General features: G+C 34.3%; 6 protein-coding genes across 8 annotated transcripts in view; 1 reads left to right on the forward strand and 5 right to left on the reverse strand.

The window, feature by feature from the left end:
- Positions 1–1,169: 1,169 nt before the first annotated feature.
- LOC114173433 (presequence protease 1, chloroplastic/mitochondrial-like) lies at positions 1,170–16,893 on the reverse strand. Its single transcript, XM_028057835.1, has 19 exons — positions 16,553–16,893; positions 16,291–16,474; positions 16,011–16,185; positions 15,770–15,902; positions 15,586–15,656; positions 15,160–15,243; positions 14,819–14,909; positions 8,416–8,936; positions 8,012–8,176; positions 7,695–7,913; positions 7,482–7,609; positions 6,250–6,439; positions 6,069–6,152; positions 5,887–5,984; positions 2,972–3,236; positions 2,665–2,827; positions 2,245–2,425; positions 1,951–2,022; positions 1,170–1,505 (listed from the first exon to the last, which is right to left on the reverse strand). Exons 1-19 carry the CDS (start codon positions 16,812–16,814, stop codon positions 1,364–1,366), a joined length of 3,228 nt encoding a protein of 1,075 aa, XP_027913636.1. The 5' UTR covers positions 16,815–16,893; the 3' UTR covers positions 1,170–1,363.
- A 674-nt stretch (positions 16,894–17,567) lies between these two features.
- LOC114174654 (pentatricopeptide repeat-containing protein At4g33170-like) lies at positions 17,568–19,319 on the reverse strand. Its single transcript, XM_028059482.1, has one exon. The coding sequence runs from the start codon at positions 19,317–19,319 to the stop codon at positions 17,568–17,570; it is 1,752 nt and encodes a 583-aa protein (XP_027915283.1).
- Positions 19,320–24,724: 5,405 nt separating this feature from the next.
- LOC114173022 (tetratricopeptide repeat protein SKI3) lies at positions 24,725–40,575 on the reverse strand. Of its 3 annotated transcripts, none has more exons than XM_028057213.1 (22): positions 40,431–40,575; positions 40,261–40,341; positions 39,976–40,179; positions 39,728–39,850; positions 39,384–39,467; positions 39,214–39,264; positions 39,038–39,130; positions 38,200–38,340; positions 38,012–38,092; positions 37,600–37,847; positions 37,359–37,530; positions 35,755–35,870; positions 35,574–35,634; positions 35,255–35,320; positions 34,944–35,156; positions 34,811–34,862; positions 34,074–34,447; positions 33,888–33,979; positions 28,856–29,098; positions 27,930–28,573; positions 27,307–27,510; positions 24,725–25,258 (listed from the first exon to the last, which is right to left on the reverse strand). In XM_028057213.1, the coding sequence occupies exons 1-22, from the start codon at positions 40,458–40,460 to the stop codon at positions 25,077–25,079; spliced, it is 3,555 nt and encodes a 1,184-aa protein (XP_027913014.1). In that variant the 5' UTR covers positions 40,461–40,575; the 3' UTR covers positions 24,725–25,076. The 3 variants fall into 3 exon arrangements, with proteins under 3 accessions (XP_027913014.1, XP_027913015.1, XP_027913016.1); XM_028057214.1 differs by having other exon boundaries at positions 24,842–25,258; positions 35,574–35,631; XM_028057215.1 differs by lacking the exons at positions 39,976–40,179; positions 40,261–40,341; positions 40,431–40,575 and having other exon boundaries at positions 24,842–25,258; positions 39,214–39,272; positions 39,728–39,788.
- Positions 40,576–48,174: 7,599 nt separating this feature from the next.
- Positions 48,175–58,944, forward strand: LOC114173654 (histone deacetylase 19-like). Its single transcript, XM_028058159.1, has 8 exons — positions 48,175–48,349; positions 48,984–49,519; positions 55,978–56,418; positions 56,898–57,128; positions 57,754–57,824; positions 57,900–57,954; positions 58,359–58,430; positions 58,511–58,944. The coding sequence occupies exons 2-8, from the start codon at positions 48,992–48,994 to the stop codon at positions 58,601–58,603; spliced, it is 1,491 nt and encodes a 496-aa protein (XP_027913960.1). The 5' UTR covers positions 48,175–48,349; positions 48,984–48,991; the 3' UTR covers positions 58,604–58,944.
- A 2,369-nt stretch (positions 58,945–61,313) lies between these two features.
- LOC114173518 (rho-associated protein kinase 1) lies at positions 61,314–64,852 on the reverse strand. The gene is made up of 3 exons (XM_028057974.1): positions 63,589–64,852; positions 62,562–63,248; positions 61,314–62,279 (listed from the first exon to the last, which is right to left on the reverse strand). The coding sequence occupies exons 1-3, from the start codon at positions 64,735–64,737 to the stop codon at positions 61,695–61,697; spliced, it is 2,421 nt and encodes an 806-aa protein (XP_027913775.1). The 5' UTR covers positions 64,738–64,852; the 3' UTR covers positions 61,314–61,694.
- Positions 64,853–67,885: 3,033 nt separating this feature from the next.
- The window catches only part of LOC114173567 (UDP-rhamnose/UDP-galactose transporter 1), a 5,878-nt gene continuing 1,994 nt past the window's right edge, over positions 67,886–71,769 (reverse strand). Inside the window, exons 4-6 of the mRNA XM_028058051.1 lie at positions 71,044–71,244; positions 68,683–68,844; positions 67,886–68,568 (exon numbers count right to left, since the gene is read on the reverse strand). Coding sequence (XP_027913852.1) covers positions 68,206–68,568; positions 68,683–68,844; positions 71,044–71,244 — 726 coding nt within the window. The 3' untranslated portion in view covers positions 67,886–68,205. The remainder of the gene's footprint in view (positions 68,569–68,682; positions 68,845–71,043; positions 71,245–71,769) is intronic.

Raw genomic sequence — 71,769 nt, forward strand, 5'->3', positions numbered from 1 at the left:
AAAAATTAAATTTTTTAAATTATGGAGATGCCCGAAGAAACTATGGAGTGCAGGAAAAGGCTCCCGAAAGGTAGTTTTTTTATACTATTGTTTTATACACTTCCATTTGATAAATTATTTCGGTTAGATGACTTTAGTTAATGAGATTATGTCTCAATATCCACATAACTCAAATACTTTACACATTAATGAGAGAACTAATAGTAAAGATTATAGTTAAAAGTAACTAACATAAACAAAGATATTAATTAAATTTCTTAATTTTAAGTCTTGACTTTCAAAAGAGAAAAATAAAAAAGATACAAAATATGTTGAATTCGATTACAAGAGAAGTGAACACGTAAATTGAAATTGGCTCAAAAGAATTATGTAACATTTCTGAGAATATGTCAAACATTTCCTAAATGTTCGAATCAATTTACAGGAGAAGTGAACAAATATGTTAATTGGTGTAAGGCACTGTTTAATTTATCATGTTGTCCACATTTGATTTCGTGCAACACAATAACACAATTCTCGTAAAAGTTCTGAAAAATTGAAAAACAAGCTCCTGAATACTCTATGTCGTGACATTGAAAAAGTCCATCCATATATTTCAATTTGTGAAAATTGAAAGATCTTACTAGCCAATGTATAAAAAAAATGAGATACTAGCTTAAGAATATTTAATGTATTCTAAATATTTAGTATTCAATTACCAACATTTCCATTAAAATATATCTATCATCTCATGACACAAATATAAAACCGATGAATCAGTTTCTTTCCGGAATTGAATCCCATTATCTACAGAAACCTCGGCCAGCAATTAAAAATTGAGTAGAAAACAGGAGAGAAGCATTAATTGGATATTCATCGGAGATGAATCAAAGAAAAGCACCACATGAAACTCATCATATTGGTTTCCCTTCTCGACAATTAACATCACATCCTGTTAACCATTTCTAACCCATTTTATACCAACTAAAGTTCATTAAAAATTACGAGAGAAAGAGAAAAAGTCATCAAATAAGACCTAAAACAAGAAAATAATTGTACTTTTCAGTAAGGTTCACTCGGCTAGTATTTCTCTTGATTAAAACATTAAATTTACTAAAAAGTTGGTAGAAAAACTGTTAGGAGACTAAAGGCCAAGAAACCTATCAAAAACAACAGCAAGAACGGAAACGTGTGCACTAAGAAGGGCTTTTGAGAAGTTGTATAATCGTAGGTGTAAAATAATGAATTAAGGAGTCCTATTTTATCCGGTGGGGAAGAGAATTTCTTGATCAATGATCATGGACGAGCTATAATGTTATATTCTAAATTAGAGAAAATCATGAAAAAAATACAATTTCTAATCAGTACAGAATCAATCCTGAAACTAAAGGGCTTTCTTCACTTGAAAAAAGTTGGGACGATTCTTTTTAGCAGCTTCTACATCCTCGGGAGATGCCACTGCAACCACAACCCCTTTGTTCTTAACTGCTTCCATTGCATCCGTAAAATTTTTGAAGTCCTTCAAACTGGCAGAAATAAAAAACAGTATAATAAGAACAACAAATGGTTTCAAAGGTCAGAATTAAGTTCAGTACATAAGTCGTAGCACCAAGTTGGCCAGGTATACATGGAATTTATATGCAAAAAGTTCCATATTTTTTAATTCATTAGTACTTTTACAAGTGAATAACCGAATTCAAGGCCAACAATGAGGCATAACCTTGCAAAATATTTAAGAAATGTCTTAAATAAAGCAACGCATTTACGGAGACTAGTCTGTGGGGGCAGCAACGACACAGAAAATCAGCTGTGTTAAAATTTTCATTGATTCCAACTTCAGAAAAACGTGTTGGGATTGTTGCTCCCCACCACACAGTGAGATATATTGAGATCAGATACATTATTCTGCTTCAGCATTAGCCACAGATCAAATGATCACGTATTCGTAAAGAGTAAAGATAACATATTCACCTAGTAGATAATATTTCTTCACGTCTTATTTGTCTTTCTTCCTCTGTGATACCCAGCAAGTACCGCAACATACTGCAAATTAAATGAAAAGCAAGCACAGTTTGTAACTACAATAAGAGAGAAGAAAACAACAATTGCACATTTTAGACGCAACTACTAATAATTCAGCAAGTAATCTTTGCTTGGAGTGTATTTGTGTCTGGTCCAGTCTCTGTTGTTTGGTCATTGAGTGGCAAAAGAACCGATAAACATAGAAAACAGGCTTCGAAAGCATCAACTATCTCATAAACATACCTACTGTAACCTTTGGCATCCGGAAGTTGATAAGCATCTACATCCCCAATGGTTCCAATTATGGCTTTTGTCAAAGTGTCGTCATCTATTTGTAGTTTTCTTAAGAAGTCACCAGTTCCATCATATACATCAAGTGTCTTCAGCAAATTGGGATCACGATACGATAAGAAGGAGAACACTCCTAGAAGCAGAAAAAGGTAAGATTGCAGGGATGTTTTTTTAAAAGGAATTTAATTAGACTACAGAGACAGCGTAAATATTTTTTACATTTATATAATGGCAGATTGAAACAAAAGGTAAATTAGTTGACTCATACCTAAAATTGCTTCCTGTTGGCTGCTAGTATAAAAGTTGCACAGACTATATAAAAATTAAATTCTTTCAATAATTATTGCTAATGTTAAATATAGTTCAACTTGCCTGAGTGAGTATCAAAATCACAGAAGCCTCCGTAAGCTCCACCACTGACACGTACCCGATCCCACAACCATGTATTGCTAATATATTTGGAAATAACGTATGCACTCCCATTAAGCTGATAACCAACATCATAAATGTTGGCTGCTTTTCCCACATAATTAACCTATAGAAGAATCACCGTGATATGTTGATAAAAACAAAATAAAGATAACAGGGAAAAATGAAAAAAAGAAACTTCTGGATCAATTACACTCTGCGTGACAGAAATAAACATATGAATAGCGATAACAACATTATATTATATTACCTGAGTAGGAATCACAATAGCTTCATTTGTCAATGGAAGTCTAAAATTACGAGGAGTTGTTGCAATGGGAGAGCTAGTGGGAAGAAGATCAACAAATTTGCTCACAACTTTCTCTGCGTTTGCAAGGTTTTTCCTATCAGCAGTGACATTTACCAAGCAGCCTTGTTTGGTAAATATAGATTTTCGAATTTCCTCAAGAGAAGATGAGATATCAACCCAGTCTTGATCAACTCTCTTTTCAAGGGTTTGGAGGAATTCAAGGTAACTGGAAAGAATAATCAATAAATATATAGGTATACAACAGGAATTATACTCAGTATTGTTTCAATAATAAAAAGTAGAGTAAAAGAGACAATCATGAAATTTCAAACCTTTAACATATAATAGTAATGTCAAAGTTCTAAGGACTTTCTCTTTCAAAAATTTTAAATAATTCTTTTAGAAACTAGGGACAGATAAGATAAGATCCATCTAAATCTCAGTCTTATATATTTTTATCTTCCCCTTATCTACTACTTTGAATTCTACCTATCCTTCTCCTAAACTACATGGTATAGAGCACAACACTCTGATCCGGGAATCCACCCACCATGGCGAAAACAACAATGGCCAGACAATATAGGTCTGGGGAAACTAATAGAGTTCCAAACCCCAAAGCAGCTTCAAGCTGGAACATGAAGATAAGCCCATGATTGAAGAAAACCCTTGGCAGGCACAATGCAGGAAGCCTTAGCACACAAAGGAAACCTACTAGAAGCTCCATATGATGAGCATTTTAGATTATCTAATACAGACAATCAAGGGCAGAAAATACCCAAGTCACCATCTTTACAATGTTGACAGGTTATGATGATTCTGTATTACAATAGGTATTGAATATAGGAAGTAGTTGTATTGAAAAACTGCTATACAAGCCGTATCTATCTTTTTACCTCGGAATCTAGCTTGATCTTGGCTCTTCCCTATACTCATTGTATCAAAATTCTATTGATATAAATATGAGAACATATGAGGAGAGTGATCAAGAAATCTCAAGTCTTTGTATGAATAATCTCATTCCTAGATGAATTCTTTATATATCTTTATGTCAACAGCCTGATGTGGTGATGTGTGGTGCTACACTTAAATGTTGAGGTTTAGTTTATTTATGTATATGTATTTGCATGGGTTCATAGGTTAATCAGTATATGGATTGTCCTACTTAGAGGCACACTATCGAGATTTTAGTGGCTCTCTGACTTTTTCATTTTTCTGTGTCTTAATACTGTATTCCCTAAAGGCTGTCAGACCATGTAAACAGCACTATGTGTACCGAACGCATCGTGGTCCAAGTATGAGTCACAGATTGAAATCAATGGTAAATTAGTTGACTCATGAGGAATAACCTTAGATTTTAGCAGCAGAAGGCTGTCATCTTCTGTGATAGTTTTCAATGCAATTTGTTTGGCCAACAATCATCTTCACCACGAGCGAACCAAACATATTGACAATAGATATCACTTTATTTGCATTGAGAAGAGGATTAAAGAAGGTGGACTCAAAGGACAACTTGTTCATCAACCGTTTGGACTTGTTGAATGTTGATTGCTGGGAGAAATGCTAATGATAGAGACTCCAAGTCAATGCAGATTTTGTTAGGTGATACCCAGAACTTTCAGTATGTGATAGACCATCTGGAAGTGTAGATTGTTCAGCTAGGTAGACAATCCAATGGTAAGCAATAGTCTAACTTTGTTATGTTAGTTAGATTTTTGTTTTCAGTTCTAACTTACTTTCTACCCTTTTGTTGTCACCTACATATGGGTGCCTTCTATACAATAAACGAGCACTAAAACTCATTGTATTTTCTTGTTTATATACTAGACTTGTTTCGGCTCTACATTGTGTGGGTGCTTCTGTGTTTGTTTCTTTCTCATTGCTTGTTTGTTGGTTAACAAAGGGATTTAAGCTTCACTTTTTTTTACTTTATCCACCAAACCTCCATATAACTAATTCAAAATATCCTGGGATATCTTCTCAAAATTGGTAGAACACACACATTGATGGATCAGTAAAAGAGCTCTGAAGTCTTTCTTCTTAGATTCCCTGTATACTGCCCTCTATGCCTCCATAGCACCTTCCTCCACTTCTTGGAAGCTAAAGATGACACCCATCATCTAGATACACCATTGATTGAAGTTCTTGCCACCAAAAATTGAAAAGATAAAAAACCCACGAAAGAAATGGTTTCTCACACAGAAGAATGCCTATTGAATGAAAAAAACTGACAAAAGAAATTCTGAACGGATATACAGGATGCCTTAAAGGTTCATGACTGGCCAGCTGTCTTAGGATACAAAAACTCCAAAAAAAAAATAAGACTTGGAAACGGCTGATTTGCCTAGAGAAAAGGCAATATTGAGATGAAAATGGGGATTCACAATTAGGTATAAGGCAAAATGATAGATGGATCCATTGAAGGATATATAAAGCTTGGTTGGTTGTCAAGGGTTTTACTCAAACCAACGGAATTGACTATCATGTGAAATTTGAACATAAAGTTAAATATTATGAGAATTTTTATTTTTCAAAATTAAAATAATTTCTAGAATCACAGAATAGAATGAGACCATATCTCAACCTTATCTTTGGTTTTACTTTTCCCTTACCCACAAGTTTGATTAAGTTTGATCTGTAATCAAATTGGCAAGATAGTTTCCAACCAACTCTGCCCATTCTATCATCCTTCATCACTTCAATTAATCAATGAGATCATAATTGTGTTGTATTCTCCTAAACTACAATTAGTATTTAAATCCAATAAATAAAATAATATTACTTGTAGCATTTAATATGACAATAATGGATATAATAACAGAGAATTATTTATAAATGCACCCTTGCAGAAGGTCACAAGAGTATATAGATTTGCCAACCTTAGACCTCCCATCTTTTCTGACATCCAACCTGCTGCATTTAGTTTTGCATCCATCCTTGCAGCTGCAATTCCGTGACCACTTCCTCTTAACCGATTCTGACAATAGACGAAAGCAAAATATAGATAAGTCACTTTTTATGATTTTTGTGCTCCCTTTACATGAAACATTTCACTAATTACCTCCATTCTTGCTTTACTCTGGGAAACAAATTGTTTGAAACGCTGTTGGTCTGTAAATTGGACATCTTGAAGAACAGAATTAACCTAGAGCAGAAGCATTTAGGATTTACATGACCACAATTAAAAATTCTAGGCTAATATAGTTTGTTGAAATTTGAAACTTTTATATAAATAAAAGTACCAAGTCATAAAGGTCTTCAACACATCCAGCCATGGCTTTGCCTCGAACAACCATGTGACTACATGGATCTTCCTTGCCCCGCACCGATGATGTGAGTGGATAAACTGATATTCCTCCCGTTTTTCTCCCAATTAATTGGTTTAATTGGACAAAAGTTAGGTCCTTTGTTCCCATCTCCAACAATGATTGGCTGTCAAAAATAACATGAGAGTTACTGACAATAGAGCTTTATATTATTTATCTGTCAAAGTAGATGCTGTTGATTTTGATATACACATAATTATGAAGAGGAATTGAAGAATCAAACATCAAAAGGGGAGACAAATTAGCTATTTCGATGTAAGTCAAACACTTTAGTCTCTTAACTATCTAAACTTTCAATTAGTCCAAGACATTGTAAGAAGTCATTCTAGTCCTTTTCTGCCTCATTTTTTACTGGCTTCAAAGCCTAAAGGAATGACATTTTTGCAAAGTTAGGAACTAAGTTTGAATTGTCGTTTGAGGGGCTTCAAATGGATATTCCCACTTTCTCAAAGCACTGAACATAATAGTAACACAGGCTGACACTGGGGATACGTCAATTCACCTCAAGGGCAACTTTTTTTTTCCGAACAAGCACTAAATAATAATCAAGAAAAGTCATGGACTACAGACCAATTATCAGACTCTCACTGAGCAGCCCAGGAAGATTTAATGCAAAACAATAAGTTAGTAACATTATTATTTTAGGGTGACAATAATCAAACAATAAAACCATTATATAACATTTGTTACATAAAAATAATTACTGAAATTTATCTAGATAAAAAAAAAGTACTATATAAATTTTACTATGCTGTGGCATAAAAATACCATTACTATTTTTCTTTTTAAATATTTTAGTAATATAATAAAATGATATTGGTCAATTTACTGTTATGATACTCCAATAATTATAATAATAATAATAATAATAACAATAAAAGTTATAAAGTTAAAAATATTATATAAGAGAAAATAAAATCCAAAGAAGATATAGCAGAATTTAGCAGGAATACTGTTCATGCACAAACCAGTGTCCATACATGGATTTTGATAACTAAGCTCCAGACTGATGAAGCTTAATGATAATATAACTAGTCAACCAATTGAATATGGTTTCCAAGAAATAAATTAACTTCGCAAATAAATATTAGGAGCTATAGATGAATGGAAATAAAATGTAAAACAACTTGCAGAGGCTGTATAATTACCAAAACAGTGGCACTAATGGAAGAAGCTCTTGCTTCAATGAATTCATGTTGAATACTATTTCAGTGTAAAGAACATCATTGGTGAAAAGATCATGTTGCAAAACTTTTACACCATTGATATCCCCAACCTACATTAAGCAAGCAGGTTCTTGTGAATCTCTACAGATCATAAAGCAAACATATATATCTCATTGAAGGGAAGTAGTGATAAACCTCAGTGGGAATACGAATAGGTTCTTTAGGAATATCTTGTAGAGAAAGGCTAGGAACAGTTTTCAAAGCTTCCGGTGGGTCAGGGGTTTCCTGTTTAAGTTGAAGCTCACGTGTAGCACGGGTTAACTCTGCCAGATCTTCTGCTGTCATACTAGTTTTAACTTTCTGCAATATCTGTTTCTCAGTGGCTTCCTCACGAGCAGCTTTTTCAGGATCGGGCTGAAAAGGAATGACTGCCATCAATAAAGACCAACGTATATTGGATGAAAGATGGCTTTCACACTAACACATGTTTTTAAGCCTATGTAATAACGAACCTGCATTTCCACGGTAACTTTGTGTGGATTGTTCAAGATGAATTTCTCTATTAGAGGAGAAAAAACAGACTTAGAGCCCTCTTTTGATATTCTAGATTTTAGACCTTGAAGAGGCTTCTCATACTTCAATGGCTCAAAGGGATTCATATCATAAATCCATTTACCCTACAAATTAAAATCAAAACAGTTACAACAAAGAACTCAAATACATTGGATAGAATACCATGTATATGAATACACAACTAATTCTGCAGACTCATTACATTTATTCTGCACGATTCGAGGACATTGTTTCCTCTAAAATAAACAAAATCTATTATTCTGATTCTCAACAAGAACAATTACAAATCTTAATGGAAGAAGGATGTGCATTTTCAACCACAAAAAGATTTAGCATATCTTACCATGGACTGGAGCATAAGAGACAATCCACGAGGAAATGACCCAGTGTTGTTCTCTCTCAAAGAAAATTCAATTGTATTCATAGAAGCCTCAATTGCATCTGTATCAAAACCTTCCTCTGCCAATTTTTTAAGTGTACTTGTGACCAGTTCTTCTACTCTATGAATATCATCTTCAGAAACACCCTTCATTCCAATGCTAAATTGAGGCTGGAGTAGTTCATCTTCAACCCCACCACCAACAATGGCATCGCCCAGTCCACTTTCTAGCAAAATTTTCCTCAGTGGTGAAGCAGGAGTGCCCAACAGAAGGTGATTCAGAAATCCTATTGTCAGCTCAGTTTCCAGGTCCAAGGGCTTATCAGAGAGCAACCAGTTAAGACAGACCATGTGCTTCTTCTTTAAATCACCCTCTTCACCAGCAGGATATGTCTCAACAATCCGGACTGGCTTTGAAAATAGTGTCTGCGGTTCAACCCTTGATTCTTCAGAGGCCAAACTAGAGTCAAATAAGTCTAAATATTCTGGGCAACAGAGAATAGGAAGAAGTAAGTGACTTATTGCTATGAATCAGAACCCAGTATAATTAGATCATAAACAGAAAAACAAGGAAACATTTTAGTTACCAGCAAAATAACAGTGTATAGAACGCAGTGTTAAAAATAGAGAAATATAAAAAGTAAAACCTATAATCCAAAGAAAGATATGTCTGTAATTATTCTGGAAGCTCTTGGAGAGAAAATAATAGAATCTTCCAAGGGGAAATCAATACAAACTCATGCACAATGAGGTAACAACTAGTATGAGAACTGTTAGATGATATAATATTGTGTTTAATAGTTGGGCTCAGCCCATTATGTATTTCTGGAATTTGGCCCATTATCAATATAAATAAACTGTCCTTTGTGTAGGGTTTACACAAGGGAGATTAATCCTAAAACCCTATTTCATCTTATTTTACATGGTATCTAGAGCTTAGGTTAGTTTACTACAGCCACCGTCCCGCCGCCGCTCATTGCCGCCGCTTCTGTCGTCGTCACCGTCGCCGCCGCCGCCGCCGCCGTCGCCGGAGCTGCAGTTTCGACCGACGACCAGACGGTTTTGTTCGTCTCGGCCAGGCGACTCCAACGCCGCAGAGATCGCCGCCATCGGAGCTCTCACGCGCCTCCACGCGCCGCCGCAAGCTCCGGCAGCCGCCACCTCTCCGCCGCGCGTGACGGCGCGTCGCCGGTCGTTTTCTGCGCCGATCAACTTCGCCTGAATCGCCTTCTTGAGCTCTTTCTGAATCTGTGGTTGTTGTTTCAATCGGAGCACCTTGAATTTTTAGGGTTTCTCCCTCTATGGCTTCTTCCGCTGCCAATTCGAGTGTGTCATCTTCAAGCACTCCGCTGTCTGAACCCTCTGTTTATACCAACTACGTCAATGTGCATTTATCCATTGACAAGTTGGATGGCACAAATTACGCGACATGGGCATCCGATATCAAACTTTGGCTCAAGAGTCAAGGATATGAAGATCATCTCACCCAGAGTGTAACTACAGTTGCTGCAGATGAAGTTTCCCGCTGGACGAAAATTGATGCCCAATTATGCATCGTCATTAAGTCCACCATTAACTCTTCGCTGAAACAAATGTTTCGTTCATATGAAACATGTTCAGACGTTTGGGCACAGGCCAAGTTGTTATACACCAATGACACTCAACGTCTTTATGGTGTTTGTCAGGATCTTTTCAAAGTTGTTGCTCCGCAGAGTCCTGGACCCATGGCTGAATATTTGGGCAAAATTCATGCCCTTCTGCATGAGTTTAATGAGTTATTGCCTCCGGCCTCCACTCCAGCTGAAGAACTTGAGCAACGGTCAAAGTTCTTTATGTTATTGGCATTACATGGTCTTTCTGATGAATATTCCCATGTTCACGACCAGATTTTGGGGTCTCCTGTTGTGCCCAACTTCACTGCTACTAGTTCTGCCCTTTTACGTGTGCCAAGAAAACAAATCATTGATACATCTACTTGTGCTGATGATTCCTCAGTCTTGGTCTCTCAGCGGGATGATCGCAATCGTTCTCGCAAGCCGGGAAAGGGACGACCCAAGTGTGACCATTGTGGCAAATTAGGCCACAAGATTGACAAATGTTATGCTCTACATGGACGTCCTCCTCGGTCTGCTGCAGTAGTTCACTCTGATCCTCCTCCCCGATCAGCGACTGTGGATCCTGCTTCATCTGATACCGCAGGGCACCCTGCCATTTTCAACGACTTTCTCAAATGGTATGAGGAACGTCAAAGTTCTAGTTCCACTACATCTGCCTCTGTTGCACGCACAGGTACATCATTCGTTGGCCTGACTCACTCTGATTCTCTTGGTCCTTGGGTTCTTGACTCAGGCGCCACAGACCATATTACTGGTAACAAATCTTTGTTTTCTTCTTTGTCTTGTCCGGATCATTTACCCTCAGTTACAATGGCTGATGGGTCTAGAGTCTCATCTCATGGTGTTGGTACTGTTAATATTTTTCCATCCATATCCATTGATCATGTTCTTTATGTTCCTGGGTCTCCATTCAATTTATTATCTGTCAGTCGACTAACTCGTTCTCTTGATTGTATTATTTCCTTTACCAAAGATTCTGTTTGTTTACAGGACCGGAGTTCGAGACACATGATTGGCACCGGATGTGAGTCTCATGGTCTGTATCATCTTCGTCCTCCTTCACATGTTGGCGCGGCTATGGAATCACCATCCCTTCTTCATGCACAATTTGGTCATCCCAGCCTTGCCAAACTGCAACAACTTGTCCCCAGCTTGTCCAAGTTATCTAGTTTGTCGTGTGAGTCTTGTCAATTAGGAAAGCATAGTCGTAGTTCGTTTCCTTGTAGTGTCTCACAACGAGCTTTGTCCCCTTTTGCATTAGTTCATTCGGACATTTGGGGACCTAGTCGTGTTAAGTCTACTTTAGGTTTTCAATATTTTGTTACTTTTATTGATGATTATTCAAGATGTACTTGGTTATATTTAATGAAAAATCGTTCTGAGTTGTTCTCTATTTTTCAATCATTCTTTCATGAAATTAAAACACAGTTTGGGGTTTCTATTCGAAATTTGCGGAGTGATAATGGTCGTGAATATCTCTCTCAATCCTTCAAACATTTTATGGCTTCTCAGGGCATTCTTCATCAAACATCATGCGCTTATACACCCCAACAAAATGGAGTGGCTGAGCGCAAGAATAGGCACCTTATTGAAACAACTCGCACTCTTTTAATTCATGGTGCAGTTCCTTCACATTTTTGGGGTGATGCGGTTCTTACTGCTTGTTATCTTATTAATCGCATGCCTTCTTCAGTCTTGCATAACCAAGTTCCTCATTCTATTTTATTTCCTCACGACCCTCTTCACCCTTTACCTCTTAAAGTCTTTGGGTCCACATGTTTTGTTCATGATTTTAGTCCTGGCTTGGATAAGTTGTCTCCGAGAGCCCACAAATGTGTCTTCTTAGGATTCCCCCGCTCACAAAAAGGGTATAAGTGTTTCTCTCCTTCCCTCAATCGTCATTTTATCTCCGCTGATGTCACCTTTGACGAGTCTTCTTTTTACTTCACACACCCCTCTTCTCGTTGTGAGCCACCATCTACTACTATAGATATCCCTGTTGTGTGTGATCCTCCTAGTGTGCCCACTTCCAGTGCCACCTCGGATTCTCCTCAGCCACCTCCGAGTGTACCTATTGCGGATAGACCACCTCTTCAGGTTTATAGCAGAAGACATCGTTGCCAACCACCAACTCATGACTCACATCAAGTGCCGAGTTATTTGTCTCCTCCGGTTCCAACAACTGAGTCTGATCTTCCCATTGCCCTTCGTAAAGGTATGCGTTCTACCCGTAATCATTCTCCTCATTATGCTGCTTTGAGTTATCATAGAATCTCTCCATCTTTCTATACATGCCTTTCGTCTATTTCCTCTTTGTCAATTCCAAAATCTTTAGGTGATGCATTAGCCCACCCTGGTTGGCGTCAGGCCATGCTTGATGAATTGAGTGCTCTCAGGCATAGTGGAACATGGGATCTTGTTCAATTACCATCCGGGAAATCTGTTGTTGGTTGCAGGTGGGTCTATGCTATCAAAGTTGGCCCTGATGGCACTGTTGACCGTCTCAAAGCTCGCCTTGTTGCCAAAGGTTACACACAGATCTTTGGTTTGGATTATGGTGATACTTTTTCTCCAGTGGCCAAGATGGCATCTGTTCGCTTATTCATTGCCATGGCTGCTCTTCGCCAATGGCCTCTTCACCAATTTGATGTCAAAAATGCATTCCTCAATGGCGATTTGAATGAAGAAATTTATATGGAGCAACCTCCGGGTTTTGTTGCTCAGGGGGAGTCTTCTGGATTGGTTTGTCGTCTTCACAAATCTTTATATGGCCTAAAGCAGTCTCCTCGGGCCTGGTTTGGAAAATTCAGTAGTGTTGTTCAACAATTTGGCATGTCTCGCAGTGAAGTGGATCATTCAGTTTTTTATCGTCACTCCAGTGCTGGATGTATCTACTTAATAGTGTATGTTGATGACATTGTTCTCACAGGAAGCGACAACCTTGGCATCTCCCTCTTAAAGCAACATCTTTGTCGTCATTTTCAGACCAAAGATCTTGGAAAACTCAGGTATTTCTTGGGTATTGAAGTAGCACAATCCAATAGTGGTATTGTCATATCTCAGAGGAAATATGCATTGGATATTCTGGAGGAAACTGGATTAATGAATTCTAAAGCAGTAGAAACACCCATGGATCCTAATATTAAACTTCTACCTAAACAGGGGGAGCCTTTCTCAGATCCTGAACAGTACAGACGGTTAGTTGGAAAGTTGAATTATCTTACTGTTACTCGTCCTGATATTTCCTTTGCTGTTAGCGTGGTGAGTCAATTCCTTAATTCCCCATGTGAAGAACATTGGAATGCAGTTATTCGCATATTAAAGTATATCAAAAGCTCTCCTGGAAAAGGTTTACTATATGATTCCAACTCTGATACAAAAGTTGTATGTTATTCAGATGCTGACTGGGCAGGATCTCCTTCCGACAGAAGATCTACTTCCGGATATTGTGTCTCAATTGGTGGTAATTTGATCTCTTGGAAGAGCAAGAAACAAAGTGTTGTGGCAAGATCTAGTGCAGAAGCAGAATATAGAGCTATGGCTTTAGCCACATGTGAACTTGTTTGGCTTAAGCAATTGCTTCAAGAATTGCAATTTGGAGATGTCACTCAAATGACACTCATATGTGACAATCAGGCTGCTCTTCATATTAGCTCTAATCCTGTCTTTCATGAGAGGACCAAACACATTGAAATTGACTGTCACTTCATTCGAGAAAAAATCCTATCCGGGGACATCAAGACCGAGTTTGTCAATTCAAGTGATCAATTAGCAGATATTTTCACTAAGTCTCTTCGAGGACCTAGAATTGATTATCTTTGTAACAAGCTTGGTACATACGATTTGTATGCACCAGCTTGAGGGGGAGTGTTAGATGATATAATATTGTGTTTAATAGTTGGGCTCAGCCCATTATGTATTTCTGGGATTTGGCCCATTATCAATATAAATAAACTGTCCTTTGTGTAGGGTTTACACAAGGGAGATTAATCCTAAAACCCTATTTCATCTTATTTTACAAGAACATTCCTATTGAGATAGAATAGCATCAAGGCCCAACCTTAAACCTTTCTGGTTTAATCTAGTATAGGAGGTGCTTATCACGGACATACAAGATGATCCCCAATTCTATTCTTTGTCAGGTGTTATAGTTTTTGATTGAAGTATTAGGAGAAGCAATTTACTCTAAACTTGAACTTCAGGGACAAATTTTGGAAACAAATGGTTTTTGTTGACATTGGAATAAAATAAAGTATATGCATTGTGAATGGAAAAATATGTCATACAACAGGTTTCCTTTTAGAATTAATATCTGCGATAATATTATAAAGTGGTAAAGAAATTGATGACATGTTTTACAAGATAAAAGTGGAATGGTTAAAATAGAGAAAGACACGGGTAATTTGCTATCGCAAAGTACCTACCAACTCAAGGAAAGTTTTATTGTACTACTGTAAGTCGGATTATACTTTATGGCTTCTGCTTTTGTAATGTAATTTTAGAAGAGATAACAATATGTTTAATCTGATTTGCTTTGCTAAAAGAGTTCAATCAAGGTCATCCAAAAATATCCTTGCATTGTCATAGCAAGGAGTAAATGTATTTGGAGTTTGGACTAAGAGTTAGACCACATACTTCATTTATTCTAATCAGGAGTCAGTACTTGGATTTGCCAGAGCATTACAACAATGCAACTCTTCTCAATTTTCAGTAAGTATATTTAAGGAGCAAGTTAAATTAAATCTTATTACCACTTAGGATTCGGAGCCGCTCATTTGGATCATCATTTCCATAAAACCATATGCGTGAATTACTAGGATGATAATACTTGCGGTGAAATTCCTGCCAGTTAAGTTCAAAATGAAAGGGGTCTCAAATTAAGAAAATCAAATATTCGCAGCAGCTAATAAGATCCACAGTAGACTGTATGGAAGTAAACCGGTCACCAATGTGAGAATGCAAATGAAAATGTATACTTTTCCCATCAAGCTGCATAAATCAAACACTGTTGGTGGCTACAAACAACTAAAAGCCAACAAAAAACTTGTACATATTAGTGCAACAAGTATTTAACAGGATTCTCAAGACAAACCTTAAATTCTTCAAATGTTAACTTGGGAATAACTCTAGGATCACCTCCACTGTCAACACCATAGGTAGTGTCTGGGAAAAGAGCCTGATATATAATGAAATCAACAAAATTATCAAGAAATTTCACAAAATTCCTCATAATTGATACTTGTAACATAAAATTGAAACTAGAAAATTCAATAAATTTAGAAAATGTGGTATGCTTTCATGTCCAGAGAAAGCAGCTTACAAATTGCAACGATGAATATCAACATAATTTAAAACCCGATGCTGACAACAAAGGGATATTCATCTAAAGACTATTACAAGTGCTCAATTGTTTCATTCGAAAATGTGGAAAGAAAAAAAGTATAGGAAAAGAGGAAAGTTCAGTTCAAAATACAGAATATAAGAGGATAAGGAAAGGGCGGGCCATTAAAAAACTAGCCTGCTGAGAAGCACGCCCAAGTATATTATCTGGTTGAGAGTATACACCCTTCATCTCATTAAACACAACACCTGAAAACAAATAGGACATCTTTAGAAACTATTGAAATGCATAAGAGTCCAAAAGTAGAGGTAGGACAAATGGTGCGCAGAAGGATAAAGAGATTAATAATGTTTCACGAAACCTTTATAAGTGATATCTTCGGAAGGATCGTTGAGCTCAAAGTGCCAGCCCTCCTGTTGAAAAATCTGAAAGTCCTCGACACATCTCGGAAAGAATACGGCATCGAGGTAGACGTCAACCAAGTTATAGAAATCCTGTTTAGGAAGATGGAAGATTTCACAGTTATAGATGAGCTGTACGTAGTGTGAAGCCAAACAATCATTGGATCGAAGAATGAGGCGAAAGAAGTTAATTTAAGTGACCTTTGAATTTGTGGAAGCAACTGGGTAACATGTCCTATCGGGATACGTGAATGCATTAAGGAAAGTGTTCAAGCTTCCTTTCAATAATTCAACAAATGGTTCTTTCAAAGGGTATTTCCGCGAGCCGCATAAGACGCTATGCTCCAAGATGTGAGGGATACCAGTGGAGTCTTTGCTGGGGAAAAGAAGCATGTAAAGAGAAGAAGAATGAGTAGATTGAAATGGTAAAGAAATATTTGAAGCTACTGAAAGATAATGGTAAAGCGGAGTTAGGAGTTACGGAGGAGTGCGGAAAACAATCCCAAACACTTTATTCTCATCGTCATTGGAAACAGACATGACTTGAGCCCCAGTCTTGATATGCCTGAAAAGCACCGCTTTAGATTTGCATTCAGGAATGAATTCCTCGGAGACTTTCTGAAAGCCCAATTCAAGGGCAACTTCATCGTTAACCTGAGGAAAGGCTACACAGACGCGATGGAATTTATGAGACAGAAAATCCAAATGATGAAATGGATGGAAAGATAGAGATAGACGGATACCTGGAGAAGGAGAAGGAGACGGAGAAAGAACAGCTCGAGGGGAGAAGGAAGAGAAGCGGTTGGAGGAGGTTCGGAAGTGAGGGGGCGAGGAAGAAGACGGAAGCAATCTGGAGGGGCGGCGGCGGAGAAATGAAGAAGGCCTCGAAAAGGTTGGGAAAGAGGGAATGGAGAAACGGCGACAGGCGTGAGAATGAGAGTGTAAGTACGTTCTGCACAAAACCGAAGAGCACGGCAGACAGCGAACCAGTGCCGCCCTTTCCATCACTGCTTAGCTTCTCTTTTCTTTTCTTCCACGTATCAAACAACACAATCCCCAACCCCTACCCTTCTTCCGTCTAATATATCATCTTCTATAATCTTTGCTTCTTCAAACTTCCAAAACAATTATCTTTTCTTATAAAATAAATAATTATATATTTAAATAAATCCCTTTTGGTATTGTAGTGTTACTTTACTTTTAAAATAATTATAAAATAAAACGTGTGATTTCCAAATTATCTGTTGGAAAAAAAAATCACAAGAAAAGTTTTATTTTTTAACACGTCTCTTTAAAAACAAAACGAATCGACATGGGGAACAAAGAGTATCCACACTTCCTCCTGTATACCACATATATCACACTCTCAATGACTATATTTTTGTCTCAAACTAAGAAAATGTCTCTTAAGAAACAACTACAAATTTTAGTTTTATTCTTATATTTTATTGCATTGAAAAAGGAAAAGTAAAAGAACGAAAATGAAATCATTTAGATGCAGTAATATGAGTAAAATTTATTATTAATACATTTTTTAATCAATATTTTTTATAAGTTTTGTGCAAATCTTGTTAAATTTTGTATTTAGTCGTTATTACCTTTGAGTTCGATGTGCATTCTTTGTTATTTAGTTCTTGTATTTACTTAAGAGGGTTAGTAAATGGTACGATATATCAGTACACAAATTCATTACAAAAGATGTGGCACATAATAACAAATTGAAAATTAAAAAAGAGTGATGTGAAATGAAGATTTTTCTTATGTGATTTCAATCCAACTGGATCCTGGAACTTTCTTTACATCCTTCATCTCCATCAGTTCTCTCAGAATCAACACGCCATCCCAATTGCTATATTCAGCAAACATGTTAGACAACAACAAATAGGTTGATGGGTCTTTTCGGTCTCGTCGTAGGGCACGTTCTGCTGCAAGTTTCCCAGTTGGCACATCCCCGTGAAGCTGACAAGCACTGAGCAATGTCTGCCAAACTATCGCACTCGGCTGAACTGGCATTCTTAGGATTAACTCCTTAGCTTCTTTAATAAGACCAGCCTTGCCAAGAATATTCACCATACAGGCGTAGTGATCTTCTCCAGGAAAGATTCCATAGTCTGGAGTCATGGAGGAAAAGTACTTCCACCCATCATCAACAAACCCACCTTGACTACATGCATAAAGAACACACACGAAGGTGATGTGATTTGGCAGTACACTTGTCTCCCTCATTTCCTCAAAAATTTGAATAGCTTCTCTGGATTGGCCATTCTGTGCACACGCCATTATCATTGTTGTCCATGAGATGACAGAACGGGAGTTCATTGATCGAAAAACATCCCATGCACTATCCATGCATCCACATTTTGCATACATATCGAGAGTAGCATTATCAACACAGACATCGATGTCTATGTCACCTTCAAGTTTGATCCTCAAGCCATGAATCTGTTTCCCTTCCTCTAGTGAAGCCAAACTCGCACAAGCATTCAGGGCAGTTGTCAGGGTAAATTTGTTTGGCTTTACACCCATTCTCTTCATGTCAGCAACGAGTGCAAGTGCTTTTCTCGGTTCCCCGGAATGTAAACATCCAGCGGCAATCTGGGACCAAGAGCACACATCTTTGTTAGGAGTCTCATGAAAAGCTCTGAAAGCCTCGACCAACTTATGATTTTTTATATACATATCAGCCAGTGAGTTGCCCACACAAAGGTCATCCCCATAACCACTTTTGACAAGGTGTGCATGAACTTGCGTTCCCATTTGAAGATAAGACAGAGCAGCCAACCCAGTGAGGGCGGTGGCAAATGTAAAGTTATCAGGTCTAATACCCTCACGATTCATAGAACACCAAAATTCCGGAATCTGGCCACAAGAAAACTGCAAGTAACCCCCTATCATGGTATTCCAAGACACGGTATCCTTGTCTGGGCTTGTCTTAAAAACCATAATGGCTTCCGACAACTTACCATGTCTGATTAGGGATGCCAAAAAGGCATTGAGTAAGAAGATATTAGACATAAATCCTGACCGCACAACTAACGAATAAATCTGGTGAGGCAGAGTCCCATAATTCTCAGCTTCAGTTAAAGAGCACGCGTGTAGAGCACTAACAAATGTGAATTCATTCGGTTTCGTAACTCCCTCCTGGTGCATACGGCTAAACAAAGAAAGAGCCTCCCGAGCGCAGCCATTTTGGACGCAACCCGACATGACAGCGGACCAAGACACCACATTCCTGCTGGGCATTTCGTCAAACATTTTAAGGCCCGAAGAAAGGTCTCCGATTTTGACGTACATGTTAAGCAAATGGTTTTGAAGAAAACGGGTTGAAGGAATAGACCCTGTGATTGATTTTGCGTGAATTGCTCTTCCACGGAGCAAGTCTGAGTCCTGCGCATATCTTCGCAACAGATTAGAGTATACCTCCCCTGTGGTCGCCGTTGATACAAAACATGCCTGCAACTGCAAATGGAACCCTTTTTTTGCTTTCAAGGAATCGGAGGACCGAATCATGTATTTCGTTTGATTTCAGGTAATGCGAAGGTAGATTCTTTCACCACCTCTTCAGTTTTTTTTATTCCCAAATGTCAGTTTTTCCTACCCTTCCTTTCAAATCTTTCAAACCAACATTTACCCTTCTTTTCAAATCTTTCAAACCAACATTACATCTTTAAAAAAGAAATTGAACCACAACCTCTTCTCCTTTCCCACCTTCTCTTTCAAGTTTTACCAGTACCACCTCTACATTTTCAACAGGCATACGCCCCCTTATGGACTTACAGTAAGAAAAAAACGCAAACTATTTGGAGAGACTAATCAATAATTTAACCCCAAAAATAAATTATTCATATTTTGTAGACTTCGGCTGTAAAATCTTAAATCAACTCATTGTGCTTACCAAATTTTTCGGGTAACTTCCATTATAAAAAATCGTTTAAAAATAAAAAAATTTAAGTTAAAAGGAAACATAATTAACAAACTGATATATTGCTTTACAATGCAAAAATTTAGAAACCCGAAAAATGTTCCCACTATTTATGACAAAAAAAAAAAACAGAATCCAAACAAATAATATTGATCCATGGATCACTTATATTTAAAGTCTTTTAACAAGTAATACAGATATCATGCCTACCTATTATGAATAAGGTGCAAAAGTGTTCGATTTTTAATAAATTTAAATATATTAGTAGTCATGCGTAATTAATCGGTATAGTTAATTAATTATTATGATAGTAAATGTACTAGTAGTTGAAGTCTACATAGATAACCTATTAGTCGTTTATAGTTGTTTTGGTATTCTTTGAATATAATTGTGAGGAAATGTGAATCTATAGATTATATTATTCATTGTATTGAAACAACAACAAGCGGTTAATAAGTTTTTAATAAGAGAGTTGTTGCCTATAAAAGTAGTATCAAGAGCCAGTTAGTTTGAGTGTCTGAATGAAAAAAAATAGAGTTCGAATGACTATTTTAGTGTTTGAAAGAAAAAAAAATGATAGAAATAAAAATATAAGACACAATAATATAATATATTCATGTAAAAGTTTAAAGGATTATGTACCCAGAATGAATGAAGGATCCATGGAAGCACATAGTATGAGATGTTATTGTTCTCTCTTTCTTATAGGTATTCTAAAACGTATAGCAAGATTTTTTTTTTTAAGTTGTTACTCAAAAAGCTGACTAATGTGGTATCAATTTTATAACCTACCAGTAGACACGAGAGACCTCCATCTCATACAGTTTACTAAATAATCCAACTCACCACGGATAGTTCATCAAAAACTCAAAATTATATATTACCTATAAAAATAATAACCATGTGCAATATAATTAATATTAACAAATTATTTAATTTATTGATTAATGTTAATCCATAATAATAACAAAATAGGGAATATTAATTTTATATAATAAAATTATATAAAATACAACCAAAAAGAGTTAGATGGTCAGTCTTAGTGTTGAAAGAAACACATGTGAATGACATGACAACTTTGTACATAAGTTTTGGACAAGTCCGACTTTGAGAAGATTACAAATGTCAAATCTTCAAAAGAAGTGTGTAAGATATATTGGAGAAGGCATATAATGGGGATTACCGAGTGAAACAAATGTGGCTTCAAACACTCAGGAGAGAGCTAAGGTGCATGAAGATGAAGGAGATAGAAGAAGTAGTTGAGTAAATAACTCAGGTTGAAACTGTGGCAAACAAACTTACTAGAAATTGAGAGACGTTACCCATTACACTTATAATATTTTTAATTATATATTATATTTAAAATATTTTATTAAAATACTATTTTAATTATATATCATTATATTTTTAAAATAAATCTTCTGAATTAAATAACTAATAAATCATTTTATTTATTATCATAATATTTTTAAAATAAAATAAATCTTTTAAATTATATCTAATAAATCATTTTATCTTTTACTTAAAATATTTAATCTTATATTTTTCTAATTGATATAATTTATAGAATCTCACACATTAATGTTGTGTTTGGATTGGGGTGTGGATTTGGGGGAGTAGATTTACGTTAATTGTTAATTTAGGTTGATTCGTAAGAAAAGTTGGGATTGTTTGGATTAAGGAAAAATGGTATGACTTGAGTAGATATGAGTGAAAAGTTTATAAAAATTTGTGTATGATATGATTGATAAAATTTAATAAATTATAATTTTTAATAAAGTAAATTATATGATTACCATTTTACCCTTCAATGTAAATAGAAGAAATGATATTAAAATAAAATTAAAAATGTTATTTAAAATTATAAAAATATGATTTATTGATATTATCATTAATAACTTAAAATAAATTATTATTATTCTCGATGATAATTTAAAATAATTTATAATATAAACTATTTAATTTATATCTCCACATTTATTTAAATTTATTTTATTTTATATAATTAATTAATTTGCAAAACATATTAATTTGAATAATAATATTATTATTATTATATATAATACTAATTATTATAATATTTATGATAATAATAATAATTATTATTAATATTTAAAAAAATAATAATTAAATATATATATATATATATGTATAATTAATATAATATATATATATATATATATATATAAAAGAAAGTAAGAAATATAAGTAAATTAAATTCTTAAACACAGGGACAATAAAGTAATTTTAACGTGATGAGTTGTCTTTCTTTGCCTTTCTCTTATTTTGGAGAGTGCTAAAATATGTAACTCATGTGCAAATCCGTCCTCTCAAATCAGTGCAAATCAGTGAAAGCAAACACGTCTGCAACTCACGTTTCATCTGCACGAAGAATACTCATGCAAATTCAAACATAACATAAGATAAAATTATGAAGGTGCACAAAGAATAAACTCATCAACTCTTGGTTTGCTAGGAACATATTTCTCAACCTTTACATCCTACAGCTCCAGACTTCCTTCGCACACCGATTCAAATTTTGAAAATGGTCATTTTACTATATGTAATGCTTTGTTTGGATTGAAGTGTAGATTTGGGATAATGATTTTGCATTGATTTGAGTTGATTTGTAAGTGAAGATGAAATTGTTTGGATTAAGAAAAATATATCGTGATAATATATTATGACTTAAGTGGATGTGAGTGGAAAGTTTCTGAAAATTTGTGTATAATATGATTGATAATAATTATTTAATTTTTTTAATAGATGAAATTGTATGATTATAATTTTATCTTTCACAATAAATGTAATGTAAATTTAATTTTTGATAAGAGAAATAATGTTAAAATAAATTGAAATTGTTATTTTAAATTAGAAAATTTTATTTTATTTCTAATTATATTATTTTTTTATTATTATTATATTATTATTACAATTTATTAAAGAAAGTTGTTATTAGTTGTAATATTATTATTATTATTATTATTATTATTATTATTATTATTATTATTATTATTATTATTATTATTATTATTATTATTATTCATACCGGCACAGTTACATGTTTTTATGCACAGTGAAAACAAATAAGTAAAAGTTAACTGTGATAGGTTAAATGACATTGAAAATCACATAAATTTAAGATGACATCTTTTCTTACATATCTCTTCGGTATGGAGTACTAAAATTGGAAGGTCACCATAAATCAGCACTCATACTTTGCTGTAGATCAACTTATCCAGATATGTTTCGCATCATCTGCGTGAAGAGTATTTTAGTGAATCCAAACACAACATAGAAGTGTATATGAAATTACATATTTTGAACACTTTTCAAAACAAGCTTTACGGGAGTGGGAAAAAAAAATCGGAACAAGATTTCTAAAATAAAATATCCAAAAGGCATAAAATAAAATACATTTTGAAATAATATTTTTCGGAACAAACCTTCTGAAACACATATAATACTTTCTGAAACGAGTTTTTGGAAATACTCTGCATAAAATGTGCCCAAAAAATAATTTGTCAGAGTTAAAAATGGGTAAAAAAATGAATTAAAATATATTTTTCATATTATTTTTAACATTCTCTCTTCTTCAAGTGTCACGTTCTCCCTCTCATCTTTTTTCTCTGCAACAACGGTGATCTGCAACAGTGGTACAAGAACAGTAACAGCGACGACAACAAACAAAAGTGATGGTGTGATGCAAAGATGAGGGTATTTGAGTTTTTTCGGATAGACCGGAAGGTGCAGTTCTTAATTTGTCGGTTTAAATATATATTTGATTTCTAGTTATGCTTGTTTAATTTAATTTTTGTTTTGTTTAATTAAATTTTTTGTTTTTGTTATGTTTTTGAATCGTACAAGTTACATATCAACTCATAATTTCTTTTAAAAAATTTAATTTTAAAAAATTGTTCATATTAAATCACAATTATACCACATATTAATATTGGTGATATATATCCGTTTCCATTTGTAAAATTAACATTTAAATATAAAATATTTAATATTTTTATTGCATTTTAGATATTAAAATCTAAAATATTTTATATTTATATGTTCATTTTATAAATATTAGTTTATTTTTCTAAAATATTTATAATTTGAAATATTTTTAAATATCAATTTTAAAATATAAATATTAGAACAAAACATTTAATAATTATATTATAATAATATTTTAAATAATTTTATTTTATTTAACAATTAAATATAAGAATTTCATTCAATATATAATTAATGTTAAAAAGTAATTAAAAAAATATTAGTATAATTTTTATAAAAGATATTAAATTTGGTGTCAATTTGAAAGAGACAAAATTGATTTATTTTAACTAAAACTGGAACGAAAATGAACAAAAATAACAAATATATGAATTAAATTGAACAAAAATAACGAATATATGAATTAAATTGAACAAAAATAAAGAATACATGGTCTAAATTGAAAAAAGAAAAAACACAACCATAAACTGACACATGATACTAACATTAATACATGACACAATTATAACACATGAACAATTTTTTTAAAATTAAAAAACTTACAAAAATTTTTAAAAATTTAAAAAATTCAGAAACTAACACATGACATGTAAGGTTCAAAAACTTTAACTATTTAAATACTATTAGTAAAAAAACTAAAAATTTGACAAAAATAAAGATACAATTGAACACAACAAAAATAGAAACCAAATGTATATTTAAACCTTTTTAAAATACTTGTTAAAAACAAATTTCAAAATTCTGGATTTTGAAACAAAATTTGATCGCCCAGTTGCATAAAACTACTTTAGGAAATAACTTTTAAAGCCAAATGAAGATAAAACAATTAAATTCAATAGATTAATTACTAATAAAAAATGTTTCAATAAAAATAAAGCATTTATGAATTCAAACTTAAATTTATTTAAAATATTTCTTTAAAAATCTAGGAAATAAATAAAATACGAAGTACCCTGTCACTAATAGTTTCAACTTTCACCAGTCGTTGACAAGTAATCTACGTGCATTGTTATTGTTTTAGTATAATCAAGTTTATTACTACATTAGCATCCTCCTCACCCGTTGATTTTCTCCCTTCCGAAATACATAAATCACGCTTTTTACTCATTCCTATTCTTTCTAGTACCAAACGGTTCCATTTATGAACCAAGTATCCCATATTTTCACTTACAACTTTTGTCTATGAACTAAGTATTTCATATTTCCACTTACAATATTAGAAAAAACGACTTGCTTAAGTACTCCTCTTGGACACCGCCAAATTCAATAGTAATTGAACACTGCCAAAATTCGATTCGACACCGTAGTCCTTGAATCTGTCGCTTCATATTGCAGGCCTATTCCATAAGCTTCTGTAAAACCCTCCAATATCGCATACAAGAAGGGTTCGTGTGAATTGCTCGAATAACCCATCTCAGAGGACTCTGACTGGACTCCATGCTAGATGTAAAATTTGGCCCGACTTTCAACTCCCTTGCAAGCAAATGCATTTGAAAGTAGAGTTCAGCAGGCCTCATTTCTGCGAAAAAGTAACAGAAACTAGACAGTACATACACAAAAAGTATAGCAATCAATGGATACCAACAAACACCAATCTTAAATACAGCAACCAATGAATATGAACAAACTCCAATTGTAAATACAGTATTTGAATCTACTAATCCGCTAGGGGACAACTGTTGAATATAAAAGCAATCTAACTCCACCTTGCCTTATCAGATAATGGTTTGATTCAATCGGACAAGTTTAGAAAAATAATCACCCAAAATTTTCTCTATACACAATGCAATGATAATCATGGTCATTAAAATCGTAATTTAAACTCGTACTATTTTGCATCTTAGAACCTTGGTTTGAATCGACACGCTGACAGTCTTGAATTCGTGTAACACTTTCAGAATTGTGTTGACTAACTAACTAGGGAGTTCAGGTCTGAGTGGGCAAGTTCAGCTGCAACTTCTGTAATTAAATCGAGGCCGACCTTGTCGTTTTTGGTTGTAAAAACAAAAGAAAAAATGGGGATCAAACATCTCCTACATTTGGCATCAGGCTCCAACGGCTACTAGTGAGCATAGTAATTCTTCCCTTCGCTAATTTTCCCCGCAACATTGTGATTTCTTATCACCACCTCTCTTCACAACAGTTGGTGTTCCTCGTGATGGCAGTGTTCTCAGTTTTTCTTCTATTTATGTTTGCAGTTCAAGTTACTCTCATGTTGAAAACTCACTTTTAAGTTCACTGGACACAGTTTCTCCTCTCTGCTCTGCGCACAATTCGATCATTGTTGACAACTCCATTCTTTTGAGTTGGCCACCTCTCACTTATGCTTAGTTGAAGATAATACAAAGGAATTAAAATGAATTTTTAAAGAGTTAAATTTCCCTCTCTTAGGATCTCACATTTATGGTAATTTAGATACACCAGATACAATGTATGAGAGGGAAGAGAAGAGAAACTGAAAAAATATATCTAGAAACTAAGTGCAGCAGAAAGCAGACAGCACCTTCAAAATAAATTCTATTTATTCTAACATGTTTGATCGTCATTTACTGTCCTATATTTTTACAACTTAGAATTTTCCAGCTTTCTAGTCAAATTTACATGCTTCCGTTCATATCTGTTCTGATTTTTCACTACCCTCAATTTGATGATACTAATCTTGTTTTCTATTTGTTGAAATTGAAATTTGAACTCACTAATTCTTCTGTTGTTTCACAATAATGTATGTCTGGAAGGGGGACTGGATCGAATTCAACTGATGGCATTGCAATATAGTAAAATTTCTCAACACAATAGATCAGATAGTGGGTGGAAAAATGGGAGAAATATTTAGGGCAATTGTAGAAAAGTCAAATGTAACAATTGTTTAAAGATTGCAAGTGAAGAAGCTTTACATTGAAGTATCATCTAGTTGGGAATTGAAAGATTTTGAACTGTATGCTTCTAATGATGAAAATTGTTGCGGATGCTGAGGATGCTTTTCATTGAAAATAGGAAGATTGAATGATATTGATAATTGTTAGATATTGTTAGTTGGAATATTTTAAGTTAGTTACAATATTATGTGTATAGGAGCTTAGCCCATATTTTCTTCATTATTCTTCATTATCTCAATCCTCCATTTTGATAGAAGATGTTGTCTGCTATTTAGATGTTAATTGGGCAGGATCTCCTTCTGATAAAAGATCTACGTTCGAATATTTTGTTTCCATTAGAGGTAACTTGACTTCTTGGAAAAGCAAGAAACATAGTGTTGTGCCATGATCTAGTGCAAAAGCATAATATAGAGCTATGGTTTAAACAATTACTTAAGAATTGCAGTTCAAAGATGTCACTCAAATGACACTTATATGTTGCAATCAAGTTGCTCTCCATATTATCTATAATCTTGTCTTTCATAAAAGGAACAAACACATTGAGAGTGACTGTCATTTTATTTAAGAAAAGATTGTATATGTGGAATACTTCAATAGAAACTTAACAACATTTACATCTCTAGTTATTCCTTCCCCGAGCACCCCTAGTTATAAAGGATGTGGGCACACAGACACACAGCAGAAATCATACCTGATGGCCAATTATACCATTCAAGGTGAAGGTTTCCATTCCACCTCTCTTTAGAACCAAGGCTTCCTTCTGCTTGTGCGACTAGTACTGAAACAAAAGGTAAGGGAGTAAGTGAAAGTTCATGAACTCGGCTAAGACTCTTTACAGCCTCTGATAGGAATTGAGAGCCATTGCACTGCCGGACAAGTTCCATACAGATGACACCTGCATAAAAAGAACAATATGAGTGGATGGACATGAACTAAAGATCCATCTTGATGCATTCCAGGAAGAGACGAGGGTAAAAAGGATCAAGAAGAGACAACTAGCTTCAACTAGCAGTATCTATAAAGGCATATATAATAATAGTAGTCGTAGTCGTAGTAATTTTAATAATAATAGGAGATATTACTTATTCAAATTGATGTTGTTGAGATATTGTGTTAAATGTTATTGAGATTTTTGATATAATTAGGAAAATTATCCATATATGTAATTCAGAAAATTCTGCCATCCTTCCATAATTACTATAAGTAGATTGATTCTAATATCTAAATGTATGGGATTGAATCTCAGCCTTTTTGTGTGCGTGTGTGTATATAAAGTTAGTTAAATGAAGCTCCTTGCCCAAAACAAATATTTACCATGACATAGAAAGAGGCAACTCTCGAAACCCGCTAATGAACAAGCCTGTTTCATGAACTCCTCTGCTGAGAATAAATCCCTCTTCTGGAAGGAAATCATGCTTCTCACTAGGTTATATGCTGCCATCCACATATCACACAACTTTCCACTTCTCTTCACACATTCTTCAAAGTTCAAGTCTGTGTCATTTGAATATATTTGCAGCTCATATCGACATTCCATAAGTTTGAGACAGATCCAACCGATGTGATAATCTGTCTTGAGCTCCAAACACAACATATATTCCTTTTGAAAACTTGGAAGATCACCTTTCATGGCATACACACGGCATAATAGTAGATGTGCAAAGAATAAATAATCATCAGGAAGCACAAGTTCGGAAGCTGTTTTTGCGTGGGTGATACAGGTCATATGATTCCCACATTGTAAACTGACCTCAGAAGCACAAAGTAGAAGTTGAAAGTATCTATATTGGAACAACAATCCTGTCCCACTATACAATTCATTTGAAAGAGCTGCATGAGTTAAACGATTTAGTATGCCACAAAGATGCTGAGGAAATCTCTGTTCACGTGCCCTCTGAAGATAGTTAAGAACAAGCAAGTAGCGGGCATCATGATTCCATGGTTTCTGATGAAAGCACCTGCAATTTTGAGATACTGTAACATGATTAGTCATGGCCAAGGATAATGTGCAGGATACCTTAAATAGAGCCACCAGATTGTTTACATTCTCTCAGATTTACACCCAAGAACAAAAAACTATAATTCTTGTACTCAATTTGACCACAAGAAATACATATTTTACACACATAAAGCTAAACAAAAAGTTATAGCATAAACATATATGAGAATTTAAAAAGGAATATTAAAAAATCAAATTTTCCAGGGCAATTATGGGGCATAAAAGAAAATAAAAGAAGTACTTCTGCAGGTATCTGATAGCTCCAGGATGATTAGAACACTGTTTTGCACAAGTTGGAAAAGTGGACTTTGGACTGCTGTTGCAAGTGGTATAGCAAGCAACAGCTCCTGCACCATGGATATCAGCAGCTGATTTGAAACCTTTTTTATCAGAAAGATCAAGATGGTCCAGTTTACAGCATCTCGTTGCCACATGATAATTGTTTAACTCTTTACTGGTTACCAAGAGGTAGCCAAGAAGGTTCCTGCTCCCAGAAAAATGTACAATAGAAAGGATGTCAGCAACAGCAAAGCTAGCAAGACGGGACTGACATTATTGAAAAATTAGGGCAAAGAAAAAGGAATGACAACTCATTTCCAAATACCGAGAAGGGTATGTTTATTGGATTTTAAAAGTATGAAAGAGTAACTTGATATATTTCTTTCTGTAGCTAATTTACAAGTTGTTAGATGTAATGGGCCTAGGCCCATCTCTTTTGTATTTTCTTATTTATAAATGCATAATCCTATTTGCTCTACACATATTAGGGATTCAGCTTATGTATGTCCCTCTTTTATATATCTAGAGTTAGGTTTATTTTTAGGCTCTCCAGTGAACCCACCATTCACCAATGCTAATTTTTTTTCCAAAAATTGTTCCTTTCAATTTCTAGCATTGCTCGTAGTTTTTTTGTTTTTTTCAAGCCACTATGCTGCCACCACCCAATGTGATCCTGCCACTGCTGTCGTTTGGTCCAGCGACACCAGTTGGTGATCAGAGCTTCAATGCACCAGCAAGCACCAACCCAACTCTCATCGCCACTGCCACCACTTTCCATTAAGCACGCCAACGAATCCTGCCACCTCTACAATGGTGACCACCTGGATCAAACTTCTCTCTAAATCCTCTTTCTGGTTTTGTACCATTTTGATCGGAGTTCATTGGAATTTTCTCAACCTTTTTAGGGTTGGTTCTTTCTTTCTTGGTAACTATTTTCTCTCTCTACAATTATCTATGGCCTCTTTTGCTGCTACTATCTCTATGTCTACCATCCATCTATAATAATTATGTCAAGTGCATCTATCGGTTGAAAAATTATATAGAATTAATTATGATATTTAGGCATTAGACATTAGACTTTGACTTAAGAGTTAGGGTTATGTTGTTCATTTTAATTAGAGTGCAGCCACCATTGGTGAAAATGAGCTTTCATGTTGGTTGAAAATTGATGCTTAATTATGCATTGTACTCAAGTTTACTAGTCATTCATCACTGAAACAACTATTTCATGCTTATGAGACATGTTCAGAAGTTTGGGAACCAGGCCAAATAATTGTACATCAATGATAATCAACGTCTTTATGTTGTTTGTCAAAATATCCTAAACATTGTTGCTCACAAACACCTTGTTAGTATACTACTATAGTTACCTAATGTTAACTTGTACAGGTTACCTTTGCATTGTACAAATGTAGATTTCTTATTATTGTACAACTCTTTCTTTTTTATGTAACTTCCGTTATATACTTAACAGAAAACTACTCCTATAAATAGACAATCTATACGTGGTTCAAAGTGAGTGATGATAATAACATAGTTCAGTTAATAATTCATTCTCTCTCTTTCCTCTATTAACAATGTCTAATACACCTTGGTATAGTGATTGAATATTTGGGTAAAATTCATACTCTTCTTGATGACTTCAATAAATTATAGCCTCCATTCCTTCTCAAAAACAAGAGTAACAATCAAAGTTCTTCATATAGTTGGCTTTACATGAACCTCCTGATGATTATTCACGTGTCCGTGATAAGATCTTGGGGTCCCTAGTTGTGCCTACCTTTATTTCCACCTATCCACCCTATTGCGTGTGTCAGTAAATCAACCTCTAAAATACTTTCTTCAATCACCTTTAATGACTCTTTCACATTGCTATCTTAGTGTGATGATTGCAATCACCTTTGCAAGCTAGACAAAGGGAATCACAAGTGTGAACATTGTCACAAGCTCAATCATAGAATTGACTGATGTAATGCCTTACATGGTCATCCTCCTCAATTTGCTCCCTTGCAACCATCTGACTTGGGTCTCACTTCATCTGAAGGACAACTTGATATCTTCAAGGAATTTCTCCAATGATATAAGGATCGTCAGAACTCTAGTTTCATGCTTCTATTGCACACATTGGTACATCATTTGCTAGTCTCACTCACTCCAACTATCTTGACACTGGGCTCTAGACTCCGGTGCCAAAGATCACATTACTGACAATAATTTTTTTTTCTCTTCTTTTCTGTCCACTTCAAGTTATTTACGTTTTGTTACCATGGTCAATGGCTCTAGGGCCTCCTCACACAGTGTTGGTACTATTTGTCTTCTTCCTTCTCTATCTATCAATAATATTATTAATGTTCTAGGGTCTCCATTTAACTTATTATCCCTAACTCGGCTCACCCACTCTCTTGATTGTATTATCTCTTTTACCAAATATTTTGTTTGTTTACAAGACTGGAGTTTCGGTCGGATGATTGACACCAAATATGAGTCTCATGGTCTATATTTATTATATGCAGACATCTACACATGTTGGATCGATATTGGATTCTCCCTCTCTCATCCTTGCTAAGTTGGGATATCCTAGCCTTGCCAAGATGCAACAACTTGTTCCACATACTTTGTTCACAATTGTTTCTCTCCTTCTCTTAACCATTATTTAATTTCAAAAGATGTCACCTTCACCAAGTTTTCTTTTTACTTTAAGTTCAATCTTTCTATTGATGTGCTTCCATGTGACGAAGTCATTATCCCAGTTATATATAATCCTCTTGTTGTGTCTAGTGTACCTCTAGATCCCACACCTCCACAGACTCTTCAAGTGTATCGTCGACAAGTTCCCCATTGTCCACCAGATGACTCTCTGCTAGTGCCAACTCCTCCTATGTTTCCTAGACCTCTACAACAATGGATCCTACAACAGATTCACTGGAGATACACTTGGCTGCATGAGAATGTTGCAAAATTTGCAATATCATTTGTTGTTCTTCTCTAGTGCACCTCACCATAGAGGATAGCATTGTTGTCGAACATCTTTCTCTTGCTATAGGAACCATGTCGAAGTTTCAGGTGCTTTCGCTTGTTGAACCAACTTTCCAATTCGGTCCCCACCTTCATGTTCTACAATTTGTTGCGAAGCTTGAAGCTCATGTTCAATTCCCTCATAGAATTTTTGGCACTGGAAGGTGGGGAATGCGACAGTGTTTTGGAGGTTTTGAATATAAAAGAGAATTGCATTGTGCACGTACGGTTTCTCTTGCAGTTGACCCCCTTGACGACATCATTGAAGACCCCTCACCTTTCTGGAAACATCTTTAGCGGTTCTCTAGCAATAGAAAGGTGGTCGGGCATTGGGAGGTTAAGGAATTATTGATCCTGGGTTATAAAATTATAGAATTATAAAATGATAAAACTATAAAGTTAGAAAGTTATAAAATTATAAACCAAATTATAAAGTTACACGTAGCAATAACTAAACAAGGTGAAAAGATAAGGAAACAGTCACATCACCTAGTTAACTGCCATATCACCTAATTAGAAAAATCTAACATTAGGGACTCAATCAAAAAGTTCCCACTTTATTTGATTTAATCTGCACGGCAATTTACATTCCAGTTCTGCATTTTAATCTTCTGGTTTTAGTAATGTTCATCTTCCATATTTTGCTCGTTGCACATTTCTCTTTTTAGTCAAATTCTGTTTTGTTGTTGCAATCATTAATACACTAAGTTTACTGCATTTTACTTGTCTTTAATTCCTAACTGCTCCATTCTAGTTCCCTTTGCAACTTCCATTTCAATGTCACAATCTCTGTTAACATTCCCATTTTAGTTGAACTTTTGATTATAACTTTACAGCTTTCATTTCATTATGGTCCTTGCATTTTAAATTTTTCCAGCTTTTAGTTTTTATTTGTCACTGCATTTGAATTTGAAAATCCCTAAAATCTTCATTTTAATACAATCAATGAACTCATTGCACCAGCATTCCTTGGACTGACCTAGATTGACCTCTATGCTGCATCAGTAAGGGGCTAACTTAGTTTTGTTTGAAAAAGCTTATGTGGCTGAGTTTTGTTCAGTTATACACAAATTTTTGGGTTAGGACTACGATGAAATTTTTTCTTAAATCGCAAAGATGGCCTTTATTAGCTTATTCATAGCCATGGTTGCTCTTCAACATTGGCCTCTTGAATGTCAAAAATGCTACATAAGTATGTTTTGTCTCGTGAATTGAATAGCTTCGTTGTTGGCTAAACACAGTTCATCATATTCCTTCTTAGTTTCTCTCTTCTCAACGGAATGTTTGGCCCGTCTTTTCCTTTTAAGGAGAAAACAAGCCAAAAAATAGTTGGTCCAAACACTACCTTAGAGTGCATGTTTGAACTCCTATGATTTGTTATGACAACCTCAGCTTCATGGCTTTGAGTCACAATCTTATTCCACATTCCAGGACCAAACACATGGACCTATACATTTGTTACGGGAGAAGGTTCTGGATAAGTTACTGGGGGTATTTCATGTTCCATCTCAAGATCATCAATCATATATACCCACTAAGCCATTTTCCATACATTATTCTATGACCTAAGAGATAAACCCAGTGCCTAGTTTCTCAGTTTCGAAGCACTTAGAGCCTGAAGGGGGAATAATAGTATATAATTTTGTTCTCCACATGTGCCAGTAGCTTAGTCAACTCCTAGGTTGCTTATATCAGTTGCTATATCCAGAACATAATAAAAAATGGAACTTACAAGTACCTAATTATAAAAAGGATGGTGTATGACGATTCTAGCATTATTACTAGTGGGATAGGGCTATTACTTGGCCAAATTTGGTATGTTATGGGATTTTACTACTTACATCCTATCAGTATATTTTCAGTTCATTAATCTTAACCTTCTTTTCTAACTCTAACCTACTATCACGAACCATACTAAAATTCAGTGAAACTGAAATAAAAATTCTATTTGAATACTAGTCTTCGTTACAAAAATCTACCTTATCAAACTGTAGTTAGGGAACATGTGCATAGCTTTTTTCAGATGAGCAACTCCACTCCGAATGTCAAGGCTATCAGACTCATTTTTCACCTGTCCAAACCATACAATGACATTTTTCCATGTTATCTTCTTGATGGTTGAGTAAGGAAACAGGAAGAATCAAAATTAAGAGGCAAAAAGATACCAGTTTACTTAGTGCTATTAAAAGGTGCATCCCAGCAATTTCTTCATAATATTTGAGGAAATATCGGCTACCAGTGACAACAAATTCAAGACGATTTTGTCCATCAAGAGCATGGATAGCTGACATGACAAAACTAACTTTTGAACTTTGCAATAGATCCTTTGGCATTTTCACAATGCTAGTGATAACGGCATCCAGTCCACAAATGTAATATACTAATCTACAAATGAAACAAATGGATGTTGCCACAGAAGTCCTTTGCATAGAAGACAGAGTTACAGCAAGGCTTCTGGCTACCGTGAGAGCCAAATCATTTTTACCAAGTTGCCACAAAGAGAAAGCATATACTTGTAAACCTTCTTCATCAAGTGCCCCTAAAAATATATCATACAATGGTGTCAAAAAAAAATGAAAATTCAAATAAATTTTCACGCCACTCTCTCTCAAAACATCCTTCACAAAGAAAAAAAGGTAAATAAATAAATATAGACTAAAACCTACACAAAACATCCCCAAATCACATTATTTACATTTGGCACAGTTCAATCTAACACAGCTTTGATTCACTTCGTAAATCATTCTTATTAATTATGAAGAGAAAAAAGTTAGCAAAGATATCATGAATGAAATTAATTTTGGCAAGAGTTAGTTAACATTCAAACCCAATAGTTGTATGATATATAAAACAATTAAATTGAAGAACCCTAACAGGTAAATTGCAAAATCTAGATCTAAACCTTCTTTATTCAAATTTTCACATTCCTGCAAAGCATCAGCCGCATTCCCTGCCTGTATCAAATAGAAAACATTAGTGAATATCACTTAGGGTTTTCAGAGACACAAGATTGAGAGATCTTTAGTATAGTTCACCTTAGAAAGCGATCTGGCCAAATTGATTGATATGTCCCTCATATGTGTGTTTTGAATATTCCATGAGCCAATGTTAAATGCATGTCGTGCTAACCTATAAAATGTAGCAGCAGACTTATAATCATTTCGAGCCTCACAAACCAGCCCATACAAATTATGGGATTCAGGATAGTGAGGAGAATGCTGCACAGCCTGCTGAATGGCTCCAAAAACCTGTGATGAGTAACAGCATTGACATGAATTTCAATGTAGGCAGTGTCTTCAAAAGAAGCACCACCACAGAAAGTCACCAATCTTCAATATAATCTAACCTGTGAAGATGAGAGATGTCCACTCAACAAAGCAAGCTTAGTGAGCCCAAGTTGGAATTCAGCTAACTGCATAGTAATTGAAAAAAAAAATTATTGCAACAATCCAACACATACCAGAGAAAAAATTAGGGCTAAAATAATGTATCTGATAATTTCTTCTTTTCCATCCTAGATATGTACCACAAACATTCTCACATTCAACTACAACATCAATGACAAATATACACCAAATCCTAATAACAGGACTATATGTTGGTGTATGGATGTATGTATGAATATCAATACATTTCATGTTAACTAATAGGAATTAGTAAATTACAGGCATTATCTGCACAGCCCGTGAACAACTCTCAAATGCCTCATCTGATTCAAGCTCCCTACTGTACAAAGACGACATATGGTTAGAAAATCGGTAAACTAATTTACATATAGTTTAAACTAAATTTAACATGCTATTACTACATGATGATACAAAAAAATATATGAAATAGGAAATATACCTCATACAAGACTCGACTGACATGCTTGCCCATGGCAATGCAAGGCCAGGATCAATACTTCTAGCACGATCAAACATTTGTCTTGCCAATTGCTTTTCATCAGCTTTACGATATAGCTGAACACATTAAGACGAACACAAGCTAAGAAAATTGCACCAAGAACAGTCTCAATGTCTATCATATGATGTTGTGCATCACAATATGTACGAAAGGTACAAAGATTTCCATGATGTTATTCATCCTTCACTAAAAAAGATATAGGTTTCAACTTAAAGAATGTAATTACGGCAAAAACAAGAAAAGAAATTCATGATGTTATGCATTTGACAGTTTTGGTGGAAACAATACGTATTAGAAGCTCAATATTGGGTTGGGGAAAACTGACTCTATTTAATCACCAAGGTGAACTGAGAGCGAGTACACAGTGTTAAACTCTACAAAATAGAAAGTCGTTGAGCTGAAATGGTTGTAAGTGTTTTATTCATATTCAGAAAATGAAATCAATACAATAAATAAAAGAGATTTTGTATACCCTAGTAATAAAGATATGATACGGGAATATGTAAAAAATGTTCCTAATAATAGATATAAGAAAGATATTCCTGATTATAAAAGTTTTTAGTCTTATTTCTATAATTACAACAAACACAAAATGAGCTTTTGACCATAATAACAAACAAAAGGAAGGAGTTGACTCTAAAAGAAGACTGGAACATTTATAGCACTTATCATTGAATCAACAGCAGGGACATCAGGTGAGGCCACCCAAGCCCTTTAGACTTTAGAGTTCAGGTGCTTGGGACACTGTTTTGGATGTCACGAGAATAAAGCTAAGCCAGGTCTTATATCTTAGACTAATAGGCAATCACGTCATCCTTATGGAACGGAAGCTTGATATTCATCAACTACAACCATTGACAGAGATTCAATTTGCCATGATACAATGAGGACAGACTAAAGTAACACTGCACAAACAACAATGCTTTGTTTCATTGCCAGGTATGCCACTCACACATAAGATTTAGCAAAGAGTGGAGCCACTCACACATAAGATTTAGCAAAGAGTGGAGCCACTCACATTTTCATGTGTATAATTTCATTTTTTTGGTGGGCAGAGAGGAGTTAGAGCATTGTGACACTAGGTCATATTACACCTAGGAGAGAAATGGGTGCGGTAGCAAGGAATCAATCCCTCAAGTAAGAAGCATTGAGTGCAAAGTAAATCTATTTTGTAATCACCTACATATGTGGCAAATAGTGCAGAAAGAAAAAAAGGGATGAGGTTGAACATGAAAGAAGGCAGGAAAAGAGGAGGGGGGTCATAAGACATTGATAGGAAAAGGGATGGCATTAGCAAGAATTTTTGTTCATCAAAAGTGTTCTAAATTTATTTTCATTTTCTAAAACTTTTGTTTTGCCATTCTGACAACAACTAATCCCAATTGTTTCCTATCAGTACTGGAAATCAATTATAATTATTAAGTATCCTTCTCTTTTCTGTCATACCAACTAAGAAAAGTAATTATATTGTAGGACCAACAACTAAGGACAATGGAAATTATCAAGTCAGGTTGTTAATGTTTGTTGATGACATCTAACAATACCTTCCCAAGGTATCCCCAAGCAACAGCTAGAGATACATTCAATTGCAATGCTCTGATCAAGGCATGCTGATTTAGCGCGTTATGATCAGACAAACATCCCAACGCCAGCCAGAACTCATAATTGTCACCTTCAAGTAGCAATGCTCCCATTGACATCCTCTTTGCAATCTGCCTGCTTTGACAACTAAGTTAAGGGGAGGGGAGCACTATAGTCAAGGTCATTTGATTGCATAGAACGTACCGTGCATTTATGTCTTGCTTGTAACATTTGTCTAGTGAATTTATAAGATCGGAAGTTACAGCAATGTCAGCATAAATGTTTGCTTGCCATGGAGACAAATGCAAGGCTCGTTGGTATGAAAATTTGGCATCTCTTGCAGCAAAAAAACAGGTCCTCCTCCAAGAATTTATAGAAACACTGAAAGCTTCCTTATTAGATTCCAATTCTAGAACATCATCAATCCAGGGATAGCATCTAGCATATGCAAGCTGCAACAGTCCAAAATAAGATAAAATTGAATAATACATCAAGTGAAGAAAAATCCATGTCACCATACATATTGTCAAGTATTTACTGCACCACTTCAACAAAAACTACCTATAGAAAAAAAAAATCAATAAAAGCTTTTCAGGACTGAAAAAGTAAATAATACCTGAATATCAGCAAGTAGTTTCCAAATACATGAGAAGTTTCTGAAAAAATAAGCACTTGCCCTTGCAACCTCAGATGCTTCCTGCAGTCAGTTCAACGATGTTTCCTAAATGTTGTAAAAATGGAACTGTCTAACTTAATAAGAAACAACACAACAAATATCAAAAACAAAAAATTGAAGAGAGAAACCTCTAACAGTGAAGCCCCCCATCTATATGCTCCTAGATTGATGCAGTCTTTTGCCAAACCAAGCAGCCCCAAAGCAAGTCCATATTGTGCAGGCACGCACTGTGGTGAAATCTCCAAAGCTTGTCGAAATTGTTCAACTCCCTTCACGTAGAAAGACTCAGTTTAACATATCATCAATAAATAGTAACAGCTGAACACTAATAGAACAACTTCATCACACATTTGTTAGATACAGTACACTTTAATATTTGTCAAGTATGGGTTAGAGACTATCTTCTGCATTTCCTAGGTGCTATAATTGATAAATTATAAAAGAACTACACATAAGTCCAGCCATAACCACCAGAAAAAAAATAAATATACTAAATTCAAAGTCCAACCAGATAATGCTAACTAAAGGCCCTAGAATCCATCCATTAGCTTGTATCAAAGGAAAAATTTTCACAAATGAGGAACTTCTGTTACAATGCCTATATATATTGCAGAATATCAACCAAGAGGTCAGTTATAGATGTCTAACAAATGACAGTTATAAATGACTTTAACAGAAAAGTGCAAGGAAAAAATACGTAACTATTTCTCAAGGATGAAACCAGATTGTATTTCACTATTTGTATGAGAATTCTCTATAATGAAAACAAATAGCCTACATTTTCCAGTCTAACTCTCCTTTGATGTTATGTTGAATCATAGCGCTTAATAACAGAATGAAAAGGAGGAACAAGCTATGAACCAAATGTGATAAAGATATTTCCACTTTCAACCACTGAAAACAACAAAGTCTGATCGGGAAAGGCAACAGGATAATGACTAGTGATTAGTGATTAGCTTAGCGTACCTTGCTAAATGAACCAAGAGTCATAAAGATATTTCCACTTTCAACCAAAGCAAAAACCATGGTATCATCCAACTCAATCGCACGGCCATAAGACTGATGGATAGCCCATAAACAAAAACAGCAATTGGGGGATCAATCTTCCAGATGATTTAAAAGAAATCCAAGCAAAGTGGTACCTTTATAGCTGCAGTAAACCTGCCTAGCCGCTGATAAGCAAGACCCAGGGCCTAAAAAACTTTTAAATACTTATCAAAAAAGGCCCAAAGCCTAATAAAATTTACAAATATTTATAAGAAAAATATAGGGAACGGCAAATTTAATGAAAGAAAAGACTGCTGAAAATTACCTCCCACAAATTAGCACATGTAGGATAGCCTCTGAGGGCATGTTGAAGACTCTGTACAGCTTCACACCATTTCTTTTTGTGAACCTGTAAATTATTGAATAAAAATTAATAAATGGTCAGTCTCAGCCTGAGTTAATTAAAGAGAGGTTTGTTGAGGATATAGACAGATGTCAAAAGAATTTTATTTTGCAAATTAAATTGTTTGATCTGGCTTTGTAGGAAAAATATGTAGAATGCAGTTGTTAGGCGAGTCTACAGAATACAGAATAGTGTGGTATACAGAAAAGGCGAAAGCTGCCTTAATAAATTCTTGAAAAGTAGAAGAAATCGAAAGAAAGAAAAACCTGCAAGAAACCCAATCTTCGAAAAGCCCAGAAAGCTCTCGGTGACATTTCAGAAGCTTCCCGGCATACGACCACCTCTAAACTATCATTTCCACCTTGGTCAAGTAAATTGCACAGAACTTCCTGATGTGAAAAAAAAAAATGAAAATCAGAGTTAAGTGAACGAAAGGAAAATCATCACTTCATTTTTCTACAATGTTGATTATTGAACCTTTCAAATGGAGCAGACTAGAAACTACGAAACTTACCCCAGACTCAGAATCATCGGGATTGAGAACAACTGCTCGTTGGTAACACTTAATAGCTCTCTGGGTATCAAGGGAAACGTTGGCGTAATAATGACCTAGATATTTGAAAGATATTCCATTCTTAGGGTTTAATTTGGCCGATTGGATAAAATGTTCAGCCGCTTTTTCCTTCCCTTCTTCTCCTTTTTCCCACAAGAACACACCCTGAATCATAGTTTATAACAACAAAAATAACTTGAAAGTGCGGCAGAGGGAATAAACAAAAGGGCAAGAGGAATGCATTACAATATCAAAGTGTATGGAGGCGTCATCCGAGGACTCCTGCAAGCGCTGAAATAGATGTTCCACCCCTTCTTCCTCCTGAGTCTGAGGGGAAAAAAAAAAGAAACTGAGAGTATGTGACCGAAACCGATGATATGACGAAGATTGATGAAATAGAAAAGCTAAGAACACACCTTGGGTGGTGTGGGTGTTTCGGAATCCATGGGACCCAAGTCCTGTCTTGGTACCGTTCTTGCCACACTGCTGGTGCTCGACTTCGCCCCAGATGTAAGCAATACTGAAGAGCACCGTTTCCACTTCGCACTACCTATTAAATAATTTTGGCTTAAATATTTTTCCCTCTTCTCTTCTGATTTCGTTTCATTAATATATATATATATATATATATATATATATATATATATATATATATATAAATTATAACGATATATCTCCAAATAATTAGTTATATTTAACAAAAATTATTTATGAGGATATATTCAATATATTACAACAATTCTTCCGATGATTGGAAGTTCTTAAATTTTTCCAAGGCTTAAAATATATTTAATTATATATAAATATAAATTATAGATAAAAATGTAAATAACATCTTTAAAGACATGTGACAAAATAAAAAATATGAAAAAATTTAAAATATTAATTGACTAAAAAACAACCCATTGATAACCTAATAAAATAAACAACAATATGGGTAAAAAGATAACTTTTATATATATATATATATATATATATATATATATATATATATATATATATATATTCCTGATATTATAATAATAGTTGATATACAAATTGAAATAAATAGAGAAAAATTATTATTTACGAATGAAAAGAAAAAATAACACTTATAATAGTTTTATAAAAAAGTATACAAATAATAGATAATCATTATATAATAAATAAATAGTTATATTATAAAAGGTAAATTATGAATAATCAATTGTAGCGAAATATTAAGTAGGTCTCCCAATTTTTATTTGAGTCAATCGAGTCTTTAATTTTGAAAAATAGCAAAAATTTGACCATAATCGTTAACGACGTTAGTGAGTGTTAAGTGAACATTGACTAGGCATGTTGATATGTTATTTTTTACTCACATGGCTTGATCAGAAATAATGATGTGTTAAATATTATATTTGTTGAATAAGTTAATTAAGGAATTGGCAGAATAAGAAAGGGGCAAAAATTTGATTTGGGGGAAACGTAAACGACTTAGGGTTTTCTGCGAAGAGAAGACAAGGGGGAGAAGCTGTTGGAATCCAAGTGCAATCGAGGTGTTCCTTCATCTGAATCGCGTGTTCGTTTAAATAGAAGGGCGGAGAAGGTGAGTTTCTCTCTATAGCATGTTAATTTCTGAATAAATTGTTTGATGCATGTTGTGGTGTTTGTGTTTTGGGGAACCAAAATATTGGTTAGGGGCATGTGTGTTTTAGGGGACCTACAATATTGATTATAGGTTGAAGGTGTTTAAATATGGTTCTGTTGGCCCACCATGTGTAAATGCTTTTGTGTTGTGGTCCATGTGTTTAAAGTGTTGTTGGAGTGTCTGTTTCAGTGTGGTTTGTATTTAATATATGTTTTTTATTTTTTTTGTAGGTATTTGATTAATATATAGGTTTATGTATCTATTTGTATATGTGTTTGTGTGATGGATGAGGAATTTGAGGTGGTTTTTCACCATGGAGGTAAATTATTAAGTGATGGGAAGTTGTGGTACGAATATGGGGAAAGTACTACTTTATCCTTCAACCCAAACATATGGAGCTACTATGTTGTTTTAAGTGTGATAAAAGGGCTCGAGTATGTTGGAGAGAATAAATTATGGTTCTTTGTTGAAGTTGTTCCAATATTAGATGATAGACTGCAGCTTCTCTGTGATGACAATGGTGTGATGCATATGGTTAATGTCGTAAAACTAAATGGTCATGTTCATTTATTTGTTGAACACACATTGTCTGAATCCCAGGTGATTGAAATGCTGGAATATTTTTCGGATGAACCTGCCACATAGAAGGAGGGTGGTGCAAGTGTTTTAGGATAAGATGTTCAGGGTGAAGCTGGAGCTGAGGCTGAATTAAGGGAAGAGGGATGCCAGTATGAGAGTGTTCCTGTTGTAGTAGATGGTATTGAATGTGAAGGTGAAGTTGTTGTTTTAGGAGATGGTATTGAATGTGAAGGTGAAGGTGATGCATAAATAAGGGAAGAGGGAAGTCAGTCTAATATTGGTGTTGTTTTAAGTGATGGTTTGTAGTGTCAAGCTGAAGGTGAGGTTGAGATAAGGGAGGGTGGAGTTCAGTGTGAATATGAAGCTGAGGCTGAATTAAGGGAGGATGGAGTTCACTGTGAAGCTGAAGTTGAAGCTAAATTAAGGGAGGAGGGAGTTCAATATCAAGGTGTGGGGTAGACTAAGATCGAAGAAGATGGTGATGTTCACAATTGGACTAAGTCTGGACCTGATGGTAGCATGGATGAAAGTACTGACAACCTACTAGATGTAAGTATTGATTGTGATATAGATGATGAAATAGGTAATAAGGAATGGTCTGGTAATGTAGAAGTTTAGGTTGAATTTGTTTCACGTGGACAATCTACTGCTTGTGGGCCAGAAGATACTGACGTGGAGGATGATGTCAGGGGGTTTTTGGATAATGAATGGCTATCTGATCAATATATGAGTGATGTTGTAGATAGTTATGAAGAGGGGTACACGAATTTTGCTACTTTTACAATGCCTAAGACAATGGTTGATTATAAATGGGAATTGGGGACCTATTTCACTAAAAAAGAGGAGCTTTTAGAAGCCATCAAAAAGCTATGCTTTGGAAAATGGGAGAAATATAAAGTTCGTAAAGAATGACTAAAGACGAGTGAGATTAAAATGTATAGGTGAAAAAGGAAAATGCCCATGGACTGCATATTATGGTTACATGAAAGCAATTAAAACTTGGCAGTTGTGGAAGATTATAGATAAGCACACATGTAGTAGGGAATTCAACCTACGTGTACTTAGTTCAAAGTGGTTGAGTAAAAAAATGGAAAAAAAAAATAGTTAGGGAAAACCCAAAAGTAAAGGGAATTGAAATCCGTGAAAAAATTAGTAGAAAATGGAATGTTGGTATCTCTAGGTGTATGGGTTATAGGGCCAAAGCAATTGCAGCACAAATGTTGAAGGGTCTTTTAAAGAAAAATACAAAAGGATATATGATTACGCACATGGACTTATAGCAAGAAATCCAGGATCAACAGTCAAAGTTAATGTTGAGGAGAATCAAGGGCAGCCAATATTCAAGAGGTTTTATACATGTTTGAAAGCATGCAAAGACAAATTTATTTCATGTATACCAATAATTGGATTGGATGGGGCTTTCTTTAAAGAAAAATATTGGGGAGAGTTGTTAACAACTATTGGTCGAGATGTTAATGACCAAATTTTGCTTATTGCATATGCTGTTGTGGAGGTTGAGAACATGGATTCCTAGACTTGGTTTTTGGAGTTACTTATTGAGGACCTTAGTGGAGCTGCAGTGTGTGCATCATAGACATTTATATATGATCAACAAAAGGTAAATTTCTATTCAGCTTTCTGTTCCTACATTTATATTAGATCAAATATTTTAACGTATTGCTTTATTTTTTATATTGGCATGACCTACTACCAGCCATATAAGAACTTATGCTTGGAGTTGATCAATGTTTTTTGTGTAAGGCACTTGTATGCCAATTTTAGAAAGCAATTTCCAGCAAAAACTCTAAGGTGTCTAATGTGGGTAACAGCTATAGCCACACACACACAAGCATGGGAAAGGGAGATGAGAAATATAAAAAAGGTCAATGAGGATGCATTTAAGCATTTGATTGCAATTCCCCCCAGGTAATTGAATTTAAGTTTCATTGTTTTTAATGCTTAGTCATTTTTTTTCCCACTAAAGTGGTTGTATTCTATCCTAATTGAAATATTAATGGTTGATGTAGATATTGGTCAAGACCAAGATTTACCACAAAATCTCAATCTGATACCTTAGTAAACAATATGTTTGAGGCCTTCAATATTGTATTGTTACATACAAGGACTAAGCTAGTGATAAGCATGTTGGAGGATATTTGTGTGTACTTGATGAGAAGGTGGGCAAAGAACAAATTGAATATACAATCAATATCATGATCTATCTGTCTCGGGATTATGAACATATTTGAGAAGGAGTCATAAATAACAAAATATTGGATTCCTAGGTAAGTGTTGCATTTTGTTTTGTTTGAAAATATGAATATTGTTTGATTATTGTTGTTTTATGTGTCGTTGCAGTTGGTCTGCAAATAAGTTATTTGAAGTTAGGCACATCTCACAATCATGGGAGAGGTTTGTTGTCAATATAGACGTATAATCATGCACATTGAGGAAATGAAGTATAAGTGGTATTCCCTGTTGCCATTTTTTGTCTGCAATAAAGTTTCTAAACCTTAATGGAAAATACTTCATCCCAGCTATGTTTAGGAAGTCCACCTATGAAAAGATCTACACTTCCATAATATATCCTATCAATGGTCAGAATTTATGGGAGACAACTCCATATCCTGATGTGTTGCCCCCTCAAAGAGAATATTACCAGACAGGCCAAAGAAAATAAGAAGATTAGAGCAATAGGAGATCAAAAGAGATGAAACACGACTGAGAAAATGTGGTTTAAAACATGTCGTATTTGTAAGCAAATAGGACACAATCAAAAGGCTTGTCCGCAAGCAACTGAAATTCATATAACTCAATTAAGGGAATCCCAACAGCAACGTCCAACTGAAGCATCCCTGCAGCCAAGTCCAACCAAAGCATCTCAACAGCCAACCCCAAGTGAGCCATCTAAGCAACCACCTCCCACTCAACCATCCCACCAACCACCTCCACCTCAACCATCCCACCAACCAACTCCAACTTAGCTATCACGAGGTGCATCAAACCCAGAGCAAAACTCAATGTTAGGAGGGGTTGAATACCATGATCACTGAATGTCATATTTCGAAGCTGCATGTGTTGTTTCCTATTTTGTTATCTCGTTTTGTAAAAGTTGTGAACCTTTAAGGTCACTTGACAATCTTTTTAAATTTATTTCCTTGCATTAAGACATCTTTTAATGTTGCTACTGAATGGTTGGACCACCACTTTTGTGATGTATTTTGCGTGAACTCATAACCTCTTTATATGAAATCTATTATTTACTTTTCATTTTGAATTACGAGGTCTAATTCTTTTGAATAATTGTACGCAGAATCATATTTATAATTACCATGTGTGGAATCATATAATCAACTAAGCCAATTGACTATTAATCTATGACATACATCTTTACGTTATCAATAAACAATAAATGGTACCGATGAAATTGTAATGAACTCTTTCAAATTTCCAAATTCATTGATATAGTTAAATACAATACATAGAAATAACCATCCTAAACAACGAATTGTAACCACTAAAGGACACTGCAACAATATATCATGAATTCCTTATCAACATTGATAGCACAATTACGTTAACCACAAAAACAAAAATAACCATCCCAATCAACACCTTCATCCGTTTCTTAAATATTTTAACTGATTTCTCCATATTACTTATCATTTTCCTATCACTATCACTTTCTTCATTCTTCACCAAAATATAAACCCTTCCTTTGCACTTTTCACTATTAGTACTTTCTTCAATGGCATCTTCATTCCACCATTTAAAGTAATTGCACACCATCTTCACTTCCACTCTGCGCAAAAATTAAAAAAAAATAGTCATCCCCTATTACATTAAAAACCACAAACAACTTGCCTTCAACCTCTCTTACCTTGTACTTTGAACAACCCCAAAATTGTTTTCCCCTTGTTTTTTGTTGTTTTCACAGTTCTTAAAATTGATTTCTCTCCATAGTAGCAAATCGATGGTAACCCCAAACTCCTCGATCCTCTAGCACCACGAGAAGATACACTAGGGTTCTTCTTCCCCAACCATTACAAGTGCAAGAGGAACAAGAAAGACAAAGCGACATTTGCGGCTGAAGAAAGAGATGCACCAACTGAAGAAGGAGGATTCATCGAAGAAGATGAATTGATTTAAGGCTTCAATCACTTTATTTATTAATTGACACGTAGGCTATAGACAACTTCAAAATCAATTGACTGGTATCCGTTATACTTGTTCACCTCATCATTTGAAAACATCGTTTAAGCAACTTTAACAATTATGGCCAAATTGTTGCTATTTTTCAAAATTAGGGACCCAATTGAATCAAATAAAAATTGAAGGACTTATTTGAGATTTCATTATAAATATTGAAACCTCTGAAATGATTTAATATATATATATATATATATATATATATATATATAATTAATGACAAAAATTCTCTAAATAATTAATTATATTTAACAAAAAATTAAATATATTACAACAATTCTTCCGATACTCAATTGGAAGATCTTAAATTTATCCAAGGCTTAAATTATATTTAATCATATTTAAATATAAATCATGGATAAAAATGTAAATAACATCTATAAAAAAATGTGACAAAATAAATAAATGGAAAACTTAAAATATTAATCGACTAAAAATCAACCGATTGAGACCTTAATAAAATAAACAGGAATATAGGTAAAAAGATAACTTTTACAATATCCTTTTTATTATATATATATATATATATATATATATATATATATATATATTTTGTTGATATTATATTACTGATATTATAATAATAGTTAATATATAAAATGGAATAAATAGAGAATAAAAAGTATTGATGAATGACAAGAAAAAATAACTCTTATAATAGTTTTATAAAAAACATATACAAATAATATTTAATTTTTAAATAATAAATAAATAATTAAATTATAAAGATGAATTATGAATAACTGAAAAAAATTCTCTTAATATATAATTATAGATAATGACTAATATATTTTTTATATGACTAATAAAAGTAAGAGTCGAGATATTTGTAAAAAAAATTAAAAAGGTAGTTTTCTTTATATTTTATTTTGGTATATTTTTAGTAGATATTAATTTTCTTAAGATAAATTTATTATTTCTATTTTTAAATAATAATATTTTACAAAATAGAGTGAAAAGATATTTTTTAAACTTGATTTTATTAAGTGACTAAGTAATAAATTATCATAAAAGAAAAAACGTAGTATAGAAAATAGAATTTATTTATTTAAATAATATTATTTTATAAAATAAAATAAAATAATAAAATAATTAATTTTATGGAGATATTTAATTTTATGCATATGCATTAAGGAAAAAGAGATCTGGAGGAATAAAGAGACTAACGAAAGTAAAAGGCCTTAACTTTTTATCCAGCTCATCAAACTGACAAAAATGACCATAAAGATAAACCGATGACAATTTCTTTTGACGCCTCCATTTTTTTTATTATACTTCCCTATTTGTGGGAAAAATCTAAATTATGCATAATTTAAAAACATTTAAAGTTACATAATTTAATTTTTATATTTGATTGTATAATTCAAAATTAAAAAAATATTTAAAATTATACAATTAAAAACATTTTAAATTTTACGTTCATAATATATTATATTAAGTGAAAATACATTCAAAAGAATATAATTTAAAATATGTTTATAAATCCTTAAATATTGATTATATAATCACTAAACTAAAAAGTCAATATTTTTCCAAATGATCCAATCCAAAATTCTAGAGCATAAGTAATTTTAAAACCATAATAATCCAGGAAAGTACTAGAAGAAAACATGAACGAAGAAATTGACTAAACAAGTGTACACAGTTTCCCAACCCAAATATTATTTATCTTTAAAAAAATTAAATTTTATTATTTAGTTAATATTGTTGGTTTTAAGTTTTTAATATTTATTCAAAATAAAACATAAATAAATGTAGAAGACTCGGTTCTCCAAAATTACCAAGTTCAAATCCTCTCCTCTACGGTCCACTGCACTCTCACAGCAGCAAATTGAATATCCATCTCAGAGACGGAGCCTGAAGCCTAAAGCCTGGAGCTGCTTCAACTATCTGAATTTCTGAACTCATCCATTCGTCAGCGCTGCTAGAACTAAAGTGAGATTTCTCTCTTTCGAGTCTTTTGGTGACCTGTATTTTCCACCGATCTACATTTCTCTTCGTTTTTCTTCTGAAGCGATATGCGATATGGAGACCGATAAATTACTTTTGCATGGTCATAAAGTCATTGTATTGATTCAAAAATAGCCAGGCATTTAAAACATTAGGTGTTACCTCCAGTCTTCTTTCTCTCTTTTGCAGTTGAAATTCTGTTGAATAGCATTTACCCCTTTCTAGATCTTATTTTCTTTTTTCCGCCTAGATATCCGGAGGCTGAAAAGTGAAAACTTCAACCTCTGCCCTTTTTGCCCACCTTAAACCTTTTGCTTGACTACATTACATAGGCTCGAGGTCTGAGAGCTCTCGATGAAATCTCAATTTGTAATTAAAAGGCTAGTTAGTTTGTATTTTTTCTGCTGGTGTTCAGCAATCAAGAGAATAATTATTGCCCACTTTGGTTATTACGTGCTTGATTTGTGCATTTCCTTATGATGTAGTTTGTTAAATACACGGTGTTTTTGCATGATAATTACTGAATATTTGTTTTTTTCCCCTATTATTATTATTATTATTATTATTATTATCATCATTATTATGTTTCTTGATTATCATTGTTTGTGGCAATGTGTAGATTGTTTAATGGAAAGTGGAGGGAACTCCCTTCCATCAGGGCCAGATGGTGTGAAGAGAAAGGTTTCATATTTCTATGATCCAGAGGTTGGAAACTATTATTATGGGCAGGGGCACCCAATGAAACCACATAGAATTCGAATGACGCATGCTCTTTTAGCCCACTATGGATTGCTTCAACACATGCAGGTTCTGAAGCCTACTGCTGCCAAAGATAGGGACCTCTGCAAGTTCCATGCTGATGATTATGTGGCCTTTTTGAGAGGCATCACTCCTGAAACACAGCAAGACCAATTGAGACAATTGAAGAGGTTTAATGTTGGTGAAGACTGCCCTGTATTTGATGGTCTTTACTCTTTCTGCCAGACATATGCAGGAGGTTCTGTTGGTGGTGCTCTAAAATTGAACCATGGAGTATGTGATATTGCAGTAAATTGGGCTGGTGGTCTACATCATGCAAAGAAGTGTGAGGCTTCTGGGTTTTGCTATGTTAATGACATTGTGCTGGCTATTTTGGAACTTCTCAAAATACATGAGGTTTCCCAAATTTAATTTCCCACGTTATATCATTGATTTATGACTGTTCTCATTTTAATTCAGGTTGAATTTATTCCTTATATGACCAACAACTGCAATTGATTTCAAAACTGGAAGTGTATTTTAGAATAAAGAAGTGAGTACGTTCTAGAGAACAATGGTTATGCGGATGGGTTACAATAGCCTAGTGGTTTGTGGTAGTTAGTGAGGGAAGTATATAGATACTATTACACTCATGAGTAGGATTTCTTTTTGGATCTTTTGTAATTAACTATTCTATAGTTGGAAAGGGAACTATTCCCTTGGCAGAGAAATACCGTAGTTTGTTTCTTTGGTTTCTATCTCTTTCCTTTATCTCTCAATTTTTCATTACACTTTGAGGGCCTATCAGTTGGTTTGACTTGCCTTGTTTTGAGTCTGGTCAGTGAGAATAGTAATTGTGGAAGCCAGGGTGGACTCTTTGATAAAGTTCCTCAAAAGTTGTTGTTGCAACCTGCTCGTATGGAGGAAATCAAGAAGTTCCTCGCATAGCTAATGGGAAAAAAAGTATTGAGTGGACAAATGATAATGATGATGGTGTGGAAGATCAAATTAACTGTATTTGGATGTGCATCTGCTGAAGACAAACTCACATCACACTAAAGCTAGTACATAAAGCTTCCGCATGTTGAAGATGATGCAGAAATATGCAATATGCATTTTATTAATCACACAATAAAGCCCAAAGAACCAAGTGGAATTGTAGTTGAAAAAATTTCTCCAAGGTCAATGAAAAGAGTCTCCTCGAGTAAAAGAGGTTGTCTTTGAAAGGGTTGACCTGATAGGCTGATCGGGAGGATTGCAAGAGTGGAGAAATTTTTTAGGTTCAAAGTATCTCATTGTATCAACATACTTCTGACCCATAGAAATACTTAGTATATGTTTCTTTTTTCTATAAGGAAATTGTAATCGACTTGAGCATTATCACAGCCAGGTGGGCAATGAAATTGAGATATCACCATTTTAATAAATTTATTTTTTCTGACTCTTCTCTCCAATCAATTACTATGCTCCTTGCAACTAAATCCATTATGACATTGGTATCCCTGTTCTGAGCTAGGATTATTCTCAGGTTACTCTCTGGATATTCAAATAGTCCCAATTGGTATTAGAGACAGGTGGATTCATCAGCAATGGCTGTTATGACCTGAAGTCAAATTACGATGGTTGAGCTCTAGAAGAAACAAGAATTTAATGATTTAATTGTGAAAATTGGTGAGTATGACCTGTTTGAATCATCTAGATGCAGGAATGGAACAAATCAAGAGCTTATTACAGGCTCAATCTTCCTAGAACCACAATGATGATTTCTCTACCAACAGTCACCATTTTGGCAATCAAAATGAAGCCCACAACTCCTACTCTACTCGCATATCTAAGGTGGAATTCTGGTTTGATGGTAAGGATATGGAAGAATGGTTGTGTATGTACATTCAGTTTTTTTCTCTGGATGGCACATTGTAAGCTTGCAAGGTTCGTTTAGCCTTTATCCACCTCAATTGGGCTGCTTACAGTGGCATCTCTCAACTATATGTGTAGCAATTTGGGTATCCACCCTCCCTGCTCTGAATACATTGCTGATGTAGCTCAATGATTCGACAAAGTTTACAATGACCTGCTTGCTCTAATTAAAGTCAAACGCAAAGGCAGGCCACGTTAATATGTGGATGATTTCGAGGTCGCCTGAACTCAGGTAGCCCTTCTTCCTGAACAGGCCTTGAGTATATTCTTGGCTGGATTGGAACATGAAACCCAAAGTGACAATCAGGATGTTGAGCATATTCTTGGCTGGATTGGAACATGAAACCCAAAGTGACAATCAGGAAGTTCAACCCCAACTCTATTGCTCCTGCAACTCACCTTGTGAAGTTGCATGAGGCTGCCAAAGCTTCTATCAATAAGCATGGTGTCAGAAACCATGTCCCTCCTGCTAAATTCACTAATTCCCCTCCTAAACCTCAGTTTTCCATAATTCCATCAGTTGAAGCATATGATATCTCAAGTTTTATTGCTGCAGTTGGCTGAGGAATACCCTACTGCAGAAGCTGGAAAAGCTAAACCTGAGTCAGCTGTGGATGGTATTGCAGTTGAGACTCTTCAATTTTCTGTGAATGCTATGACAGGAAATTCTAGTTTTTGCACCATGAAAGTAACTGGCCTTCACAAGCTTTCAGCACCGGCAGATTGCCACAACCATAGAACATCAAACAACTAGGAGATTTTTTCAGTTTTGTTGGCTATTATCAAATATTTGTCTCTACTTTTGGCAAACTTGCTAAGCCTTTAATTGACATTCTTAAGAAGAGGGGATTTACTGGGTGTAAGGAGCAACCATTGGGTTATTTTCTTGGAGGTCTTCATTCAAGATCTTGTGTCATAGACATTTCAATGGCCATTGAGTTAGCCTTTAAGTTGGAGTCTTGGAGGAAGATCTCAAGCTGGGTGGGGAGCTACATGATTTTAAGGAAATTATTTTTCCTATTCTTTCAATTATTGGTTGCCATCAAATATCAATTCTTTAATGAAAACTTGTTTTGTAGTTGTTGTTATGGGTTCTTCTGAGTTAGGAGAAAATATTGTGTTGAGTTGCAAGAAGATATTGTAATCATTACAAGTGTGGTACTGGAAGATTCTAGAGATCTTTGTAATCATTACTCTAGGGGGTAGAGTTCTCTCCATATATATGGGTCACGTATTCTTACATACAATTTCAATAATGATCTTTTTCCTCTCATATAGCTATCCCTTTTAAATTGGTTCTTGTGGCACCAAGAGCGACTCTTTGGGTGAGTAAAAGTGATTGTTGGGTGCAATAAAGGCCTACAATTGCGTGTTAGATCTTGCTATCAAGTTTCTTTTGATAATTTTACAGAAACTGTATTTGAAGACTTAAGGAAGATGAAATTTGCAGAGATAACAAAGAAAACACCGTATATTTATTTCAATGGAAAGTATTTTAGAAAACAATAACTCTGGCTCTTCGAGGGTCTAGTATCCTCCCACATATATTTTCTTTTGCCTTCCCTTATTCTCTAAACCCCAAAAGTATTTATACAAACCTGTCTTATTCATTAACTAACTCTACTGACATGGTAACTGACTCCCAACTACTTGTACTTGCATCAAATAGCTTTATTCCCATTTCCCTTATTTCTTTTCCCATAAACCTTTGCAATAAGAGGCTGTCCAATTAGTAACTGCTTCCATATAACCAAAATCTCTTGCTGACCAACATCATTTATTCTGCAATCTAACACAACTTTTGGAATCAAATTCAACTCATGACCTTCAGTTAATAGTTCAGGCAGGGGTTGAAACTTCTGTGTAGGGTGTATAACTTTTTTCAAGAGTGCACATGGAATACTGGATGAATTTTAGATTGAGGTGGAAGCTCCAGCCAGTAAGCTACTGCCCCTACCTTGGCTAGAATTTTGTAAGGACCATAATAGCATGGACTCAACTTCTTCTTCAACTTTTTAGCCAACAATCTAATCTTATATGGTTGTAGTTTGAGATACACCCAATCACCCACCTCTAGCTGAACATCTCTACGATAATGATTAGCATATCTTTTCATTTGATCTTGGGCCTTCAACATATTCTCTTACTCTTTTAACCTATTAGCCTTCAACATGCGAGGTTGAGTTCCTATTAACCTAAACATTTAGTTCCGAAACCTACTCATGAAAAGTTGGTCTTGATTTGAAAAAATGGTAACGGGAAATCCATGTAGCCGAATCACCTCCTTGATAAACAATATGCTATAGTCTTTGCTGAAAAAGGGTGTGATAATGCAAAGAAATGAGCATGTGTAGTTAGATGATACAGAGACACTAGAACAAAATATTTTCATTGAGCCTTAGGAAGGCCACCTATAAAGTCCATTGATATGTCAGCCCTACTTTTATGTGGAACTGGAAGAGAATGTAACATCCTGCTGGAGACAACATACTTGGCTTATTTTTGCTGATTGATTTGCTATCACAAGAAGCTACATATTCTTTAATATCGTCCTCATACGCACCCAATAAATAAATCCTACTATTCATTTATATGTTCGAAAAAACCCTGAGTGCCCTCCAACATAAGTCATAAAATTCTTGATTACAAAAAGCTTTTTGTTGTGCTCTAGTTGGTAATCCTTGACTCCAAAATGCTAAAGGATGTTCCTCCTTTAAAATAAGATGGCCCACAATCCCGTACCTGAAGTGCCTATCTCTATCACAAATTGTTAGTGAAATCTGGAACAACCAGTGTGGGTAAGGTTGTGACAACAGATTTTAATTGTTCAAATGCTGTTTGTGCTGCATCATCCCACTGAAAGTCATTTTTGTTCAATAAAGAGTTTAAGGGTTTGGCTAGCTTACCATAGTCTTTCACAAAGCATCTATAATACCCAGTAAGACTAAATAATCCTCTCAAACCTTTTACAAATTTTGGTGTGGGCCATAACCACATTGCTTCTAGCTTCTTTGGGTTAGCTGCCATGTCATCAGTAGAGATAATGTGTTTGAGATATTCCATACTAGTTTGCCCAAAAATACACTTCTTTTTATTCACTCTCAACTCATGTTGTAACAGTACCTCCAACCTGCCTGTAGGTGTTGAATATGTTCTTCTTGATTGGAACTAAAAATGAGAATATCATAAAAAAATACTAATACAAACTTTCTCAAAAAAGGTTTTAACACCTCATTCATCAATGATTGGAAATCTGAACAAGCATTTGTCAATCCAGATGGCATAACCACGAATCCATAATGCCCTTCATGAGTTTGAAAAACTGTTTTCTCAATATCTTCTTGCATTCTTATTTGATGATAGCCCAATTTAAGATCCAACTTAGAAAAAACGGTATTCCATAACTGCAATAGGAAACTTATTAGGTATTGTAATTTTATTTAGGCCTCTATAATGAACACAAAATTGCCACCCCCAATCTTTTTTCTTGACTAAAATAATAAGACTAGCATAAGGACTTGCACTTGGGTGAATAATGCCGGTTCCCAGCATTTCTATCACCAAATTTTCAATCTGTCTTATGGGAGTGGGGGATATTTGTATGGCCTACTATATCCGTTTTTAGAAGAATTGCACGATCTTGCCTCCTTTGAGGCGGCAAGTACCTGGAGCTTCAAAAACATGTGTATTAGTTGGGTTTGCAGGTGTCTACAACAAACATGCATTTGGTTAAATTGGGAGGTGGATTTGAAAAGCAAACACAAGGATGCTACAATGATCTCCACCCTAGTATAGGAGTGTGTTGTCTAAATTTTTTTGGGTCTTTGAATTTGGACGAGTCAATTTGATTCTGGGAGTGGCTTGGTTGGCTACTACCTTGGGGAAAGTTTTGACTAATTTGAGTAATTCCAACATGACATGTCATTCATGCATAATGGTGTAGTATTCCACTCAAATCTGGTGCTAACTTGTTTAATGTGAACCATATTGTTACACTGCGTACAAAAAAATGAGATTTGAAAAATTGATTGAAGAAATAGTCTGGGATCATTCAACCTGGTTGTAATCCTTTTACTAGTCCAGTTATTTTGATCAAGAAAAGGTAAAGGAGTAGGGGGCTTTGGTCGATTACAGAGTCCTAAATAAAGCCACAGTAACAAGTCCCTGACAAATACCCAATTCCTATGATTGAGAGTTATTGCATGAATTACAAGGTACAGCTATCTTTTCCAAGATTGGTCTACGAGCTTTTAATGCTCACCCATGCCACTTTAAGTTCTTGGTTATACCTTCTGGGTTAACTAATGCACTAACCGGATATCAATGTGCAACGAGTTCTATTCTCCATAGAAAATAATGTGTTGTACAAGGCTGGTTCCCAAAGATCCGGTAGTGAAGGTTCTTCTAATGGTTTAAGGTTTTTGGTTTATTGGTTCCTTCAATATGCTTAATACATATTATTATCTAATAAGCTCTTTTTTCTTTTCATGAATTGTAATTGCTGGATATTTTTAACTCAAAAAAGTAGAGTGTCTTGCACACTTGTGCTTTGGTGTTCTCAAAGACCTAGAGATGAATTCAAATTAAGTAGGCAATTGTTGAGTGTTTTCTTTTCATATTACTTATTTCAACAAACTGAGTTGTATTTCATAGAACTTATCCTACTTTTATGTCAGCATTTGATGTGAATCTTTTCTTGTTCTCGTCCTTGAGAACAATGCTTGAGCTAGAGCTTCCCTTCTATTTTTGAATGGGATTTAATCTGCTTTTTTCTTTTACGTTAATGAAGCAGACATTGTTTATTGCCTTCAAATGTCTGGTTGCATTAGAACTTATTTAAGATGTGGGTTACCAGAGACATTACCTTCTGCATTCCTATCAATGTTAAACGTTTTGTAATAAATATTTTTTCCTAAGTGCTCTATCATAGTAATCTGCATTCTCTTTATCATGTGCAGCGTGTTCTATACGTGGACATTGATATCCATCATGGTGATGGTGTAGAGGAGGCCTTTTACACCACTGATAGGGTCATGACTGTTTCATTTCACAAGTTTGGGGATTACTTTCCTGGAACAGGTGATATTCGTGATACTGGATATGGTAAAGGGAAATATTATTCACTTAATGTTCCCTTGGATGATGGAATCGATGATGAGAGCTATCAGTCCTTGTTTAAGCCAATAATGGGAAAGGTTATGGAAATTTTTAGACCTGGTGCTGTTGTATTACAATGTGGTGCTGACTCTTTATCTGGAGACAGATTAGGTTGTTTCAATCTTTCCATAAAAGGGCATGCTGAGTGTGTCAGATATATGAGATCTTTTAATGTTCCCCTTCTATTGCTCGGGGGAGGTGGCTATACAATAAGAAATGTGGCACGTTGTTGGTGTTACGAGGTATTGTGTTGTGTGATCTTTCTTGAACTTTTTCTGGTTGAATTATCTTATTGTTTTTGTCTCGTTTAAAAGAATGAATGTTGATGCCTGATAATTAAGTTCTCAGTAGTAGTTTGATTTTGGATCTCCTCTGCAATGGACATGAATGCGGGTACAGAAATTTGAATGAAGAAATCACAATAGTTCGACTGATACACCTTTTCTTTTGTGTGAAAAATGCTCTTTGGTGCACACAACTCAAAGCACTGGTTAAGATTTAGTTGTATAGCATTATTAAAAAAGGTTACGGAAAACATCTAACAGATTAAAAGTTGAGATATGCCTGCCTATTTTTTTTGGCTTTTAGCAGTCCTGTTGAAATCAAGTATATGGGAATCAGTATTTGCCTGTACACCTGATATTTGTGCCAAGTAAAAGTATTCTATTTTTTAAGCAGAAAGTGTTCTCTGATTAACAAATTTCTATTGGTTGCTGATCAGACTAGCGTTGCTCTTGGGATTGAACTAGATGATAAGATGCCTCAACACGAGTATTATGAATATTTTGGTCCTGATTACACTCTTCATGTTGCTCCAAGTAACATGGAAAACAAGAACTCTCGACATTTATTGGATGAAATAAGAGCAAAACTTCTTGATAATTTGTCTAGGCTTCAACATGCACCAAGTGTTCCATTCCAGGAGCGACCACCTGATGCAGAGCTACAAGAGGTTGATTTTGTATCTATTGAGAAATACAATACACTTTTTTCCAACTCTTTATTTTATGATCTCTTAATCGTTATTGAACTAGTTGCCTAGTTCCCTCATAGATATGTATAACAGTATTTTGAATATCTTTGGCCTGTAAATATGATCGAGTAGGAGCATATCATGGTTCCAATTCTGCTACTATGTTCAGGAAATAGATATTTCTCTCATTGCTTAGATTTATTGCATCCTAGTGGAGTTACTACTCTTGACTTTTTCCAATATCCAAACTGCAAAGGTTGCATTTGAAATGGAAAGATCTGCAGATTTTTTTTTTAATTTATTTTAGACACAGCTTATTTTAAAAAAACCATCATTACAAAACTTGTTAGAAACTTGGCCACTCTGTAAACATGTTTCAGAAAAGCAGTTATCACGTCTCAAGTTAAAGTCAGAAATTTGTCTAGAGCATTGTATATTATATATCCAAAAATTAAAAAAAAAAAAACATGTTCATTAACATGTACGAACATGCTCAAATGATCCGTCATATTTTTTTCTTTCAGAGATTTGTTTATCATTTACCATCATTGTATTGACAAAGTGCTTGAGTAAATATTGAGAATTACTTACTATTCATATTCAGAGAGATGAGAATCAAGATGATAGAGATGAAAGATGGGATCCTGATTCTGATATGGAGGTTGATGATGACAGGTATTTTCTTGTGCTTCTGCTGCCCATCTTGATAGTTTCTTTTGAGGCTCTTTAAATGATCTGTTTTCTTTACAGCAAACCTCGCAGAAGGGTGAAAAGTGAACGTGTTGAAGCTGAGCATAAAGATGCAGTATGTCCCGACCTGTTTTCTTTGTCCTTGTAACAGTGGAAAATGAACTAAGCATCAGAATAATCTTTTCAATATTATTGAAATCAAATGAACTAATCATCAGAATGAGTAACAAGTACATTATAGGGAGTTTAATGAAAATTATATTTCAATCCAATTCTGAGTATAATTTTATTTTTTACGTTACGTGTCATTTTAGCAAATTGCAATATATTTTATTACATTCTCAATTGGGTTCCTTTCATTTATTTATTTTCCCAGTGATTGGGTTCAGGTTATGACACTTGTGTCTCCTTATTCATATTGCAAAATGACGTGCTTGTGCGGTGATTTTTCTTGTTTTAGTTTTAAGATGAATTAATTACTTTTAAGTGTGGCAATTAAGAGCATATTTTAAATTTCAGGAAAGTTATCATAAACATCTGGACAGTGGAAGAGATTTTCTCACGCCTTTCAAGGAGATTGCATGCTCCAAGGTTGAATGTTTTGGTCTTTGTATACTAAAATTTCTCATTTATAAGATCACACCGGGGGTTTTAAAATTGCATCTTTTCAGGTGTCGGCGGTGGACTCAATGGCAGTGGATGAACCATGCATCAAAGAGGAGCAGGATAATTTAAAAGAGCTTTCTGATCACAGGTCAAGATGAAGCACTAATAGGAATTGGTCAACCCTTCTCCGACTAGAGTGTATGTTGACCTGTAAAGTAAATTATAGTTTTCTCTTACGGTGGTCTGGTTCATTCACGTGATGTCTCTGTAGTGTTTTAAATTTTTTCTTTATCTGGAAACTGAAGAGATATAGTGCAAACTTTGCCTTGGCTTTTGATGTCTAATATTACTGCATGATAAAGCTCTGTTGCCACATATGGTAGTAGTTTATTTTTTTTTTATTTTTTTTTCTGTATGTTTTACTATGGTAGGCTTGTTATCAAAATATATCGTATGAGGAGCAGCAGCCCATGGTTGGATCCATGAGATAAAATATAAAGATTCTTGTGTTTCTTGCGAAAGAGATGAAGCCAACACATTCCTTCACCGTAAATCTAGGTTGTCGTTTGTCAATAACCCCAGATAGTCCAAGGATACCATCGCGTCTCAGTTCAGTGGTGCGGCCATTGCAGCCACTATTCCAGAGTGGTGGAGCGGGCACGACGTAATGTTGTTTCAAAATCAATTGAGAGATATGACGAATTTGTTTCAGAACTGCTAATTAGTGGGGGTTCTTTGTGAATCTTAATTCTGTATCAGGCCTTTTAAAGAAAGAAAAAACCCCTCGACCCGTCATTCTTCTCTAAGCTCTCCTGTTTTTTCGGAGATCCACTGCATTTTTCAGTGACCCCTTTGTTTTTCATTCTTGCAGTTTTAAATTGTGTGCTCAGTTTTTTGTTTCCCCTTTTATTCTACATCTTTAACCTAGTACCCCACTTTTTTTTTTTTTTTTTTTTTTATGTTTCTCCATGGTATTAAGTATCATAGATATGAATTGTACGATAGAGATCCTCTGCAATAGTAATAGTATGAAGACTTGTTTTAGTTCTTGAATTGTGATTCAGATCCTCCGCAATACGAATAATATGAAAACTTGTTTTAGTTCTTAAATTGTGTTGGAATCGCACATACATATGCAAATTCCGAGCCAAACTTCCATATGGATCATTAGTGACCACTGAATCGGGTTGGGTCTTTCAACTTATTTTAAAAACCCTAATGTTTTTACCTTTGCCTTTTTTGTGCAATACAAGCTCGTGTCTCCTCGCATCCTTGCCTTTTGTCTCTTGTTCTCTAATAAGGTAAGGACATCTGTAAGGACATCTTGTTTTCTCATTCTCATTATGTGTCTCTCATCTCCTCTCAAAGTTCGCTCAAAGATTTGAACTGAGGTGCAATGTTGTTGGAGGTTGTGCGGTAGTGGTGCGACTTCGTTGAAGGTTGTGTGGTAGTGGTGTAACTTATAGAGTTTTTCTTTTTTGTAGGCTTTATTTTGTACTCGAGGTTGTGTTATGGACATGTTGGTGGATGACACTTAAGAAATGAGTAAATAAAAAGGAATGGTTGATGTTGTACAAAATTTGTTTCGTAGCATATAATCATAGTTAAATAAATTTTATGGAGCAATTACATTGTTTTTTAAAGGTTGTGTTGTTGAAATTGTGATAAATACACATGGATATAAATATTTTATTTGATTATAAAATTGTTTTGTTATTAATTATATATATATATATATATATATATGTATAGTATTTATGTATATGTTATATTTTTTTATGTTTATGAATCTATTCACTATATGATTAAAATTTAAGCTCTTGATATGTAAAATTATTTGCAATTCAACTACCATGTTCACTTGTTTTACCCAATCAATTTTCTTCCATTTTCCTTTTCTTTTGTTACAAAAGGAGATGCCCTTTATCTCTCGTTTAGGTAGAGTTTGTATTATTAACAAAATAAGAAATAGAAAATTCCACAGGTAGATGCTTTAAAAAATAAAATTAGCATATGTATAATCATATAAATTTATAAATCAAATTTAGAACAATAGAAATGTCCACAAACAAACATAGATGTTTAAAGTTGCGTGAATTTTACTTTTTCTTGAGTTAAAATTTTCTATTAAATTTTTTGATATTATTCTTTGATTAAACATTAAAAATATATTATTTTAGTGATTTATTATTTTTAAATATATTGTAAAACTTCAAAATTAGTTTCAGTGTTTTTCAAAGACAAAAGTAACAAAGTAAAATTCAATAGAAAATTTAAATTCGCTTTTGTCCTTTAATTTTCTCTCATTATTTAGTGATTCTACATGAAGGAAAAAGTACTATTTGATGATTGATTACGGATCCTTTAATAATTTTATATTTTATAATATATATTTTTGTTTATGCACTATCAATTACATTTTTATATTAAAATTATAAAACTATTGTCAAGGAGTAATTTCGTTTAGCAACTTTCTACCTTCTTCCTCCCATTTGGGGAATGCCTCAATTGTTTATGACCGGAATCACGTTTGATTGCATAATTTGAAAATTGATTGTAAAATACGAAATATGTTACTGGATACAAAAAGTCTCATATTACACAATTCAAAAAATATTTTAAATTGTTCAATTCATTTTGTTTTTATTCATATGTTTTTAGAGTATGTAATATAGAAATGTATTTCAAAATGTGTAATACAAAAATCCAAAATATTCTTTGAATTTGAAAATTATTCTAATTATGTACTCTGAAATATCAGATTACGCGATCACAATCCATATATATTTTCAAGCCTGAAAGTATATTTGATATTATGTAATTCATAATATATTTTTATATCTGTTCAGATTATGCACTTGAGTCGTGTCCCAGAAGTACATAATCATAAAATTTTATACCTAGACAATTTCAACTTTTTCAACACCTTTTACAAGATGCGGAACAAACCAGGGGTGCAAAATAGAATTGCGTCGCCATATTGTTCTCTTAATAGCTTTTTTTTTTTTTTCTAGCTATTGTAAATGTCTAAGAGCTATCGTTTGAATCATACAATCCTCACAGCTTACACCGCTTTTGTTGTCCTGCTCCGCCCCCACAAAATGAAAAGAAAAATGCACAAATCTCAAGAACGCCTCAACAATTGAATAAAAAAAAAAGGGAACACTGACGATCACATTCTCAGAACGTACTTCCAGTTACTAAGCTTTCGTATATCTGATTATCAATCACCAAATCCTCTTTCAACAATTATCCAGTCCATAGATGAAGTGACACAACTAGTTCTCCCAGTTGCTTCTGATCCAGATATGATACAAGATCCATCGAAATTAAATGTTTTCCTAGATCAACAAAGTCTTTCTCCTCAATTTTGTACGTCGATTGAAGTTTTTCAGCTTCACGGTCTGCTGCCTCGGCTTCAGTAGATAGGAGATTCGCTTCTTCCATGTCACCCATTTCTAGTGCGCCAGCCTTTTCAGCTCTAGCAGTAGCAGATGCCAAAAGTAGCTTCTGGTATCTGACCATTGCCAACTCTTTCTCCTTTAATAAAATCACCCCCTCAGTCTCCTGTAATTTATTAAGGGTGTCTTTGATTTCTTCTTCAAGCTTCTCAAGATTTAACGAAGATGTGTCCATGTCTATCTGGATGCTCTCTTTTTCAACATTTAGTGACTTTGCCTCGGTAGCTATTCGTGCCGCCTCCTTGAAATTTCTTGCAGCAGTAGCAACTTTCTTTTCTGCTTCTAGTTCTGGGACTCTTTTATCAATGAAAATAATCCTCTGCTTGAAGGATGCTATCTCTTGCTGGATGCTTGACTTTCTTGAAGATAGTTCCTAAACAGTGTAATGAAATTTGTGAACAAAAACTACCAAAGTAATTTTCTTTTGCTGGAAAATAAATGACTTGCTTGTGTAGCTTTTGGATTTGATTACTTATGGAGTGGGACTATTTATTATATATTCAAGCAACTTGACTTGTGCGCAACTTCAAATTTAAGGTTATTAGGTAGTGCACAGGACAGGAGGCAGGCATAGACACTGGGAGTCTATGATCATCCATCACATCTCAGCCATATATATACACACAAAATTTTAAACACAAAAATCAGTATTAACCTGCAAGGAAGCTCTAGCGGCAGAAACCTCCTCTTGAAACAATTTGACATCTCTAGAAAGCTTTTCCTCGTTCTCTGCAAGTGTCAGTTTGTCCCCCCTGGACTTCAATATAGATGACATCAAACTTCTTCTCAGTTTAACTGTTTCACGGTATCCTTCAGCTTCCTCTGAAGAAATCCTAGCAAAATTCCTAAGTCTTGCTCCCATTTCTTTTTCCTGTGTGAAAAAGTTATCAATCTCCCCCTTCTTTAGAGTCAAAGTTTCAGTTTCTAATTTCACATGCGCAAGGGCAGACTGCAATTCGTCATAATTGACATTAATGCCTAACTGCATCTCTTCAAATCCAGAGAGAACTTTATTTATCTTATTTTCTACAGCTTCTAAAGTAGAGTCATTGTCTGCTATCTCCTTTTCTTTTTGTTTAACTAAAGCAAGAAGTTGATCCAATTCACCCATCAACACATCCTTTCTTTTACAAAGGATCTCTTTTTCTCTTTTGTCATCCTGGATTGAATGCTCAATGGAATTATTCAATTCTAAACGAGCTTCATTCATAAATTGTGCTTCAATCTCCAATTCCATCTTTTTCACCTCCAAGGCTTCAGATGATGAAAGCCATTGGTCCATTTCTTTTGAAAAAACTGATGTTGCTTTCTTCAGGGTAGAATCTGCATTATTTAAAGCGTTCTAGAAAAAAGGAATACAGTCACATCAGAAATGTTAACCATAATCGATTTGTAAGGGGATGTCAACGAATGAGTAATCAATTTTCTCGTGTTAGCAGAGGACGAAACTTTAGAATTTGTAACATTTGATTTGATCGATGGATTTGTATTAAGTTACAAGGAAATGCAAAAAACTGTAAACTAGACAAATTTCATTTCACCTACGCTTGGTCAACATTCCGCCTGAACTTATTATATAAACGATGTAGGGGAAGAAAAGATGTGAGGAAAGAAATGACAGTTATGCAACTGCAGTATGTGTTAAAAAGAGTAAACTAGTAAAGGATGTATGTTTAACTAACCTTTGCATAATGGTCGAGCAGGATAGCGCATTGTTCCTCGGCAACTAACTGAGATTCAAGGGCATGCTGCAATTTTAAATCTAAAGCGTCGACAACGGCATCGGCTTCTCTCAAAGAATTGATGTAACTCAGTTTCTCCTTCTCGGCATCAGAAAGCTTTTCGCTAACCTTTTCGGCCCTTTCGAAATCTTCAGCTTCACAGGCTTCTTCCAATTGCTTTTCGAGTTCCATGTATTTGAGCGAAGCAAGATTGGCATTCTCAACGATTTTTCTTCTATTTCTGATGGAATCCTTTCGAGCAGAAGAAGCATTTTTTACCAGTTGACTGGCAAGGTTAAGCTTCTCACGTATGGTGACCTTGATTTGCTCAAACTCTGCCTCAGGAAAAGCTGATGCATGTTGTTGATTCAAATTCTCATTCCCCGATTTGGAGGAAGATTCAGCAGATGGTTCTTCCTCAGAAAAAGCTGAAACAAGGTGTTGTTTCCGATTCTCATTCTCTGATTTGGAGGAAGATTCAGCAGATGGTTCTTCCTCAGAAAAAGCTGAGGAATGTTGATATTCCCGATTCTCATTCTCTGATTTGGAGGAAGATACAGTAGACGGTTGGGAAAGAGTAACACCATCAGCATCAGCATCAGCATCAGCAGTGGCAGTGACAATGGAGGGAAAGGTCTCTGGGAGCCGAACAGTATGACCAGCGCCCAGGCTATCACTGTCAGAAATTGGTTGGGGGAGCGGAGAAAGAGTGTGAGGCATGTCGTTGAAATGAAGGGCATCTCTACCATATCCTATCCTCAAGCCAGATCGTTTTCTCCTTCGAGGGGGCTGACCCTGGACCTGACCCTGTGTAGAGGAAGAAGAAGAAGTTGGGGCGGTAGCAGATACAGATAGCTGTTGTTGAGATTGGAGATCGTGGTCGGCTTCAGCTGCTAGTGAGTTTTGGAGGGGATCCACCACAAGCGTGAGGTCGGAGAAGAGATTCTCGTCAAGGGGCTGCGATGTTGTGAGCGCATCACTACCATTGTAATTGTCTTGTCGGACCTCTGCTTCAACTCCAATTTCAATATCGGCAGCAGGGTTAAACAGTACCATTCCTTCAAACAGCGAATCCATATCATCGCTTTTCTTCCCATCTGAAGCCATCATCCCACTTCTTACTTCCCCAATCTCCTCGCCTCGGATTGCACAATCTTCCTAAATTAACTCCCTTTATATTCTTAGCTCTACCCCCATTCTGTATGCGTGAAAAACATCATCGGCTTTCTGTTCTTTTTTTTTTAGGAAAAATAGGATGAATAGAAAATAGATGAAGGATAAATAAAATTTCCAAGTGTTTTTTTATCTTAAGCTAAGCTTAATTAAATTTTAATTTCATAGTAAAGGTGAGTCTTTTTCATTTCAATTTCCATTAAATTAACTGTTATATATTGACTAGTACTAAATTTTAAATTTTTTAATTGAATTTATATAAAATTTTATGATTTTTTAATTAAATTATTATTTGTTATAATTTTCTATCATCAATTTCAATTACAACAATTTTTTTATTATAATACATTATTAATAAATCCTTGACATGTTTATAATTTTTAGACTTAAAAATTTTCTATCTCCTCTCCAAAAGTAAAGAATCACTAAAATAATTTTTAAAAGAGTTAGATACGATGTGGATGTCAAAAATATCCGTACCCGCGAATACGGGTATTTTTGATATCCACATGTTAATGGGACGGGTACGGGTATCATAATATCCGTATCCGTGGATACCCGTACCCGTTAAACTTTAATTCACAAAAATACCCTTATATATATATATTAGTAAAAAACATTTTGATCTAATATTTTCTAAGTTGCACATCTTATCTTCTTTGGTCTTCATTATTCTAGTTTCAAGTATTGGTACGTTGTCTTCCTCCAAATACACCCTTTGACATTCTTGTCTTTCCCTTCCTTGAAATTGGACATATACATCAAAGACACTCCTTATTGTCAAATGATGGAATCAAAATAAGAATACCTGATACATGGCAGTTGGAATTTATTATTTGATTTTTTTTTTAGGAATCAATTGGAGAAAATATGCTTGTTGATCAAAACACTAATTAACTAATTAAAGAATTTTCATTGTATTAAAAATTATTTTATATTTATTTTTATAATTATTTAGACTTATGGACTTGAGTTTGTTTGAACTTTATTTAAAATTTATGATAGTGATGTATTTTATTTTATTTTATTTGAATTTATTATTAAATATTTACTTTTTCAAATAATTTTGTAAATACCCGTGGATACCCGCGAATATGAAAAAAATAGACGGGTACCCACATAACGGATATCTGACGGATATGAATACGGGTACGGGACGAATATTTATCCAGCAAATAAGATATGGGAGAGCTACTACCTGTACCCTACCCGTCCCGTTAACATCCCTGGTCACATTCCTCACCTTAAAGTTTGAAAGAAGTGAACCTGAAATATTTCGTAGGTGCACCCAAGAGTTAGAAAGTATTGAACCTGAGGTTCGCACTTTGTACGTGCAACACATTGGCGAGAATGAAACCTAAAAATGGTTTTACAAAAGCAAAAGCACATGAATTTTCAACATGGCTCCAGTAGTGGGAAGAACACAATCCTATCCGGTAAGGTGTGCACCACAGGAGAACCATTTGCAATAGTCGAAAGTAGGATTCATTGATTGTATTTGTAGTTCAATCACAAATACTACATACCATTCTCGTCGAGCCTGATGGTCCTTCACTGAACTAGTTGTAGAAGGGATTGATTAATTCAAACTAAAATTTAGATGGAAAGTTCAGCACAATGTCATCATAAAAGACTTCAAATGATATAAAATTATAAAATCATAAAATTAAAATACTATAAAAAAATAGAATCATCAAATCATATTAATAAATCATAAAATCATAAACTTATAAACTTATAAAATCATAAAATATTTAATACAACATAAAAATTTATTAAAAACTTTATATATATATATATATATCCAAACTTATCATAATCTAAAACTTAATTAAGCATACAAAATATTTGAAACAAAAGAGATGAGAATAGTCAGCCATTAAAGAATAAATTACGTACTATTTTAAATGAGAAAAAAAAAGTAAAAACATACAATAACCAATTACATATTGTTATAATCGATTATGTAAAATTTTCTTACTTTTTTTTATTACTGTTGTAGAAAAATTTGTTACACCTCTTAATTTTTCTATTTTCCATTGTCACAGATCAAGGGATCTCCAACCACACCAGTAAATGGGAGAGATTAAGGGTATTTTAGTTGTGAAAGTTAATTTGGAAGAGAAAAAGATAATTGGAATGGTTTGTATTATTACTTTTGAAAGATTGGAGACGAGAGTAAGTAGATTTAAAAGGAAAGTTTGAAAAAATTTCTAAAGGATTTAATTAATGCAATAAATTAAAATTAAAATTTAATTAAAAAAATTAAGATTATCGAACTGTCTTTAATGTTGAAAGTAATCTAAAATTATATTTAAAAAGTTAAATTTATTTAAGAAAATTATTTAAATGAATATATTGAAAAAAATTATTTTAATAAAAAATAATAAAATACAATATATTTACAAATTGAAATGTTTTTTTGACAAATAATTTAAAAATTTAGGGTATTAATTATTGTTGAAAAACATAATTTTAAAACTTATATTTTCACATCATCATTTAATTGATGGTATAAGGTCTTTTACCATCAATTACTTTCAATTGGACACAATGGAGGAGTGGAGGGGAAATAAAAAAATCACATTTTTCATCTTCAAATCATATCTTGTTTTATATTCTCTATAAATAATATGTGAATGATTTATATATTAAAAATAAAATTTAATAGAAAGAAAATCAAAATTGTCAAATTGTCTATAATATTGAAAGTAATCGAAAATTATACTTAAATGAATAAATTGGAAAAAAATAATTATTTTAATAAAATTATAATAAAAATATAATACACTTATCTATTAAATTTTTTATAAACAACTTAGAAATTTGAAATATTAATTGTTGTTGTAAAGCATAATTTTAAAAGTCAATTTTACTTATTATGATAATTATGAAGGGTATTTTCCCATCGATCACCCTCAAACCCGAAGAAAAAAAAGATGAAAAAATCATATAATCTTAGTATTCCTATCGTTCTCTCAAGTATCACACCACAAAGTAAACGCATGTTTCACCCTTAAATTATGTCTCTATTCTCTTTGTACAGTACAAATGAACAGAGCATAAAAGATGACACGAATTGAGCTCATAACAAACAAAAAAGTGCTAGAGGGGATTGATATCGCTTTTCATTAGCGTACAAATTATACATCTTAATGGTGCCATCATATTGTTCATCTAGCAATTTCTTGGCACACCAAATAAATAACCTCAACATAACGAAAGTAACAAATAAAACTAATAAAGAAACATTACTGATGAACTGGATCCGTGCCAGTGTAAGCAAATAGAAACGAGGTTTTACTACTAAGTGGACTAGACAAAAGGCACAAAGCAGATTAAAGAAATACACAACACATATGCCTGCATCATTTATCAACAATTCACCACCAAATCCGAGTCAATCTATCCTTCAGCCTCACCAAGTTCAACATCTTTCAGAGGAATCTTTTCTAATCCATCCTTCAATAGTCTAATTTCTTCTTCTGTCATGCTGTTTTTCGCATGATGAGGTAATGTCTTTGGATTTGATTGCTTTTCAGCCTCTACAGCCCAACTGTAAATTACCATGCCAAGGACTGCGATAATCATTCCCATGATATTCTTGAAAGTTAGCTCCGAATCAAATAGCAGCCATCCCAACGTCAGAACACATACTGTTTTCATGTGGCCTAAAACCTGGAAGGAAACGGCTGAAAAGCGTCCGATGCAGAGGTACTGACTCACATTGCAAAATACAGCTAGCGAGCATGAAAGAATAATGCATAACTGCAGAAGTTAAAGAAAAAATTTAAGAGAATAATCCAACAGTATTTGAATATTTGAAGATAAAATACATACATAATATGATAGATTGGTGTCAATAGGGGAAAAGGAACTTACAATGGCACCAGAAGACATCTTATAGTTTGTTATCAATTTGCCACTAAGATAGTAATCAACAAACGGACCAAGAATAAGAAGAAAAAGCGCTTGAATGGGAGCAGTTTTACTTAGCAATTCAAACGATCCAATTGAATATTTCTTTTGAAGAGAGCCTATTGACTGTTACAGAAAAGGTGAAAAAAAATCAGTTATAAAATGAATAAATCCCACAAACATCACGCATAAATAATAGCATCTACCACAAGTGACTTTAGTAGCACAAACTGCGTTCTCTTCTGTTGTACTCATCATTTAACTATAACACTAATCTGATCTAATACTTGACCATTTACGGGTGAGAGATAAGCCATTAGAAGGGAGAACGGTGCTTAGTCATGACACTTAATGACGAGTTCATGAATAGACAAGAAGAAAATGAGCAAGAACACATTGTCCCTAGAAGAATCACAAGAAACATGACTAGACAAGTTATTTTTGCTCACAAAAATATCCCCCCTCTGTCTGTCTCTCCCTTGTGTGTTTCTTGGACTTGTTAAATGTAGGATTTTATTTCTCAATTATAGAGGTATAAATACTAAAAGTAACATTTCTCAAAGCCCAAGAAAATAAAAGAAGGATGACCAAGATTAAAATAAGAAGTGCAAGAAGGAAACATCAAGAGCTAGCTCAACATAAGTTAACGAAAACATGACCAAAGGAGTATGAGAATCATGAGTAAGCAAGAGAAGTGTGACTCCTAATTCGGCCAACACGAAAATTCCTGTTCCATTTTTTTTTTGTTAATTTCAAATTTTCCCTCCTTTTGTTTTGAAATTTTCATCTAGGCATGAGTGGGTCTTAGATCCCTCACTTACATGTAATTGAAGACACACTTGAGTGCCATTAGGCATAGCAAATTCGGAACTCAAGGCCATAAATAGCCATCACTCACACATGTAACTTTAATTTGGAATATATGATATTGTGAGTGTTGTGGAATAACTCAAATCAAATTCACTGCAGAAGCTTCTACCACACAAATAGCACGTTGATATCAGATAATCCACAAACAAAATAGGTAAAAGGTAAAGGATAGAAGAACAAGAAAGAGTCACACACAGAAGTAACGTGATTCAATTAAACTATTTTACAAACTTCAATCTACATCTACAACAAGATTCCCTGTAACCAGAGATTACAACTCAAAGTTCCTTTCTTAGTGAACTCTCACTCAATTCACACTTATCAGTTCAATAGCAACTCTCAATTAACAATAGAGGTTCTTATTTATACGACATAATTATTGTAACTAACTTTCATAAAACATACCTAAAGTAGCAGAAAGGTACATGAACAATACTTCCTACTATTGGGCTTGAAACGTCACTTAGACAGTCTTTCCAGTTGATACTAGTCTTAGAAGAAACTAACGGTCTAGTGCAGCCAGACGATCTTGAGCCATCATCAGACAATTAGGATTCTTAACAAGATTTTATTGAACCAATTTTCACAGTGAGAATACTCTTGTGTGAGTGATTACCTACTTGGATCTTGAGTTCCTAGGAGGCAAGTGACTATTCTTCCTACATAATTATTGTAACTAACTTTCATAAAACATACCTAAAGTAGCAGAAAGGTACATGAACAATACTTCCTACTATTGGGCTTGAAACGTCACTTAGACAGTCTTTCCAGTTGATACTAGTCTTAGAAGAAACTAACGGTCTAGTGCAGCCAGACGATCTTGAGCGATCAGACAATTAGGATTCTTAACAAGATTTTATTGAACCAATTTTCACAGTGAGAATACTCTCGTGTGAGTGATTACCTACTTGGATCTTGAGTTCCTAGGAGGCAAGTGACTATTCTTCCTTGAGCTTATCATGAAGATGAAGACATCTCCATCTTCAAGTGGGGCTCTTCTTTTCATTTCTTAGGTCTCCTCCACCTTTGTCTTTTCATATCTTGTGCTTTTAATTGTCTCTAGATATTGTTCTTGTCTTCTATCTTGTTTAATTCCACCATTCATGATATTCATTCATGTCTTGTGTTTCTATCCTTTCCTCTCTTGGAAATAAACCTCCGCACTTAGATAATTCATTAGGATTAAATTCGGGTTCAGCAATAAGCTTCCTAGAGAATCTTATCCATGTTTTGTTCTTATTAAGAAATTAAACACAAATAAATTTTTATTATCATTTCAAGTAAAATCATCTTAAGAAACATATCACTTAAATCTAATGAAGTTGTCCAGAACTCACCTAAAATTGCACCAGTTCATAATAACTAAAATGATAGGTGAAAAGGAAATCAAAATAGGAGTAGCAGTCAATTTTGTATTGCCAGCATATTAGAGAAGAAACATTGAATAATACTTACAATTTGCTGTAAAGATGTTGACAGAACTGCTAAACAGGCACATATGAAGCCTTTCAAGTTAACTTTTACATCAGTTACAGTGCAAACACCAACACCAATAACCACAACCACCACTGACATTTTCACTTCCCTTGAGTAGTGCTTATTGTGAAGTATCCATTCCATCACGCAAACCACAGGAATCATGCTCAGTTTTGATATCTGTGACCACACATAACACGAGAAAATTAACTAAAAAGCAGTGGTGAAAATTCAGTGAAAACGTGAGAATGACAAGGTGGCTATGATTCATGATAAATCAAAGGCGAGTCATGACAATATGGGTATATGAGTCTGAAAACAACGCGACACAACACCTCCTAATATACAAGAATTGAGATGTAATTATGCTAACCCAAACTTGCTTCTCTAAAATGACCAGTTGAGTACAATCTAAGGTGTCCGGCCAAACTTTTTCTACGTTTTTCTTCCCCTTATAAAGAGAAGTTGGACCAAATATAAAGAGAAAACCTCTTAAATTTTAAGGAGTTTATTTTTATAAAAAAAAGGTGGAGAGTAGAGTTTTAAAATAAAAATCTAAATAAATAGCTTATAAAAATAAGTAGCATATCTTAGCCTCCCTTTCCCTCTCATCCTAAAATAATCTAACTAAAATGATCAACCTGACACCATACTGTAGCAAATACCGTAGATAAGCTTTATATCATAGGTATTGTACTATAGGCT

Source organism: Vigna unguiculata, chromosome 2 (genome assembly GCF_004118075.2).
Source record: "Vigna unguiculata cultivar IT97K-499-35 chromosome 2, ASM411807v1, whole genome shotgun sequence".
NCBI classification, from domain to species: Eukaryota; Viridiplantae; Streptophyta; class Magnoliopsida; order Fabales; family Fabaceae; genus Vigna; species Vigna unguiculata.

Excerpts from the sequence above, each read along its gene's own strand:
- LOC114173433 (XM_028057835.1), bottom strand. The coding sequence starts at position 16,814 with ATGGAAAGGGCGGCACTGGTTCGCTGTCTGCCGTGCTCTTCGGTTTTG. Across the intron at positions 14,910-15,159 it reads TAACATTTGAAGAATTTAAG|GAATTTCACCGCAAGTATTA; the intron begins GTTTGTCTTGAG and ends CTTAACTGGCAG. Across the intron at positions 2,426-2,664 it reads TGATTTTGATACTCACTCAG|GAGTGTTCTCCTTCTTATCG; the intron begins GCAAGTTGAACT and ends TTCTGCTTCTAG.
- LOC114174654 (XM_028059482.1), bottom strand. The coding sequence starts at position 19,319 with ATGATTCGGTCCTCCGATTCCTTGAAAGCAAAAAAAGGGTTCCATTTG.
- LOC114173022 (XM_028057213.1), bottom strand. The coding sequence starts at position 40,460 with ATGGATTCCGAAACACCCACACCACCCAAG. Across the intron at positions 38,093-38,199 it reads GGGGGGCTTCACTGTTAGAG|GAAGCATCTGAGGTTGCAAG; the intron begins GTTTCTCTCTTC and ends AACTGACTGCAG. Across the intron at positions 25,259-27,306 it reads ATGGTATAATTGGCCATCAG|AAATGAGGCCTGCTGAACTC; the intron begins GTATGATTTCTG and ends ACTTTTTCGCAG.
- LOC114173654 (XM_028058159.1), top strand. The coding sequence starts at position 48,992 with ATGGAAAGTGGAGGGAACTCCCTTCCATCAGGGCCAGATGGTGTGAAG. Across the intron at positions 57,129-57,753 it reads CTGATGCAGAGCTACAAGAG|AGAGATGAGAATCAAGATGA; the intron begins GTTGATTTTGTA and ends ATTCATATTCAG. Across the intron at positions 58,431-58,510 it reads AGGAGATTGCATGCTCCAAG|GTGTCGGCGGTGGACTCAAT; the intron begins GTTGAATGTTTT and ends GCATCTTTTCAG.
- LOC114173518 (XM_028057974.1), bottom strand. The coding sequence starts at position 64,737 with ATGATGGCTTCAGATGGGAAGAAAAGCGATGATATGGATTCGCTGTTT. Across the intron at positions 63,249-63,588 it reads TGCTCGACCATTATGCAAAG|AACGCTTTAAATAATGCAGA; the intron begins GTTAGTTAAACA and ends CCTTTTTTCTAG. Across the intron at positions 62,280-62,561 it reads CCGCTAGAGCTTCCTTGCAG|GAACTATCTTCAAGAAAGTC; the intron begins GTTAATACTGAT and ends TACACTGTTTAG.